Genomic DNA, 72,089 nt, shown 5'->3' on the forward strand with positions numbered 1-72,089 from the left:
CCCAAAGTTATCCCAATGCCCCCATTTTATCCCTTCCCTGTACAAACACTTACCTCCAGCTTATCATAGATTTTACCCAAGTAGCTGTCAGCTCACAACCTTCCTCTACCCTCCAACTACCTTAAAGTTTATCATCCAGTCTCTAGCTCTCTGAGATAGCTTGGTTTACTTATTTCATATCAGAGAGGTCATGTAGTATTTGTCCTTTAATGCCTGGGTTGCTTCACTCAACATAAGGTTTTCAAGATTCATCCATGTTATCACACGTGTTTGTACTGTATTTGTTCTTAGAGCTGAGTATGATTCCATTGTATGTATATACCACATTTTATTTATCCATTCATCTGTTGATGGGCATTTGGGTTGATTCCAACTTTTGGCAATAGTGAATAGTGCTGCTATGAACATTGGTGTGCATATATCAGTTTTTGTCCTTGTTTTCAGATCTTCTGGGTATATACCCAGCAGTGGAATTGCTCTGTCATATGGCAAATCTATAGCTAGTTTTTTGAGAAACCGCCAAACTATCCTCCAGAATGGTTGGATCCTTCTGCATTCTCACCAGCAGTGGATGAGTGTTCCCATTCTTCCACATCCTTTCCAACAATTGTAGACTTCTGATTTTTTGATAGCTGCCAGTATCATGGGAGTAAGATGGTATCTCATTGTTGTTTTGATTTGGATTTCCCTAATAGCTAGGGATTTTGAGCATTTTTTCATGTGTTTTTTAGCCATTTGTATATCATCTTTGGAGAAGTGTCTGTTCAAATCTTCTCCCCATTTTTTAAATGGGCTGTTTGTCCTTTTATTTTCAAGATATACGAGTTCTTTATATATGCAAGATACGTCTCCGATCAGATATATGGTTGCCAAATATTTTCTTCCATTGTGTAGGATCTCTTTTCACTTTCCTGACAAACTCCTTTGAGGTGCAAACTCCTTTAATTTTGAGGAAGTCCCATTTATCTATTTGTTCTTTTGCTGCTTGTGCTTTTAGTGTGAAGTTCATGAAGTTGTTTCCAATTACAAGGTCCTGTAGATGCTTCCCTACTTATGGTCTTGGGTCTTATATTTGGGTCTTTGATCCATCTTGAGTTGATTTTTGTATAACGTGTAAGTTGGTAATCCTCTTTCATTCTTTTACATATGGATATCCAGTTCTCCAGGCACCATTTGTTGAAGAGGCCATTCTCTCCCAGTTGAGAGGATTTAGTGGCCTTGTCAAGTACCATATGGCTGTTGGATGTGTATCTTCTATGCCTTTCTCATACTGTATCCAGCATTATGTCTTGCCCATGAGTCTTCAAAGATATTTGTGGACTCAATTGAAATTGTGAAAAAGATCATGTTAAAAGATGCTGGCAGAAGGGAAAGTGGCTCTAGTGATTGTGCTTCCATCTAACACATGGGAGGACCCAGGTCGATCCCAGGGGCCTCCTGGTAAAAGGCATGCCATGTGGTGAGCCAGTCTCCACATGGTGAGCCAAATGCTCCCGCTGTGAGGCACACATGAACGAAAAGATAGAAAAAGGGGAGAGTCAAGGGGAGAGGCAACAGAACTAGGAACTGAGGTGGTGCAAGTGACAAGGAACCTCTTTCCTCAGTGGGGGTCCCCAGAATCAAATTCCAGTGAATCCTAAAGGAGAAAACAAGAGAAGAGAAAAAGAGAAAAAGACACAGACAGTCACACAGCAAATTGACACAGACAGGAAAAACAGTAGGGTGGTGGAGAGAGGGAAGGAAAAGAAAAGATGCTGGCTCTAAATCAAACCTGGAAAATACAACGCATTTTTTTCTGGAGCACTAATTGATGCAGTTGGAGCTATTCACCTACAGAGAGGTTCCCCACAGGAGGAAGTGTTTACTCACTTCTGATCTGATAGAGTGTCATTCACATTATTTCTTACATATTCCAGCTGATCATGACTTCTTGTATAATGTTTTTATCTTAGTACAGAATTTCTGACAGGATTGGAGGACAGGAATCCTTTCTTTACTAGCTATCTACAAGGATCAAATCACTCATGTGCAATATAGTAATTAAGACTGTGCATATTTAATACAATCTCAAATTCATAAAATACCAATTCTCAAAAGACTTTGGATGCCACACTTCCATTAAAAAAAAAAAAAAGTATTTGGCAAAGCCCATTACCAACGATGTGAACTCTTTTTTAAAAAAATGACCTCTGTGGTTTATTTATTTTTCTTTCAAAAAAAGAGGGTGAGACCCTTTTGGCCTTTGTCAAACCTAATGATGCCTGGATATCACAGAGTAATGTTTATTATGACGTGTTACACTTGAGTCTCACAGATAGTGGGGTCATCTCAAAGATCAGAATCAAACCCCTCCTTTTGAAAATGAAGTCTTACCTCAGGAAAGTCAAGATTAACAGCCAAAGAGAGAAGAGAATCAGGTCAGGTCCATGGTATCTCCACAGAAATTTGGGGTTGGAAGCTGCATTTAGCTGGCACTTTACAAAGGACTTAGCAAACTTTATTCCTTTCAAAAACAACAGGGGATGCTGATGAAGAATACGGGGTGTTAGCTCCCCTAAGAGACTCCTTGATGCCCCTATTGCCCCTAAAGTACTGAGGTACATTTGGTTTAAACACTTTTATATTTTTGACCTATCTATGATAGGCTTCTACTGAAATTGTTGCAACCACTACCAACCTCTTTAAAACATTTATACCATAAAAAATCATCCCCAATTAAAATACATACCACTGCTGTCAAGCAGAGATAAGGATACTCATCTCACCTCCAAAGATAGTGTTGCAAAGATCACAGCCTTAGGAAAAGGCTTTCAAAACTCTGAAAGCACACTGTAAAAGAGTGAAGTATTATTTTAGTACTGCTAAAGCCATATGGTTGAGAAAGAGTTTCACTTGCTTAATTTGGAATGGAACATGGAATCTAGAGCTTAGCACATTATAATACATACTCTGAATGAATGTCTGACAAGCCTTCTGTAAAAATCAGAATAATTACTTCCTGATGCTTCCTTTCAGGAGTCACAAGAGACCAGGGTTAATTTCATTTTTTTAAATCTCACCATAAATTAAAAAATGCATTTCAAAAGTTAAAAATACAGTATATTGTAAATGCTTACATTGAATAAATGAACACCTTTAATCTCCACAAACACAAAATAACCTCATTTGGAGATCATTTCAACAATCTAAATTTTAGGACTTCCTTAAGTTTGAGGTCTGGGTTAATGCCTTCTTCATTCCCCACCTACCTACCCAAGCCTGTGGTGCTGACCATTTGTTCACCTTCTAGGCAAAATTTTGTTTTCAAAAGTCACATTTGGGAGAGAGCTTTTCTTTGGGAAATTGTTTCAGATGTTATTCATTAGACAAGAATTAGAACCCTAGATAGACATGACCACAGTCACAGGTGACCATATCAGTCATCAAACTACCAACTGGCTCCTAAAGCACCCAGTTCCTTCCCTGAGGAAAGCCTCCCTAAGAAATGAAGTCACAGGTGCTGGGGAAGGTTTGCGAGCTGAACCAAGCCTGCCCTCTTGTGGCAACAGGAAAAATGACTTTTTCTTCTCAATTGTGACATTTGGTGTCTCTTCTTTTCCCCATGTCTTAGAGAAAAATTCCAAGTTGAGAGAATAACTAGTCCTTTCCTAGTTCTGAGGATCTGTGGGGGAACATCGAGTTTTGTTCAACAGAATACACATCAAAGCGAGTTGAAAACAGAGTCAGAGCCCCTACCAACCTGTCCCAGGACTTCTTTAGGCAAAAGTTCCACCCTTGCATAACACTCTCAGCCATTAAGTTAACTAGGCCAATGAAGCCAGGGTCATAAGGATACAAATGGTGTATGCAACTGTGTCACGGGTAAGCAGCCTCTAGAAAAGCCAAATGTGCCACCTGGCCCAACTAGTAAGAACCCATAGCAACATCCCCACCTTTAGACTGGTCCACACACTGAAGGAATCCCCAGAGAAAAGTATGGAAAAGAGACAAAGAGCAAAACAGGTAAGTGGACAGCAGCCCCTACTCATTCTACAGCTTATGGTCTTGTGTGTGGAGCTTTACTGACCACAAAAGATACCCACTCACTGTCTTTTCCTCCCCAGCCCTAAGAACCTGCATGTGCCTGGCCAAACCACTTTGTCTTGGTTCAAGCAAAAAGAAGAGCTAACTGGGGACATATGGTCAGTGGGAGAGGGGGGCACCCTCCTGCAGATGCACACCCTTTGCTTCTAGTACATTTTTACTCCTTCCTCTGGGCCTAACAAAAATCACTGATACCACTTCACTCCTTACACTTTCCCAGCTGTTACTTGAGCACCTAATGTTCCTTAGCTACATGAAGAAGTCCATTCATTCTTCATACTTTTGGTCTATCTACATATACCTAGTGAGACTCACTATATTCTAGGCCCTGGGTTAGATCCTGGGTAGACAGAGATGAGTAAGATATAGCCCATTCCCTCAAACTCTCACCCTAGTGGGAGAGATCTTACTTGGGCTCCAAGTCTATCTTGCAGGGGCCCTATCAGGGGACCTACCTCTCCTGACCTTGCTTGTTGTGGCAGTTTGGTATAGCTTATGAATTCCAAAAATAAATACTGGATGGTGTTTGTAAACTGTCTGTAACTCTGGGAATATCAGATTGTATTACATTCAGAGGTTTCACTTTCTGTTATTAAATCAAGATTAGGACTTTTATTTGACCACACCATTAGGGCATGTATGAACGAGTCCCCACTCCCTTGGTGGGGACAAACAGACTCTCACATGGAAGGAAATACATGGAGAAGGAGAACACAGAAGCAGATATGCAGGAAGAGAGAATGCTCCATAGACATGGCCCTGGGAAGTGAGATGAGCCTGATAGCCTACAGCTGACCTTGTGGACTAAAGAGAGCAGCTGAGCCTGGAAAGAAATGAGTCACAGGAAGAGTGATGAGCCTTAGGACAGCCTACAGCTGAGATTGGAAGAAGCTGGGACCATGGAGCTGTAAGAGGCAAGAGGAAGTCTCAACCCTAGCAGACATCATCCACCACATTACATTTACAGATGGCAACAGACTTTGGGGGAGAAAGTACCTCTTAATGGCACCTTGAGTTGGACTCTTTAGGGCCTCATGACACTAAGTGTCTACCCCAAATAAATACCCTTTTTAAAAGCTGTCAGATTTCTGGTATTTTGCATCAGCACCCATTTAGCTGATTACTACAGTTGCCTCATTTCTACAATGGAGGAGGAGTTGGATATACAGTCCTAAAATTGACGGTCCTGCCTGCAGCCCATGGGCTATCTGCACAGGGTTTGAGGGCTGCCAAGTCTCCACCCACAGCCTCACTAACGTGGGGCCCACAGGATAACTTACAAAGCTAGTGTTTCCAAACATCTCTAACCTTCCTTACTCTTGAGACTTCAGTCTCCTCCCCAAAAGGGAGGAAGAGATGTTCACGAGCAGTAGCAGCAAGATTTACAATGAGTAAGGAGTGGGAAAAGATGTGAAAGATTTAAGTCCAGCCAAAGGAAAATGGAAAAATAAAAGGCGATTAAATCATGGACAAACCACATACACACAATTCTTCAGGCCTGAGGCTCACTGAGTCTTATTGAAACCTTTAAATAAGACACTTAAATGTTACAAAGTAGTAGTATTCTGCTTGCATATATTAACCAATACTAAATATTGTTATTAAAGCTAAAGTAACTATCACAAAAACTTCTCTTCGCCTGAGAGTATTGTAAGGAAAAATTGCACGAAAAGTATGTGAATATGGGCTTCCTGACATAGGGATGCAATTCAGGGGTAGAAATATGAACACACAGAAAATGACAAAAAGAAGACAAGTCCCTGAATCTTGGTGTAAAAACATTCATGGGCACATGTTTTGTGTGTGTAAAATTAAACTTGGACGCTGTTATCAAGGGCAGGACAGGGTTTTTCTACACCATGACATCATTACTGAGATACAGCAGCTGTTTAAAAGAAAACCAGGTGATAACCAGTGATAAAGTCTCTCTTTGGGATTTAGTGCAATTAGTTTTCAGAGATTTCAGCAAATTATTTTGCTTGGCCTGAGCCATTTATCCATTTACTAACTCACAGCTATAGCAGATAAGTTTGATAAATAAAATTCATCATGGGATATCTGTAACTGGCACAGCTGGGATTTCACTGTATTTAGATCTGTACCTACTGAATAAGCATGAAAAAAGTATCACTTAGGTGCATAAATACAAAATCCTTAGATGGGAAAGCAAGGAGATGAAAGCTAGATACTTTTACACTGAGAATTTCTCAAGTTACTTATTAATGAACATCAGTTTGAAAAGGCAAATAGGTGTTAATTTGCCTTGGGCAGAAGTAAAAACCTAATACAGTGCATTTTATATTGGAAGGATAAAGAGAATAAGTATCTTTTCACAAAGACTTAAAGAAACAACACTATAGTTGAGACATTAATTCCTTAATCAGCTGGTAATTTTAAACAAAAATAGCTAGTGAGTTTCTAATCTTCTTTAGAGAAAATTGGGCATCTTCAAAGTCTCACAATTACCTTGGATATAAAAGGAAAAAAGACCCGGGAAAGAACTCTACATCTTTTAAGTCTGGCTTTCATATTTCCTTATGATATGAATAATTTCATTATACAACCTCCAAGGGGCATCCAAGCCCAGATAAAGTCGAGATGCTCCCATTCAGGAATAGTCTTGTGGTACACCAGGCAGGTGATTTGGGTCAGTAAGACTGACATTATTGATGTATGCAAGCACATCATGTCCCCCATTCCAGACTGCAGTCGGCACCAGCATGTCTTTCACGTTGTAAATGGAGGGTAACTCTACAATTAAAAAAAAGAAACAGGGAACTTGTTTCTTTTTTTAATTTTCAAAATCACAAAGAATAGTCTTCATTAAACATGTAGTCACTTTGATGTGAGTAGAAGAGAATAACTTTTGAAAATCACTATCAGGTTACCTTTTCAACTACCATTACCAGAACAACCCAAAAACCAAACTCACAGTGAAGGATAAAGACTGCTAGTTATTGAGATGCTATCATATGCCACATGGGGCACCATGACAGAGGCTGGGTCCCCTGTGAGAGGCACAGCTCTCCCCACCTACCAGATGGCAGTTAGAGGAACCAAGGGCTTGGGAAGGTGCTTTGGAGGCATAGCCTCCCATGTTCTCCCTCGAGGATGGAAGGCAGGCTGTAAAAATTCTCTAAACATCAGCTTCCTCATCTGTACATCAGAGATAATCACACCAATTGTACAGGAGACAGGGGAAATGCGCCATACACTCAGCACTCAAAAATGGAAATTTTACCTGTGTGTGGGAAAGGAGGCCTTGGCAATGTAATGTGGCCAAGGCCCCAGAGTCAGCAGGTCACTACCCTAGGATGGTCTGACTGCTAAGTCTGTGTCTGTAGTATGATGAAATGACATGTCACAGTGGAGATTATTTAGTGCCCATGACAGGGCAAGGAGGAGAGGCCCATCCCACAACACCCACCTCAGGGCTTGTGTTAGTTTAGAATTGAATGAGGAAACACAAATGCATTCCTGTCTAACTCTCCCAAATACTTCCCATAGTAATGACCCCCATCAGAATCCTAGTACCCTGGCTGGCTTCCGTGATGAGTTTTCAGGGTCCATTTTATTCTTTAGACTTTGAAGACTTTACCTGGTTGTAATGGAAATAATTCTTGGCACTGCTTCTCCAGTCAAAGGCTTGAAACTTTTGGGACTTAATAGCCTGAAAAGAAGGCAGTTTGGGGAAAAGTTATCTGATACAGAAGTTTGAGATAAACTCATAGGTTGCTGGATTTAGTCACAGACTCAGAAATTACTTTATATAGACTACTCTTTAATTCCAAACTGTAATTTAAAATTAAATAACTTTTTTTCACTTTTCTTTACTACATGACTCAATTTTTCATAGTATAATTGTACAGTAGCTATAAGAGGGCACAGAAAAGCTACAAACATATGCTTTGCATTATACTAGACCAATACTTGCTTCCATTGGATGACCTTTAGATGATGTTTTCTGCTTAAATTTGAATCAAACTTTTTCTGAGAATAACTCTTTTACTTGGGAAAGAAAATATTTATTGATACGAAACCACCATGTGTTCTATATCCCCATCCAACTTGTCTAGTAATGCTCTTTCTTTGTCAATAATTAACACTTTTTCTTTTTTGTGTACCAGAGCTGGTGTAATCACCAAATTGTACTGCAGGTCAGTACAACTTGCACCTAGTTGGGGAGATGAAAGTCATGGGTTGATATCTTATTTACAATTTTAATGTATGCATATTTACAAGAGTCCAATATAAAACCATTAACAGTCACTTTTTAATTTTTTAATTTCTTTCTTTCCCCTTCCCCCGCCCCACCTCCACTTGTCTGCTCTCTGTGTCCATTCACTGTGTGTTCTTCTGTGACTGATCCTATCCTTATCAGTGGCATCAGGAAAGTGTGTTTCTTTTCATTGCATAATCTTGTTGTGTCAGCTCTCTGTGTGCACAGTGCCATTCCTGGGCAGGCTGCACTTGCTTTCGCACTGGACGGCTCTCCTTATGGGGTGCACTCCTTGCACGTGGGGCTTCCCTATGTGGTGGACACACTTGTGTGGCACAACACTTCTTGCGCGCATCAGCACTGCACATGGGCCAGCTCCACACGGGTCAAGGAGGCCCGGGGTTTGACCCACAGACCTCCCATGTAGTAGGCAGACACCCTATCCATTGGGCCAAGTCTGCTTCCCAAAGTCACTTATTTTTAAAATTTGGAATAATGCAAAGCCATACATCCCCCAGACCCCAAAGTTAAAAATATGTCTAGAATTAAATCCATAACTAGCATTCCTAATGAATTGGAAACTATGTGTAAGTTTTGACCACATGATGGCACCACAGTAACTGGTACAAAGAGATAGCCAACCATGCTTTTGATGTGTGTGAAGTTTCAGTCCTTACCAATTGCATATAAATCTACTGTTTGGTATAATAAAAGGTAGTGTCATTAGATAACACAGAGGATTGCTAAAGGAGAAATTTTAGCATCTGCTTTTGTCATTTCAAATGACAGATATTAAATATATGTGGCACATTTAACAATCAGAACAAAATATGGATTTACAGCACCTCTTAGGACACCTGTTCCCTGTCCACTTATCAGTGAAAATATCTCAATGTGAGCTGCTCTGCTGCTGTACTCAGATGTGAATTTGCTACTTGCTCAAATCTGTATTACAGCATTTATATAAAGTTGAGTATGAATATAAAGGCAAAACTTGTCTATCACTCAGGCTAAATTTCTAAGCTTGAAATTTGTACTGAGAGTCACCTTAGTACTTCAAAAACTATTCACTGGAAAAGGCATCTCAGAAGGAGGGAAATATGGAAAAGTTTGTTTATAGTAACAAAAACACGAAAATAAGCTAAAGTTTTTAATAGATATTTGGTTAATTGCATTATGTTACAACAATATACCCAAAGAGTATGCTATGCCACAATAATAAATATAAATATAAGACAGAAACAGAAAACTGTTTCTAAAGAATATTTATTAATAATATTAAGTGGGAAATAGAAATTGAAACACAATAAGTACTATGGTTACACTTATGTAACAACATGTGGCTGAAGACCAGGTGGAAATAATTGTAATATTAGGTTACACAGTTTTAAAGTGACATTTATAAAGTTATTTTTAACTCTCAATTGCTAATAAAAATGTAAATAGTTCTTTATAATACAATATGTATTGAAGTCTTAAAAACAGTACAACAGTCTGACGACTAAGTCTTCTTCTTCAAGTGTATCCTAAGAAAAACAAACTGTGTGATGTATAAAGATATATCTATAATACAATATAACACAATATATTCCCAGGATAGTTTGATAGTGCAAAGAGACTATAATGAGGAAGAGATGGTGGGAGTAGTGAGGAGCAGAAGGGGGTGAGGGAGAAAGAAGAGGAAGATGGGGAGAAAAAAATTCATGCAATGGAAAACTTGCTCTGCATTAGGAATACTTTTGAAATTTAGTTTGACCTGGACATTCTCACCCTCAGTGTCCATTCTTGCCTTCCTGCTTTCAGTACTAGAACCACTCAGGCGTTTACTGAATACCTGGCCACCCAGGTAGAAAGCACACCTCCCAGCCCCCCTCACAACTAGGCATGGTCATCTGGCTCACTTCTGAGCTACCTCCTAAACATCAAGCCCCTGGACCTTCCTCGCTCCCCACTTCCTGTGGGCTGGAACAGACATGGAGATGACCTAGCTTCACCCAGGCAGAGGAGGACAGCACCCAGGGGTGGCAGAGCTACAGGGTGGAGTACACTAGTCCCTGCATGACTTTGCAGCACACACCCCTCCACCAGCACCCTAGACCACTGATCTCTGTATTATGAGAAAGAAAGAAATTGCTTCAGTGGCTGTGTTTTTGGGTCTCTGATACAGCAACTCAGTCTGTATCTAACAAATACAATGCTATTTCATTAAATAAGGAGGAATGTTACAGAAAGTGCATGTCCTATGATCCTACTTTAGTAATGGGAATGATTATACCAAACAATTGTAAGATGATACCAAAATACTACTAGTGCCTACCCTTGGGTGGTACACACACAGGTGGTTTTTCTTCTTTGCACTCACATGCTTTCTAAAATATGTGCAAACTTTATATTAAATGTCCTTTTTACAATGTTTTAAGGAATATCTTACCAAGAATTGTTTTTTAAAGTTAGGTTGCAAACAATGGAGTACATTGTCAGCTGGGGCACTTATTAAAAATGCAGATCCCAGGGATACACTCCCTAGGAATTCTGATTTTGAACAGATCTTGAGGAGGGCCCAAGAATCCATATTTTTACTAGCACCCTAATATTTCTGAACAACAATAAAGATGTACTAGAACCAACCTTCACATAGGAATGAGCACCTGGGATTTGGGCAGGGCTTGCAAGAGGGCCAGAGAGAGAAACGAGAGTCTCAACTCTGGGGCTCTTTGGAATTTGTCAGGCTCCAACGAGAATAACATTTGTAAGCTAAATTTAACAGACAATTAAAGATCTAGGTTTTGGAAATGAAAAATGGAATTTTAATTAAGCAAAAAGCAAACTTCTGAATGTACTATGAATAAAATGGCTTTTGAGGGCACCTCCTGACTCATACCACAGGAATCTCCCAAATCCACACCTGACTTGGGGCTTTCAGCTGCCAACACCCAGGCCCCACCCACCTTCAGCAGCCAATCCCAGCAGGCACTGGGGCTGCCTCCTGGAGCAGCCTGACCAAGGGGTCCCAGACAGGCAGGGTGGCAGCCTCTGGCCCACAGCCCAGAGAGGGCGGGATCAAGGAAAAGGGTCCTGTGGAGTCACTCTGTTGAGCAGCTATTTTACTGACAAAGAGATGACACAGAAGACACAAGGGTCAAGGGCAAGGCTGCCTTCTGCAGGGAGTCTGGGCTTTGGAAACGGTTATGAAAAACTCCAAAATAAGTAGAGCCTAAAGTCACAAGGTCACGACTGGGCAAGAGAGCTGTGCTTGGGAACTCAGCCTGCAACCCTGACTCCAGTCAGCTGCCACAGAAAAGGGGCCAGAATAAGAGCAGGGTTCCTGATAGGCTAGTGGGTGGTCATGGGTACTTTGCCAAGGACCTGAGAATTGGGCACTTGCCAAAGCCACTGAGCTAGAGCATAGCCCAGCCTGCGCCTTCAGTCAGTTGTGTCACCCTCCACGCATCCTTAGGAGTGCACTAACTGCTGAGGTGACAGAATTTCACCCTTTCTGGCAAAATATCTATGGTAGAGAGGGAAAAAGACTCAGAAAAGGTAGAGGGCAAAAGATAAGGATAAAAAAGAAGAAAGAAAATACCCCAACTGCAAAAAAAAAAAAAAAAAAAAAAAAGTGGTAGGCCTAGAAAGAAAATAAGTGATAAAAATTGTCTTAACAAAATTACTGTTTTTTCATTAATAGTTCTTGCCTAAATTAAAATAGTTTATTTTTCCTCACAGAATAAAATGAAGGATATAAAACTTAAATGAATATTAAGGAAAGTTAAAAGTTTCTGGGAATGCTAACTAAAATTTAATAATTTTTTTCAAAAAGTGTGTTTCGTCCTAAAATAGGATGGCTAATTTTCATAAACTCTTGGGAATTAAATGCATGTAGCAAGTTGTAGACTGTATTGTGGTGACTTTAAGAGAATGTGTTCTCTGAAGGTAAAATTTGTCTTAAAATAATACAATTATAGTCTATATGGTTATAAATAATTATAAAAAGTTGAATGAAGCATTGTTTAAATTAAGCTATTTAAATGGCTAATTCCAGAAAGTCACTATTAAACAAAAACTGAATTGATAATAATAATAATAATAAAAGGTAATTTTATAACAGGAAAGCTTGTCAGCAGTCAGCCTCCCCTGCCAACTTGCTTCTGGGAGACTGTTTTTGGTATTGCATGCTACTAAGTTTAAAGTGAAGAAAAGTTTAATGTTGATGGTAATTATATGTTATAAGAAGTTTGCCTGGTAACTTATGTATGTGGGAGGTATGGAATGTGTTCTTATTTTTAAGGAAATGGGAGAGGATTTTGTTCTGAGATAAAATGATTGATTGCTGGGAACAGTAGAGTGTGGGACAAAACCTGAATGAATACTGAAAGTGTAGAAGGTTTGTGGAAAAGAAATTTTTATGATTAAAGTTAAATAAAATTTGATGGGCCTATCTATAAAGTTTTAAAAGCTTTAGTATCAAATATTATGTATCAAAGTTAAAAATTTTGTTCTTTCTCAAAATCTCTCAAGTCATTCATCTGTTTTGGTAAAAGTTTCCTGAATAATCAGTATACAAAGAAAATCCATTTCATCAAAATAGCTTCTTGTGCTTTAACCTCATCATTTCCTCAATGTTTGAAGAAGAAAAGGTCTTATCTCTTTTAAAGGAACATAATGTTCAAACCTGCTTTATCAAAATTAAATCCTGGAAAGTAGCTTTTTATTTCAAAGTAATTGCAAGAGATTTGTTCTTTGACCTTGAAAGAAAAATTAAATAGTTGAGTTCATTTAATATGTTATAAGTTGAATGGAATGTGTTTAAAAGTATTATAAAATTAACAGGTTTTTTTTCTTTAATCCTCTGTTAGTTAAAGTTGAATGAGTAAAAGGTTCAAATGAATACTTAAGAGTGTATAAATTTACCAATATTTCAGCATAATATTAAACAGAAGTACAGTGTGGTTAATTATGGTTTTAATTATTATAAAAAAGCATGTGTCACAGAAACAACCTCTTATCATAAATTAAAATAACAGCACTGTTGTATGCAGCAGTCCAAATATTGCTAGTTTGTTGCAAAAAGTTAATGTCCAGCTGTGTCACTATCACTTTGTTTTAAAACTTGCTAAGACTTTCTTTAGTGTCTTCTTAGACAAGTCAAGCCAGCCTGCACGCCTCTATCTGTGCAAAACCCAACAATGGACTTTTGCAGTGCTTTTTGGTGCTTTGTGATAGCCCAACCATCTCTCCTGGCATGGTAATAAAAATCTGGCTGTGTAGAAAAATTCTGTGGCTAAAACCCTACTGATAACATTACTAACCAGTAATCGTTTTTTCAAAATTAAAAAAAAAAACATCAGAGAGAGTAGTATCTTAAGAGCCCGAACTAAGCAAACAATTAGAACAGGCTGCAAAGTCCCTGCTGCTCTATCAAATTCTTAAGTGTTGTTTGGTTGGGTAAAATAAAACTATACTTTCTGCTGTAATTGATAAAGTATGTTTTCTCATGTTAATAGAATTTATAATATTATTAAAATACTAAAAATCTTTCATCCCTCATTTAGCTCAAATATTAAAACCATTGTATGTATTAATTGGGAAAAAAATCCTTCATGGAAGTAGGAAAACCTCCAGCAACTGATTTAAATAATAAAAGGAAAATAAATTGTGGACATTAACTTAGCCTATGAATTAGATGTAGCAACCACCAATATTTGCTCTGGGTGGAGTTTGTGGCAAACGCAAAATTCTAAACAAATACCCCTTGGGATTTAATCACAATTCTGGAAAGAGGCCAAAAGTACAATATAAAAAAGCAATTGTGTGCGGCATAGGAGGTCCTGCTAAAAGTGAAAGATTTAACCCAATAGTGTCTGGTCACTCTGAAGACTGCCATCCCTATCCAGGGGTGGATTGCAAATACTAAAAGCAAGACAGAAATGATGGACTGTTGTAAATCACCCTGAGATCTATGAAAAAACATCCAGGATACCTGCTAGTAGTAATAGGTGACTGTCTGTCATGTCCCTGCCCACCCCACTAACATCCCTTTTAGGACTGTTGACACAGATGCCTTTGTGAAGATCCAGGGCCCTACCACTAAAACCTGAGAAAAAGCAAAGTGGTTCCACTGAAAAAACAAACATCATAAGTACCAAACCTTGTGGTGCCTAGCCCAGCAGTTCTGGCTGCCTGTTACTTGCCAACAGCTCACAAACATCCCCCATAACTTCCTTCATGCTTACTCCAGTGACTGTAACATCAGATCCCTTCTGCTCTTGAGAGGAATGAGCCCCAGATGCACAATTCAAATCCTCTGGGGAGTAATACAACAAAATCCACCCAAACTGTATTCATTACTTTACAAAAACAAAAAGGGGGAAAAGTGGAAATATGGCCAGAAGTTAAAATACTTCATTGAAACCACTACCAATTGCTGTCATGCATCACATTAACTTTACAAATCCTCGAACTGTGAACTTGCAGCTTGTGTCTGCCTATGGACTTTGGACCTGCATGACCTCTCTTAATGCTATTGTGGCAGAAATTGTTAACATTACAAAGGAAAATGGATACTGTCCCCTTGGGCTAATGTTACTCATAGTCATAAACCGCAAAAGAATTTGGGGAAGATATTTCTTGGAATTGCCCCCACTTACAAATGGTTGGGGAATATAAATAAAATAAAACAGTATTTAACCCTTAATCAAACATATCATTTTAAAGCCTGTGTTAGAGATCCATTTGTTTTCAAAACAGGTAAGGTAACTATTAAGAATGACTCATTGTTTTATAAAAGTGGTGCCTTGTATACATGTCTACCAGAAAGTGTGTTGCAGGATGGAGAAACAATAGTGATGGCCAGAAGAAGAAAAGGCATCTGGATACCTGTGAGAATGATGCAGATTTGATAGTCATCTCCTGAAAGTCAGTTATTGCTACATATGGTACAAGAATTCTTGAAACGGACTAAACACTTTATTGGACTGCTTATTATAAGCATTTTCAGACTAATTGGAATCATTATAGCTGCTGCTACCACTATGGTAAATTTACATGAAAGGATAAACAACAATACATGCATGATTGGCATAAAAATGCTAGTGATTTGTGGCATAGCCAAGAGCACATTAATGAACAGTTAAATAATCGGGTTAATGATTTAGAATCACCTGTTTTGCATATTGGAAATCAATTGTATAATTTAAACTTGTTAAGGGAATTGAAATGTGATTGGAATGAAAGCAACTTTTATATTACTCTTCTTGCCTATAATTCATTGGATATAGAATAGAAAAAAACTAAGAATCATTTGCTAGGCCTTAAAAGTAATATCTCTCTGGAAATAATTGAATTACAAAGAAAAATATTAGAAATGTCTCAAAATCAAATTCATATAGCCAATAATAAGAATATTTTTCTCAGATATGATTTCATATATTACAAAATTTAACCCAGTCAATTGGTGGAAATCACAGCATTTCCTGCCAGCTTTAGGAATAGGGCTAACCATATTTGTTCTGTTGCTCATGATTTTCACCTGTGCTGGACAGAGATTTCAAAGAAAATTGCAAAGTTTAACAACCATAGGACATGCGAATAATCTGGTGTTAGCAAAAGCACTTCATTAACATCCCCAAGTTGAAGAGCTTGGCCAGTAGTCAATGATGGGTAAGAATCTCAGAGGGGGGCAACCTAAAACAGGCATGGTCACCTCAACTAAAACAAAAAGGGGAAATGTTGGAAACTGAGGCATACTTTCATTACTTCTCTGGAGAAACTGGGAGAGAGTATCTTGAAACATCGAGTATTGAGCACCACCTGTACAAGAGGGCCCAAATCCTAGTTCCCCTTCTATTGGGGTGGGAATTGTTGGGTCAACCATGGTAAGATCAGCAGCTCTCATAAAAAGTCACTCTAATGTCAGCCAATTGTCAGCCCTAGTTATTCAGGACTTCAAGAACCTTGAATATCAAATTTCACATTTAGAAGAAGCACTTGATTCCTTAGCCAAGTTAGTCCTCCAGAACCGGCGGGGTCTGGACTTATTATTCCTCAAACAAGGAGGCCTCTGTTTAGCTTTAAGAGAAACTTGTTGCTTTTATGCTAATGACTCTGGCATCATTAAAAAAAACCTTAAATTTAGTCCAGAAATGATTAGAACGAGAAAAGGTTCAGTCAGCCACCAAAAATTGGTATAAAAGTTTATTTAATTAGTCCCCATGGCTTACAACTGTTATCACTGTCCTTTCAGGTCCCTTAATCCTCCTATTATTGCTGTTAACCAGCAGCCCACTCATAATCAATTGCTAAGTTTGATTTATGTGAGAGAGAGTGCAAACCATTAAGTTCTTAATCCTGAACACCCCATACCAAAACTTACTTATGCAGGACAATGGAGAGCACTCAAATTCAAGGGTTTAATTCTTCCCAAAAGAGATATAGGGAATGTGGAGAAGAGACTGTGACCACCCCCACCCAAGAGGAAAATTCCACAGCCCTCTAACTGCATATATCTTGCTACTGTAACAAGCTTGCTCCACTATAAAATCTTATCTCAGAGCCTCCTCCTGTAGAAAATCTTGTCAGCCCCTGCCAAAAGACCAACCTGACCCAGACCCTTGCAAATAACAAGAACTCTCCAACCACTTGTGACCCCTGACAGAATCCCCAGATAGAATACCCAGCACTTAATTAACCGCAAGCATCTGCTTCTGTACGTGCTTGCTTGCTGAGATATTTCCCCCTGCCCTGAACCTAAAGGCCTATATAAGCAAACTTCCCCCAAAATGTGGGGCTGCTCTCTCCTCTGCGTAGGATGAGGCAGGCACCACACAGCTAATAAAGCTCTCAACTGGAACTTTATACAGAGTCTGAGTCTGGTTGATATCGTTGGTCTATAACACAGCATGTCTGGGCTTTGGAAACAGTTATGAAAGAAATTCCAAAGCAAGTACAGCTTAAAGTCACATGGTCAAAGGTGGGCCAGAAATCTGTGGTGGGGAAATCAGCTTGCCACATAAAAGGGGCTGGAACAAGAGCAGGGCTCCAGATAGGCTAGCGGGTGGTCATGGGTACTTTTCCAAGGACGTGAGAAGCTGGCACTTGCTAAGGCCACAGAGCTAGAGCATAGCTCAGGCTGCGCCTTCAGTCAGCTGAGTCACCCTCCATGCATCCTTAGGAGTGCACTAACTGCTCAGGCGATAGTATTTCACCCTTTCTGGCAAAATGTCCTCTTGGGGAGAGAGGGGAAAAGGCTCAGAAAACGTAGAGGGAAAAAGATAAAGGAAAAAAAAGAAGAAAGAAAATACCCCAACTACAAAAAAAAAAAAAATGTAGGGGAATTTTGGTGGTAGGTCTAGAAAGAAAATAAGTGACTGTATACAGACATGTGACTAGGGGAAAAGCAGGAGCTGGAATGAATGTGTGAATATGAGGATTTTCGAAGGGAACAAGACACCTTAAAAGGCTTAAAAGGTGAAAGTGTGCTGTGCAGCATGTACTGCACTATTTTCCATTGCAGGTGCCCCTGAGCTAAACCTCAGCAAACTCTCACTGAGTTACTGACATCTGAAGTGTGGCCGACCTTCACTACAAGGAGCTGAAGCCTCACATGGCCCTTTCCGGTTCCTAAGTCCCAGGGAGATGGTAAGAACACAGCTCTCAGGGGAGGATATTTCTGAGGCCACTGAGTTCACTAATGTGCTATCACATAGCAAAGGTTCCCCACTCTTATGAAGCAGAAGAAGCTATTGGGCAGCTGATAATACATTTCTTAAATCACAGATTCTCACTGCTCAGCAAACAAAGGAAGTGACAAGTGATAGGTTGATAATAATAGGCTTAAGTTGTCTATCTACTGATCTTCCATGCATATTATGCTTACAAGGTAAATCCTGAAATAGAAGCGCCTATCTCCAAAGCTACTCTAAAATCATGTTTTATCAAGCAACATGGAAATATAATAAATCTGAGATTCAATGAATAGCAGAAGATTGAAGAGAAGGGAAGAGAAAGGAAAAGAAATGAGTTGACACAATTACTGCTTGGTGAGCCCACGGCATGGCGAAGTATGCTCCAGAGAGGACAGCAAAAGCCAGACTAACTCAACGAGGAATCCAGGACTCTGGGGAAGGAAATCAGCTCATATTTGTAAGCAGATTGTCCTTCTACTTGGAAAACATTTGCAGAGAGGTACCGCATGGAATGCGCAGACTTTCTAGCAATGATGCTACACAAACCCCCAACTTTGCTCCTGGAATACCTACCTGAGCCCAGTGTAACATGTTTTTCACAGAAGTTCCAGCAGGACAGTGTGCTGTATATACAGCCACTCTAGACTGCAAAATAAATATATTGAAATATGAATGAAAACAGCATAAAGGAGATATCAATAATACATAAATATTATCCTTTAAAACATTAAAAACTACAGAGTAGTAACCTCAAAGATATGAGAGATTATGGGCAGAAAAAAATTCTTGACTATAAATAAGTGCTATAAAATATGTACAACACACACACAGAGTATATAGGAAGGAAATGAAAAGCAACATGATATTCACACAGCCTAATGTGTTGTGATTATAGGTAGTTTTATTTTTCTTCTTAATGTGTCTCTGGATTTCCAAATTTTATATACAGATTTTATATTACTTTTATCAGCAGAAAAAAGAAAAATGAATAACATTTTTAAAAATCCCTGCAGCCTTCACTCCAGAATTTTAAAATCTGTTTTCAAAAATACAACACTACAAAATAAAAATATATTTAGGAACACATGTATATTACTGGCCAAAGGATTACATATTATAAAACAAATACACATGCACATATACACATATGTGCATATATATGGAAACAGTCATTCAAATTTAAACACACAGTAATTTTTTAAAAGAAACAAATCACTAGAATATCAGAAATTGTGGCAAAACTTCTCATTCAATATTTCCGTATAGATACAACATAGGAAGGTGATAACTGCCTGCCTGATGACAACAGCAAAGAGCATTCTAGGCACCTCCTGAAATTACTCTCCCGTCTGTTTAATGAAAAGACATTTGGAGCTCTAATGAGGTTGTACCTGCCTCACCTACATCATCTAATTCAAATACATTCACAGACAAAACAAAGGTACTGGAAGCTTAAAGGAGTCTTACTATAAACATACATACCATATTTAAATTATTCTCATTAAATCCACACAGAACTAAAAGGAGATTTCCACAAAGCTCCTTCAGAATTACATGGGGGCAAATATGAGTACTAAACCACTTCAAAAATGCACTCTGGGGAAGAAATTCTTTGACTCCAAATAAATCCTATAAAAGAGAAACAAACCCAAGAATATATTCAGTATCTCTTTCCAGTACAAATGTTTCCATGACCCACCTTAGAAGCAGAGATCAGAGGCAAGGATATCCATAGGTGAACTCAGGAGTAAAATGACAACCATGGAGATTCAAATAGGATACTGATGCCATAAGTTTACTAAGGCAAAATCTGCTAATCTACCTCAATGTTACAGACATGTGCCTAAATTCTCAAAATGAAGGAAAGGAGGCAGAAAATCCACTCATTTTACAGCTGCCTTGTATAGTGGGAAAGGGTCTTAAGGCTCACTCATCCTAGAGCCAGCCCCAGATAGTTTTCACCTAACTGTGATGGACTGATCCTGACTTCTGAGAAAGACTTGAGGCTGTGATAAATTAGCAATTTCTGCTGAGGGTACATCCACCTAGTCCAATCAGGGGTCATGAGCCAAATCGGGCACCCTACCTGCTTTTGAAAATAAAGTTTAATTGGGACACAGACACACTTATTTATCTATGTATTGACCCATGCTGCTTTTAAACTACAACAGCAGAATTGAGTCATGGGAACAACATACATATGGCCCATGATGCAGAAAATATTTACTATATTTACTATCTGTCTTGTACAAAAAAAATTTGTCAACACCTGGTCTACCTCCTTCCTGACCAATTGTCACTGGACCTGTGCTCAAGTAGATCCAGGGTAATTATTATGCCCACAAGGTAAACCTTCCCACACTTGTATAACAGGAAACAAATCTTCCTTATATTGAACCCAAACCCATTTATAATTTACACTCTTGCTCATTCCTACCCTCTGGATGGTCAAACTCAAATGCCTAAAAGGCAGCATGTAAACATAAATTAGTAAAACTGTGAAAGGAAGATGCCACCTGCCTCAGTGTTTATGACTAGGGAGTGTTCACAACTTCAGAGAACTGGAAAGCTTGTGCTCAGTCTACAGGGTACAACTGCAGCAGGCTCTGTCCTGTCTGGGGATAGGACTATGTGCCCAGTGGTGCACAGCTTCTTACTCTCCTCCCCCCAAAAATAATCAGCAATCAAGATTTTAATATTAAATACTCCACTTTTTAAATGGTGGAATTTAAATATAAAACATGTTCCAAACATATTCAGCCCTTCTTCAGGAAAATCTAACCCATGAATATACAAGTTTGTGATTTCTATGAAATCTGTCTTCTACAAGACATCCCATCAAGATCTAAAGACCAACACTGTGTCTCCTTTCATTTTCCTTTTTTACAGGCTTATGAGTCTAGCATTAGCTGGGGAGATCGAGGAAGCAAATTTGGCATGCAGAGGTCAAGTGACATGAAAAGGCATTTTTATAAATTCTTGCTTTGAGACTACATAATGGTCACATGTGACAAAAGCAAGTTTGTGAGGTTCTCTGTTAAAACAAATAGAAAGAAAAAAGAACAAGCATGGGAAGTGGTCGTGGCTTAACGGATAGGGCATCTGCCTGCTACATGGGAGGTCCAAGATTCAACCCACAGCCTCCTTGACCAGTATGGAGCTGGCCCATGCACAGTGCTAATGCGTGCAAGGTGTGTCATGCCCCACAGGGGTATACCCCACATAGGGGAGTTCCACACACAAGGACTGCACCCCGTAAGGAGAGCTTCCCAGTGTGAAAAAAGTGCAGCCTGCTCAGGAATGGTGCCACACACACGGAGAGTTGATGAAGCAAGATGGAACAACATAACAAGATACAGATTCTGGGTGCTCCTGACAAGAATATAACCAGACACAGAAGAACACACAGCGAATTGACACAGAGAGCAGACAACTTGGGGGGGGGGCAGGGAGGGGAGGTAAATTAATAATAATAATAAAAGAACATCAAGCAATCAAGTTAATAGGATGAACCATCAATGACCTGAATCACAATAACTTGTTTTCCTTTGACTGACATGGGATGTGAGGTTGACTTTGTACTTCAGAACTGCTACCCAGCACTAATGTGACAAACTCCACAAAATTACCCTGAAGGACAGAATATAAGGACAATGCAAAAATCACCTTATGTATATACAGATCTACACATATCAATTTTGATTTCTTTATAATTTGTGTTTTGAGAAAAAATTAGAAGGAAAATTTAACATTCACAGAAGGAACATGCACTTGTCAGAGCAGATAATTCAAAGGTTTTATGAATATTTGACCACTCACTTTGTCCATTTTCTGTAATACTACAAACACAATCATCTGGAAGAGATGATTCCAAATCCAGGATGTTTAGCCTACATTGAAATCTAGAGGGTGATTTGTGAAAGACACAGATCCCAAGGCCCCACTGCAGATATAAGAAAACACTTTCTCCAATGCAGAGGGAGAAAGAAGGGGGAGAACAAGTTTGTATTTTTACACACTACTTATTCACAATCTCCAGGAACTGAGGTATTTGGGAATTTTTATTGTTATCAAGACCCCCCAGAATGGGGAAATGAGTTGCTCATAACCTGCTGATCAGGCATGAAACTGGTAGAGCCACTCTGAAAGGCATATGTCTTTAAGAAAAACCATTGTATTAATCAGCCAAAGGGGTGGTGACACAAAATACCAGAAATCTGCTGGCCTTGATAAAGAGTATTTATTTGGGGTAGGAGCTTACAGATACCAGGCCATAAAGCGTAAGTTACTTCCTTCATGAAAGTCTATGTTTACATGTTGGAGCAAGATGGTTGCTGAAGACTGCCAGGGTTTAGGCTCCCTGGGTTCCTCTCTTCCTGGGTCTTGCTTCTCTCTGGGTTCAGGGCTCTTCTCTTTCTGGGGCTTGCATCTCTTTTCTGTGTGCTTTCCTCCTGGGGCTCCACCTTAAGACTTAAGCATCAAACTCCAACATCAAAAACTTCTAGCAACAAAAAGCTTCAACTCTGCCCTTTGTCATGCCCCTTTTATCTGTGAGTCCCCACCCACAAGGTTCTGGGACTCAACACCCTACTGACTTCATCCAATCAGAGCCATAATCATAATTTAATCATTTCCAGGTACAAAACAGTTTACAAACATAATCCAATATTTTTTTTGGAATTCATAACTATATCAACCTGCTAAACCGTGAAGAGAAAAAACCTTCTGTTTTATTGAAAAAAAAGTTGAAGAGGAGGAAGGCCTACATTTCCCACCACTGGCCAATTCTTCAAACCTGAAAAGGAAATTTCTGGGCAGGGGAAGGTGTGATCAAAGTACCTTGAGGAGAAGATCTGGAAGTTTTCCTAATACGACTATAGGGCTGGTGGTGAATTTGGCTAAAGTCGCAGGAGCCAGGGCAAAAAACATTTTAATCCTTTTGGCCAGGCAAGGGATCCGTAAAAATGCTATAAAACCTATGCAAACGAAAGAAAATAGGAGCTCCACGTTGAGAATTTGTTGTTAAGGGCAAGGGCTGCCCTTTTGTGTCATGCTCTAGAGAAAGCTGAGAACCATGCCAGCAATGCTGCAGTCAGGGAGCAAAACACTTCAAATCCAGATTGCCTGAAGTAGAAGACGTTCCCTGTTCCTTGAACAGTTTGAACCTTGCCATGTAAAGACTATCTCCAACAGCTCCACCTGACCATCTTCCTCCCCCACTCCCCCTTCCTTCCATCCCTAAGGACTAGCAGGCCCTTCAGTTATGTCATCACTTAAAAAGGAACTCATACAAATTTAGAATCTGTTGCTTTAAAGTATTTCTTAGCTTCATTTCAGGCTACTTCCAGCCTTAAACTAGACCCTAGAATGTCACCTGAGAAAGAATTAGGACAAAGGACATAAGTAGATAGGTCAATGAAGAGAGCCTAGCCCCATTCCTAAGATACGCAAATATATTCAAGTTGCTTTTTTGGTTTTAGCCTCCCAAATTAGCAAAGAGTGCTTGGTGGTAGTGAGAGTGAAGCAGTTTAACTGTACATACCAAGACACTGAAAAGCATTTGTTCTTCTAGAACTTATTCTAAGGAGATCATGCAATATGACCACAAAGGTGTTACACACAGTAAACATTCCAAATATGCAACAGAATTAAAATATGGGGCAGGTTCTTAACCTCTTAACAAAGTAAAAAATTTTGGATTCTGATGCTTTCATATTAGAATTTGTTGATAGAATGATGGGTAATTTTTATTTTCTTTGAACATTGCTTTCTTTAAATCAACACATTAATTTATAATCACCACATATTAAAATGCATATAAATTTTAAAAACTGGAAGTGGCTGTGGCTCCATCATTTGGGCTCCCATCTACTATTTGGGAGGTCTGGGTTCACATCCCACGGTCTCCTTGTGAAGGCAAACTGGCCAGCACACAGAGGAGAGCTGACAACCTGAGTGCCATGGAGGGCTCACAAGGAGATACAGAAAAAAACATGCAGCAAATGGACACAGAGAAGAGACAGCAAAAGAAAGGAACAAGCCATGGGGGTGGGTGGGGGGAAATAAATAAATAAATCTTAAAAAAAAAAACTCACTACCCTGAAAACATCATGCTAAAAAAAAAATCAGTTGGAAAAAAAATTTGTTTAACCATTTTGAAATAATATCAGTGTAACGTAGCAATCTTGGATCTAGTTTTGTTCCATTTAACTTTAAAAGTCAATATATTATCTTGTATATATTTTTTAAGTCTCTCAACTTATAAAACCTCTTGTTTTAACATTCCAATAAATTGCTTAACTAGTAAAATATATAATAGGCTCATCCAATTTCAAAGAAGTCATGCACCATGTTTATCCATTTTTATTAAAATCTGAATTTCTAGAGAAAAGAAAATATTACCAAAATTCCTTGCCCTATTTGTTATTTCTGCTTGGCATTAAAAAAAATAATAAAACTTGCATGTGAACCAACATTATTTTTGTATAGTTGACTTTTTTAAAAAAATATGTACTCCACTTTTAAGAACAAATGCAGGAAAGCAGATGTGGCTCAACTAATAGACCATCTGCCTACCACATAGGAGGTACAGGGTTCAAACCAGCGCCCCTGGCCCATGTGGTGAGCTGGCCTATACACAGTGCTGCTGCATACAAGGAGCACCATGCCACCCATGGATGCCCCTGTGTAGGGGTGTCCCATGCACAAGTGCACACCACAAGGAGAGCCACCCCATCAGAAAAAAGTGCAGCCTGCCCAGGAGTTGAACCGTACACACAGAGAACTGACGCAGCAAGATGACATGACAAAAAGAGAGTCACAAATTCCCAGTGCCACCAAGAATGCAATTGGACACAGAAGACACAGCAAATGGACACAAGAGAGCAGACAGTGGGTGGGTGGAGGGGTGGGGAGGGGAGGGGAGAGAAATAAATATATTTTTAAAAAAAGAACAAAAGCAAACTATGCAAAACAAAAAAAAAGACATTATATAAACTTGCTACCTTTATTACATACCAATTGTGGTGCCTTGAGAATGAGCCACATAATACAATTGTTCTTGGCCAGTTTTATTCAGAATGTAGTTAACTGAAGCTGGTAAGTCATAATTTGCCATCTCATCATAACTGTAATCCAAAAAGGAACTGATCCACTGAAATATTACTTACAAATAGAGCAGTCTACAAAGAATACCGGCATATACATAAAGAATATATATAATAATCACAAGCTGAACACATCTGGGTAAACCAGCACTGAGCAGAGGAAGCAGAACATTACCAGAAGCCCAGAAGTTTGCTTGAGCCCCCTTCCTGTCATGCTTCCCAAAAGTAACTCCTATCCTAATTTTCACACCAAATATAGTTTTATCATTCTTGGAAATTTTATATGAATGGAATTATATAGGAATTATTCTTCTGTATCTGACTTCAACCATGTCATATAGTTATGGGCTGTTAGTTCTCATTCCAGTGTGAGATTATACCACATTTTATTTTTCCAGTCCATTGTTGATGGGCATTTGGGTAGTTTCCAGTTTTTCACTATTGTGAATAGTGCTACAAGAAACATATTCTGTTGTGTCTTTAGGTAAAAGCTCATGTGCTTGCGTTTCAAGTCCTCAGCAAGCACAGTTTGGCAGATGGGAAGCAAGCCTGGAGGAGACCATAGAGCTTCCTTCTCTAATGTCTGGTCCTGGGCACAGGACTCGGAAGCCCTGCATGTGAGTAGTGCACACATGAGTGAGTGTCACCCGTGATGGAAAGCCAGCTGTTCATGAGCACTTATGATGGGCCCGACTCTGGGCCAGATGCTTCTTGTATACCTTCTTTAACCTGGCAATTACCTTGTTGAGAAATAAAAGGCATAACATTGCAGAAAAGATATCTAATGAGCCACTCCTGCCCCAGCTTCTGTAAATCAGCCTGTGAGAACATGGCCTTGCAGGAGAATATCACACATTGACTCCTGCCCCCCACCCCCACTTCTGTAATCTAACAAACCACTGCAGGCTCCACTTCTGTAAATCAGTCGGCGACCTTGCAACTGCATTCTGTTTCTGTAACCCCACTTGCAAAATATCACCTAGCAACATGTTACCAATGAGCAATAGTCATGCTGAGCCCACATAAAATCCTATATAAACCTATGAAAACTGAAAAATGGGGCTCAGATTTTGGAGATTGACTCTCCTCTGGGCACTCACATAATAAATCTGTTCCTCACATCTCCACGTATCATTCTGGGTTTCTCTGTCATTCAGAACTCCTGGCTTTGCTCCAACAACCTTATGAGGTAGGTATTTATTATCCCCATTTTACAGATAAGGAAACCTAAGCACAGAGGACCTAGATAACTTGTCCAATGTCATACTGCTATTAATTGCTAGAGACAGAAGTAAGAGAAAGAAGAAAATTTCAGAGGTGAGAATTTCTGGAAAGAAGAAAAATGAACATTTGAAATACATGTCTATGGAGGAAGGGGAAGAAGAAGAGATAAAATTCACCCAGCAGCCTCCAAACCAGCAGGAATGACAAAATGACTCAAGAATTCCTAACTCCTGAACACGTTGAATGCCTATGATGTAATTATTTATCTACAATGTCCTTTACTGCTTTTTATTCAATTAAAGAGGTATAAAACCTTTCACGAGACATCAGTTTCCCCTCTCCTATTACCTCAGAGTCATACTCTCTATGCCTTCACTGCTGAAATCCCCACGAATCTGAACTAAGGGCACTAAGGAAAGAGGCCCATGTGGTAATCAACTCAAATATATCTGAAAGCCCAAAATTCATCCTGAGAAACTGAAAGAGTCCTGTGTTTCTGAGACCAGGTGTTTCCTCAGCTGTTCCCCATCCACACGTCAAAACTAGCATCCGCGAGAATGAAGCCCATGCTGCTGTTGGCAAGGTTAGAGACCCAGACACTGGAATCTGCAAGGAGGCCATGCTGCAGAAACACAACTGGCCTGGGACCTGAAAGACACTTACACTTAAGAGTTAGCAATCCTGAATGATACTGCAGGGACAGATGCTAGACATTAGATAACCTGCCATAACCCAGTGAATGTACTGGGGGAGAGTGTAAATTACAATGTAAACTATAATCCATGTGGAGCAGCAGTGTTCCAAAATGTATTCACCAAATGCAATGAATGTGCCACAATGATGGAAGAGGTTGTTGATGTGGGAGGAGTGGGGGGGGGGTGGAGCGTGAGGTATGTGAGAACCTCTTATATTTTTAATGTAAAATTTTTTGTGATCTATGTATCTTCAAAAACATCCAAAAAATAAAAATAAATGCTAAAAAAAAAAAGAGTTAGCAGCACCAAGTTTCAAAGCAAACATTATATATTGCTAAATGGATCATTCATGAAAGATTCCACAAATAATGAAATAGAAACAAATTAAAATGTTGAGATAGGAATGTACTTCTATATAACATTAGGAAGAATGTTTTTAAACAGTCCTGGCAGGGTGGCAGTGAAACTAGACTATTTTTAATGCCTAGAAACAAGACACACTGGTTTGTTAATTTTTTAATATATTTTTAGGAACTTATAAATGATGTCTATAATTTGATCCAGTAATTGGATTTCTCACAATGTATCCTAGCAGAATAAACCCAAAGAAAGAAAGCACAAGTTCATAAATATTAATACACTTGAATATTCATATACATATATGTATATGTGGATTTATTTTATTCTCACCTATCCCTGGGACACTGTGACATAGTGGAAGTAACAGACTAGGGAGCTGAGAAACGCTGTTTCATCCAGAACAAAAGGGCCCTCAGCATGAGGGAGATGCAGTGGATATAACCCACTGCACATCAGAAGGTATTTCTATTAAGCATCACAGGTCATCCACAAAGAAAATATTAAATCCTGGTGTAGAAAATCAGTGAAAACTGGGCACTAATTGCTTGATTGTGTGAAGGCAAGAAAGTGCTGAAGAGATGAGGGCATGGGAAGCAGGGACAAGAACCAAGGTAAAATACAGCTCTTGCACATCCCAAAATCCATCAAGGATTTAAAGATTTGCTAGCAAAAGAAGTTTCTCTGTGGGTGGGTTAAGCCCACTATATTCACACCTTCTAGTGCTGGATTCTTAAACGTTTTGTTCCACAGACCCCTTTGCCAGTCAGGTGAAATGAACACTGCTGTAATTTATTCACTGTATACATTCATAAGTGAAGGAAATGCTAAATTTCAGTTAGGGGTCAGAAAATTAAAGGCAATAAGTTGATTGATTTTTTCAGTTCAAGCACATGGACCCCTAGTTAAGAATGCCTGTTCTGGTGAATTGGTTTAATTAAATATTTTCTCACCTTGCTAAGACAAGCTGATTGAAATGATAATCAGTTATTATTGAGTGCTTATGTGCTGTTGGTAATGGGGCTGAAAATGCTGTGAGGTTGGTCCTATTCCCATTAACAGGATGGGGAATTGTGGCTAAGAGATGTCAAGCAATTAGCCTAAGGAAGAATTACAGCTAGTAAGAGGGGAGTTGGGATTTGAACCCAAGTATGTCCTATGCCAGGGTCTGTGCTTTTAACTACTTTTCTATAGGAAAGAAGGTTTAACAAGAGAGAAGTCATCCTAGAACATACAGAGGGACACCAGGGAATGATGGGCCAACAGAGGAAAGCTATTTTACAGGGATGTACATCAAGGACTTGGAAGAAAATTATCTCTTGTAGGTGGAAGAGAGAGAATGGAGGCAAGGACACCAACCTCAACCCTGCCTGCCTGACTCTGCCCACCCAGGCAGTTCCTCTGAGGACCAGCCTACTGCATGCACCCCAGCTCCACAAGGCCTAGCTTTGTCTGAGCAACAAACTGACAGGCTGCCCCCCTCAGATGTGCTCTAGGAAGAATGGCAGCTGATGGCAAGGCCTGGAAGGATCACTTCTTGGTCCAGAGATGGCAAGGGAACTTATCCAGGTCAAGTAAGTCATTAGCACAAAGCTGATAAAGAGAAGCATCATGATAGTGACCACCTGGCTAGGCCCAAATGTGGGTGAAGGTGAAGAGGGCATTATGCAGTCTCCAAAACTGAATCTGCTGTAGCCACAAGCCACAGGAGGAGGTTGATGGGGTGAGTGGGGAAGCTCCTCCTGCCTCCCAAGCTCCTGCTCTTCTCCACTGCAACACTTGTCTCAACAAGCCTTCACTATGGTCTGAAAAGGTCGCAAAAACTACATTGTGCTCCAGGGAAGAATGAAAAGGAAAAGTAAGCTGTAGGTCAAGAGTAGGGGGAAAAAGATGGCTGTTGGCATGAGCCAGGCCTTGGCTTTTACTAGTTGTTAAACTTTGTAGGAGTTATTCAACCTCACTGAAATACAGGTGTTCTTTCCTAAAGAGGGATGATAGAGTGCCTGATAATTATCAAAGATTTAAAACAAAAATAGTCACTGATGATCATAATATATATATTAAAATAGTATGAACAGTATAAAGAAAGGTAAAATGAAGTGACATTCTTCAGCTCAGAAAATAACAGTATGGTCTTATTCAGAGTAACAGTAAGACCATACCACATGTTGACTATGTGTTAGGCTCCCTGTAAGGACTTTCATGCATTATCTCCATAAGCCACATGACAAGCTTCTGAGTTGGTACAGTACGCTGAATCCTGGACTCCCAAAGATGTCCACTTCCAAATCCCAGGAATTAGTTACATGGTAAAAGGGACGTTGTGGATATTGTTGACTAAAGGATCCTGACAAGAGAGCATCCTGGGATCTCCAGAAGGACTCATTGTAATCACAAGGGCCCTTATGAGATAGAGGCAAGAGGATCAAAGTCAAAAAATTGAGCTGTGACAATGGAACCAGGGCTTGGAATGATGGTCTACAAGCCAGGGAATGTGTGCAGTCTCTACTAGCAGGAAAAGACCACGGAACAGGTCTCCTCTAGAGCCTTGATTTAGGATGTGTGACCACCAAATGTTAGATGATAAATCTGTGTTTAAAGCCACTAAGTTTGCGGTATTTTCCCCAGCAGTGCTAGGAAAACTAATACAACTGAAGACCAGTTTTTACCCATATTTTGCAGATAAGGACTCTGAGGAACAGAGGGGATAAATAAGCTGTCCACAGTCAAGAAGCCAGTAACAGTGGAACCTAGATTCCGATGCAGGCGGCATGACTCTTGGACCTGGTTTTAACTACGCACTGCATGGCCTCCCCAATGAAGAGAGAGGCTGGGGAGTATCTTCAAGGGGGTGTCAGATCCCCACAAGTCCCTCTCAGCCTCCTTGCCTCAATACCTTCAGGGTTCTTAAATCCTGACATCCGCTGTGTGGGCAAGAGGGGACAAAGCCCTTTATGAAACTGTGTGCTATATCTTGGGTGTACAAGCATTTTTTTTTTTTCAGAGTCTGCCTGGTATCTCCTATCCTGGCTACTCACCAGACCCACCTGGGCAGCTTGTTAAGTACTCAGCTTCCTGAGCCCATGTCCAGAGGCCCATAGATGAGGTCCAAGAATCTGTAGTTTCAAAATAGTTCCCCAGGGGATTCTGATGCAGCCGAGGTCTTTATCTTGCCTGGAACCACAGCTTCCTGCCCAGCCTGACAGCCCAGGTTCACATGCTCTCAGATAGCACAGGAAAAGGCTTGCACCTTGCTAATTTAGGAGGAACCTTACAACCGACAGCCTTCTAGAACAGCTTGGAAGATATGCTGTAAATTGCTTAAGGGGCCCCTTAACCCCTGCAATGGCAGGATCTAAACAAAATGGCAACAAGGACTTTGCTTATGGTTAACACACATTCCTATTACTTTGTATTGAGAAATGCAGTGATTTGTCCCACAGCACACCTCTCTGCAATGGTGTGTGAGTCTGAACAATTCAGGAAGACTTTATATCTATCAAAGCAGACACTCAGCTCTGCCTGTACCCGTGACCCGACCCGTGGGTCAATGGAACCAAGACCTGAGGGAGGGAGTGGGAATGAAAAGGGACAAGAGACATAAAGAATGGAGACAAGACAGGATTCTGATCAAGTCTCGTTTATTGAGGGTCAATCAGGGGTATTCATAGCCAGGAATGAATGAGGTTTCATGCCACAGATCTGATTGGTTCACGTCACAAAGTCTTTTCACGGACGATTCAAAACAACCTTCTGCAGATGCACAAGGCGGGAAAGACTTTAGAGCTCTTTAGGGAGTGTCCAATTGGAGCCTGGGGGAGTGGCGTGAAAATGGAAACTTAATTACTACAGCGAGGGTGGGGAAACGGAAACTTAACTGGGTTAGTATCTAAAAATAGCACTTAGCAACAAGATGGCCAGATACAATACCAGTGCCAGAGGCAGCTTCCCACGGGTCCCCCTTTTCTTTGATATTTTTAGCAGAAAAGGAAGACTGACAAGACGGCCCATTCTGGGAGGACTGTGCCTGTCTTAGGTCAGGGCTGGCAAACGATCGCATTAGACCTTACCCGTCATTGAGAATCGTGGCAGCAAAACGCCATGTCTCTGTCCTAGGTGGTTGTTATCGTGAGAATGCCTTGCCCAGTTGCCCGTCATTGACTAACCAGTCCAGCGCCTCAGAAGATACTGACGAGATATTCATGGTCTGGGATCAGGCCTATCAGCTGGATCCATTTGCAAGCAGTGGTTAGACCCCTCGTTGTAGTCAGCCATGTCCAGTCTATGATAATAGACCTGGATGGGCTGCATTTTTATGGCATCCAGTTGTTGCTTTACAAAGGCCATAATCTTGTTAAAGAGAATAGGTCCTAGTGATAGAAGTATTAGTAAGCCAAGCAGAGGTCCCAAGAAAGGGAGTAGATAGGGCAATAGTCCATTCATCCCACTCCACAGGGGGTTGTCAGCCAGCTCCTTTCTTCTTTTCTCCAGGTCTTCTTGAAGCTCCTTAACTTTATCTCGAACAATGCCAGACTTGTTGGCATAAAAGCAGCACTGTTCCTTACGAAGAAAGTAAGTAGAAGGGATCTGTCCAGCGTGGTCCAGTCACTCGGAGTGCCGGCATATAACAGAAGGGCTCCAACAATGGTGACGAAGCTGCATAGAAGGATTCCAGGGGGGGCTACACAGCTGCATTGGTTTTACCATTGGTTACTCTCCTGCAAGAAAATAGTATTCATCTCAGGGAGAGTCCTCTACCCTGGATAGATTGTTATTATCCATTTGTTTAACCAATCATTCCAGCAGCCACCTGGCTGCATCTAGTTCTTTTGAATAGATGCAAACTGATCCTCTGCCCCATATTAGGATGGGATCGGGTCCATGCCAAGTATTGTCCATAGGATCTTCCCACAGAACTGTGGCATGGTTAGTGCTGGAGTTAGAGTGCCAGAAGTGCTCAGCTGCAGAGTGTCCCTTTTGATCTAAGCTTAAAAAATTTAAAATGAAAAGAGAGTGGGATAATAGATTTTTGGGGGATCCTCTGTCAGGATACCACTCCCCCTTTTTTATTTTTTCGATAGTATTTTTTAGAGACAGATGCGCTCTTTCAACTATACCTTGCCCTTGGGGGTTATATGGAATGCCCATAATGTGTCTGATGTTCAATTGTTGGCAAAAGGAAGCAAATGAATGGCCAGTATATCCGGGACCATTGTCCATTTTTATTTGTTGTGGAGTTCCCAGTAGTGCCATGGTTGCCAATACATGCGCTATGACATACTTTCCTGCTTCTCCCGTTTGTGGGGTAGCGAATATAAGTCTGCTAAAGGTATCAACTGTAATGTGCACATATTTCAGATTACCAAATTCAGGAATATGAGTTACATCCATTTGCCTGAGGGCGTTAGGTATTAGACCACGGGGGTTTACTCCTAAATGAGGCATGGGCAAAAAGGTTAAACAGGAGGGACATCCTTTAACAATTTGGCGGGCTTGTTCTTGGGTAATTTTGAACATGAGCCTTAAAGTATGTGCATTAATATGATGTAGGTGATGGGCTTTAATTGCCTTGTTAATGTTTTCTTGATTACCTGAATTGGGTGAACCTTGGTCAACATAGCACATTAGCTGTGTGGCCTGATCAGCTAAATGATTCCCTTGGGTGAGGGGACCCAGAAGATTGGAATGAGCTCTGAGGTGACCAATAAAAAAGGGGTGATTCCTTTTATGAATAACAGATTGCAGTTGAGTGAACAAAATAGCTGCCTTCGAGACATTTTTTATTTGAGCGGCCATTTCAAGTAAAGGAACTGACTGAGCTTTATAAGCACTATCCATGAGGAGGTTAAAAGAGGCACATTGGAATGCAGAGAACACAGTTATGACAGCTTGTAGTTCTGTAAGCTGTGCAGATTTTGAATGAGTTTGAAACCGGACAGTTTTGTCATTAAAGATGTAAGTAGCCATTCCCGAGGAGGTCCCATCAGTGAATACTGATAGGGCTCCAGTGATGGGTTGAAGAGAGGTGGTCAAGGGAAAAATGAAGTCATGCATACTAAAAAATTGTAGGAGCTTATCATTGGGGTAATGGTTGTCTACTTGTCCAGCATAAGATGCACAAACAATAGGCCAGCTGTCAGTTGTCTGCAACAGCCAGCTGATTTGTTCCTTAGTATATGGTTGAATAATGGTATCGGGTTCCTTACCAAAATAACGTTTGCCTTGTTCTCTCCCCAGGCAGACAATACCTGCAACAGCTTGGTAGTAAGGATAAATTACCTTAGCGGGTGACGTGGGTAAATGCACCCACATTATTGGGGCAGTCTGCCAAAATACCACAGTAGGAGTAAGAAAAGTTTTACATATGACAAACAGTAAAGGCTGGCTGTAGTCAATAGTAGTGACAAACTGAGACTGTATGGCTTGTTCCACTGTTTTAAGGGCTTGGCTTCCCTCCAGAGACAGATTTTGTGGAGAGTTGGGATTAGAATCTCCCTGCAAGATGTCAAATAAAGGTTTCAAATCTCCTGTGGTTAATTTTATATAGGGGCAAAGCCAATTTATGTCTCCCAGGAGCTTTTGAAAATCATATAATGTTTTTAGCTTATCCATCCTGAGGTTTGTTTTTTGAGTAGTTATTTTATTCCCCGTCATCTGGAATCCTAAATAAGTATACGGATCTTGTAGCTGCACCTTATCAGGGGCAATTTGAAGTCCATGTGCTTTCAAAGTTACCTCCATATCATGGTAGCACTTCAGGACGCCCTGCCCATTTTTACCAGCCATCAAAATGACATCCATATAATGTATGATATAAAGATTATTCCATTTAGTCCTAACATTTCGTATGGCTATGTCTACAAATTTTTGGCATAAGGTGGGGCTATTCGCCATGCCCTGAGGTAAAACTCTCCACTGGAATCTTTTCATAGGATCTTTAAAATTGATAGAGGGAAGGCTAAATGCAAAGCACTTTTGATCAGCCGGGTGTAATGGGATAGTAAAGAAGCAATCTTTTAGATCTATAATAATTTTATAATGTCCAAGGGGGATGGCTACAGGGGTTGGAAGACCAGGCTGCAAAGCTCCCATAGGTATCATTGTTTTGTTCACTGCTCTTAAGTCCTGCAATAATTGCCATTTCCCAGATTTCTTTTTAATGACAAAAATAGGAGTGTTCCAGGGAGAGTCACTCTCTGTGATATGTCCTGCCGCTAGCTGTTCCTGTACTAACCGTTGGGCAGCCTGTAGCTTGTCTGAGGATAAAGGCCATTGATCGCCCCATACAGGTTCATCTGAAAGCCAGGTGATTTGGTCTGCATGGGGTACAGGAAGATCAATGACCCCTAGGCTAAATTTCCCAGCCCCCTTTTGCTATTTTGTCCCTTTATAGATAGGGGTTGAGCAATGACTGATTCGGATTTTCCTAAACCTTTTCCCGGTTTAAACCCTTGCGAGAGCATTTGAGCTGTGACTATGTCGTTGGGACTACACATGAGAAGCCCTATTTGAGAAAGCAAATCCCTTCCCCAAAGGTTAATGGGGAGCCCTGGTATTATACAGGGTTGTATAGTTCCTTGATTCCCTTCTTTATCCTTCCAGGTTAGTAGTTTTGAGCTTTTTTCGGGATTTTGACTCTGACCTATGCCCTTAAATTAGTTAAGGTAGGAGAGAGAGGCCAATTGGGCGGCCAATCTTCTCTTTTCAGGATAGTAACATCTGCTCCAGTGTCCACTAATCCACTAAACTGTCTCCTGTCAAGTCACAGGGTCATCATGGGATTATTGAATGAAATAGCCTGTGCCCAGTATGCATCGGAGGAACCAAATACTCCTGAGCCATGCTTAGAGCTCTTCACCTGATTGTTGGTGTTAATTAATGGGAGCAGTATTAGTTGAGTGATCCTTTCTCCTGAGGGAATGGTGGAAATGTTTTGTGGGGAGGATGCCATAATTTTTATTTCTCCAGTATAATCATTATCGATAACGCCAGGAGATATTTGAAGCCCATTAAAAATGGAGCTACTTCATCCAATTAGTAGACCAGAAGTATTATGTGGCAGGGGACCATACACGCCCGTTGGTAAGGCTTGTACCCCCATCTGGGGTGTTAATACTGTGTGGGTGGTGGCACAGAGGTCCAGTTCTGCACTCCCTGGGGTGGCTCTACAGAGGTCTGAAATGGATTTCTGTTGGTGGGAACAAAGTTGATTGCCCCATAAACTTGTTTGGGTTTGGGGGCCTGGGGCTGGCCCCGATTCCCGTTTCCCTGGAGGGAAGGTAAAGGCTGGCCTTGGGTGTCCGTTTTTGACTTACATTTGTTAGCCCAATGCTTTCCCCGTTGGCATCTAGGACATAACCTAGGGGTAGTGCCCTTTCCTTTTGTAACCGGTTGGCCCTTGCAGTTCCTGGCAAAGTGGCCTTCTTTCCCATAGGTGAAGCATTTCCCCTTATTCTGTTGGGCTAGGTATTGTTTAACTGTAAACCCTTGTAGGGCAGCCGCCATGGCTAAACCTTGTTGATATGCAGCTCCTATGTCTGAACATAAACTAATGCAGTCAGACAAATCTGTCTTTTTTCTCTATGGATGGATTGCAGCTTGGCAAGTGGTGTTTGCATTTTCATATGCTAATTGTTTTACAAATTCAGTGCCTGCCTCTGCATTTCCAAATATCCTCCCTGCAGTGGTTATGAGCTGATGTACGAAGTCTGCAAAAGGCTCATCCGGTCCTTGTTTTATGCTAGTGAGGGAGGAACTAAGATCTCCTTTGGTGGGTAATCTTCTCCAGGCTCTAGTGCCTGCAGCTTGCATTTGAGCAAATAAGCCTGCATCATATTGCATTTGGGTTTCATTGGAGGCATAGTTTCCTTCTCCTATTAGCATATCTAGGTTCCACCCATTGCCCGCTTGCGCATTGCTCCTGGCAGTATCTTCATAAAGCTCAACATACTCTGATTTCCATAACAAATAATCCCCTCCAGACAAAGTAGCGTGGGCAATAGTGTGCCAATCAATGGGTTTGAGCCAATTTTCAGCAATGAATTCTACAATAGCTAGGGTGTAGGGAGTGGAAGCTCGGTATTGGGCGACAGCGGTTTTAATTTCCTTGATAATTTTAAATTCAAAGCCATTATGGTGCCTCCAGGTTTGATCCTGGTCATCCTTAGTTTCAGTTACAGGAAAAACCTCAGGTTCACTTAAGGTAGTTAAAGGATTAGAAGCCTGGGGGTTCCTTAACACTGCTCCTCATACGGGTGGCTTGGCACGGGATTCTGCAGTTTTACTTTCATTTTTAGTTTTTCCTGTTTTCAACCTTTCCAACTGAGATATGAATTCCTGATGTTCTTCTTCTAATCGAATTTGTTCTTTTAGTTTCTCTATTTTTTCTAATAACTCCTTCCTTGGGTCAACTACCGGCATAACTATAGGTGGGGCCGCAGGATAGGGAATGTATGGCGGAGGTTGAGACTTTACCGTCTCCTCCTCAGATTCACCCGATTCTATATTAGAAGATTCATCATCAGTTTCCACTTTTAATTTTCTGAGGTCAGGGTACGGGTTCCTACTAGATGTAGCTTTAGTTTTTCCTTTATTTATTATTATTTTTTAAAGATTTTATTTATTTATTTAATTTCCCCCCCTCCCCTGGTTGTCTGTTCTTGGTGTCTATTTGCTGCGTCTTGTTTCTTTGTCCGCTTCTGTTGTCATCAGCGGCATGGGAAGTGTGGGCGGCGCCATTCCTGGGCAGGCTGCTCTTTCTTTTCACGCTGGGCGGCTTTCCTCACGGGTGCACTCCTTGCGCGTGGGGCTCCCCCACGCGGGGGACACCCTTGCGTGGCACAGCACTCCTTGCGCGCATCAGTGCTGCGCATGGCCAGCTCCACACAGGTTAAGGAGGCCCGGGGTTTGAACCGCACACCTCCCATATGGTAGACGGACGCCCTAGCCACTGGGCCAAAGTCCGTTTTCCAGTTTTTCCTTTATTTTTATCCTCCTTACAGGATCTTTTGTTTGCATGGGTTAATGGATGCTTTGTCCTGGTGGCAGGCTTCCTGTCCTCCTCACTATCTAGTGAGATCAAGTCCTCGTCCGGACCGGACACTCTGGATGCATCAGGCGGGTTGGACATTGGGCAGTCTGCTGATTTCTTAGGGTTGGTGACTAGAGCCTCCTGCCCCTGCCCTTCTTGCAAAATTTCCTCACCCTTCTTAATAACATTTGCCACCACCGCATCCCTATGGTGAATACTTAAAATATCATTAATGAGATTCCAATATGAAAATGCGGTTACTGGGATTCTTTCAGGGCCGAAAGTTTTGTAAAAGTTCTGTAAAGCATCCCCTACTCTTTTCCATCTTCTCTCATCAATAGTTCCTTCTTGAAGAAACCATGGACATACTTCCTTCAAAAACTCAAAAAACCTCAATAACTGTTTTACTTTCACCTTTACTCCTCGTGTCTTTAATGCCTCTTGGAGACCCTCTACAAATGTCTCATGCTGGCTCATTTCTTGCCCCATGATTGCCGATCACTTACCGAGGCTTCAACCGAGAGGCAGGTTCCCTTGCGGTGTCCTCCAATTCTCACCTCCTGGCCGGTTCCTCGATCGGCGTTCCTCACTTCATCCCTTGAACTCTGGTCGCTGTTTGGGCACCACTTGACCCGACCCACAGGTCAATTGAACCAAGACCGGAGGGAGGGAGTGGGAATGAAAAGGGACAAGAGACACAAAGAATGGAGACAAGACAGGATTCTGATCAAGTCTCGTTTATTGAGGGTAAATCAGGGGTATTTATAGCCAGGAATGAATGAGGTTTTGCACCACAGATCTGATTGGTCCATGTCACGAAGTCTTTTAGCGGATGATTCAAAACAACCATCTGCAGATGTGCAAGGCAGGAAAGACTTTCATGCTCTTTAGGGAGTGCCCAATTGGAGCCCAGGGGAGTGGCGTGAGAATGGAAACTTAATTACTACAGCGAGGGTGGGGAAACGGAAACTAAAAACAGCACTGAGCAACATGATGGCCAGATACAATACCAGTGCCAGAGGCAGCTTCCCACATGCCCGAAGTTCAAGGACCAGTTCAAGTATCCCTAAGACAGGCTAAGAAGAAGGCTACTGAATTCATTTTTACAGGCTAATTCTAATTTTGAAGTCCAGGCCCCAAAAACCAGCTAAAAACACTAAACAAGTAACTGTGGTAAGAAGCCTCAGGCATGAGCTCAGGGACCTAAGGGGACTGCTCAGCCTGCCCCACCTACTCAAGATGAAATTCTGACAACTGGTGAATTGTCCTTATTACTAGTATTTACCCTAAACATCACCAATTTTGTGCAGGCACTGTATTTTATATGGATTATCTTAGAAGGAAGATGGTAAAATCAACTGGATATGAGGATGAGGCTACTCAGGCCTGGAGACAGTAAGTAACCTGCCCTGGAGCCCTGTGCTAGGAGTGAGCCAGAGATGAAACGCCAGCCTCTTCTTTTCAAAGCCCTTGCTTTAACCACTGGAGTAAATGAGAAGGAAAAGCTTATCTCTAAATCCCTTTTTTTTTTTAAGATGTATTTTCATTTATTTCTCTCCCCTTCCTCCCCCTTTCCACCTGCCCTGTGGTCTGCTCTCTCTGCCCATTCACTGTGTGTTCTTCTGTGTCTGCTTCTATTCTTGTCAGAGGCCCCAGGAATCTGCATCTCTTTTTGTTGTATCATCTTGCTACATCAGCTCTCCATGTGCCTAAGCAATCCTGGGCAGGCTGAACTTTCTTTTGCACTGGGTGGTTCTCCTTACAGGGCACATTCCTTGTGGGTGGGGCTCCCCTATATGGGGGACACCCCTGCATGGCAGGGCACTGCTTGCGCACATCAGCACTAAGCATGCGCCAGCTCACCGCATGGTCAGGAGGTGCTGGGTTTGAACCATGGACCTCCCATGAGGTAGGCGGATGCTCTATTCTTTGACCCAAGTCCATTTCCCATCTAGAAACTTAAGCAATAGCAGCCTGTCCATTAGGCTATGGTGTGGCTCTACCAGGGCAAAGAGCAAGAAAATTTGAGAGGCTAGAAACTTAGTCCATAGCCTGTGTGAATTTGATCTTCACTACCAACCAAGTTAGATAAGTTATTTAGCCGCAGGAAAGCTTGGTTTTCTCATCTATGAAATAAGGATAGTAAGATAATTATGTCGAGCTGAGAACTTATTTAACATCCACTGACTCCAGAGTCCAGCACTTTGCACTTACAAAGCAGCTTTCAGGAGTCTGCACCCTCTGCTGTTTCTTGCAGCCTCATCTTACACAGTCATCCTGCTGCAAAGGAATGAACCTCTGCAGGAGTGAACACAATGGCACCTGCACCACAGAGCAGGGAAGGAACCATCCCTCTTAGGAATGCTTTTCTCTCCACCACCAGCCAGAGTCAGCATGATTATTAAGCTCCATGGAGGCAGTGATTTGTTCTGTCTTCTTTCCTGCTGTGCCCATAGCATTTAACTCAGAGTATGGCACATGGTGTGAAAGAAGAAAGGAATAAATGATGACAGAAAAAAAATTACATTACTTAATGTCCACTGACTTCATTAGGTTTATGAAGAGTGCCGTGATATGACTCATGGTTAGGCTTGCCACACACAGGGGCTGCTAGTTGCTAGGAAGGCTACAAAAATCTCCGAGTCTTCCTTCAAAAATTGCTATAGGGAGAATTTTTTGGGAGGTAGAAGTACACAAACAAGTCAACTCCAAAGCAGAAAAACAGAAGCATCTCAAGAGGCATTCATTAGATCAGAGGAAGGGGTTTCCTCTTCACTTGAGCAATCAGGGAGAGCTGGAATTCAAGAGGAGTCTGGAAGGATGGAAAGAATTATTTTTAAAAAGACAGAGTCTTTCTGCCACCTTTCCAATCCACCACAATGGTGCACATGAACATCCTGGGTGATGTGAGAGAATTGCCAGATTATTATCATGCTGTGCTTCCAAATCATCAGCTGGTTTCTAAGTGTGATGATGAAGCACAGCTACACTGGCAAATTTGAAATCATTTATGATCGGTAGGCTGGGAAAATTGTTGTGAAACTCACAGGCAGTTTAAAAAAGTGCAGAGTGATTAGTCCCAGGTTTGATGTGCAACTCAAAGATCTGGAAAAATGGCAGAATAATCTGCTCCCATCTGTAATTTTTTTTTATTTCTACTGATGACAGCAATTGGTATCATGGACCAAAAAGGAAGCAAGGTGAAAACACACAAGAAAGAAAATCCTGGGATTTTTTTTTCCAGAATGTAGTACATACACACAAATAAAATGTCTCAGCTGGGGGAAAAAATGATAGGACCGAGGACAGTAGGCATTGTTCCAGTGGTGTGTGACCAGCTGCAGTCCAGGGGGGGGTTTAGCAAAGAAGAAATAATTCATTTGGATTTGAGAGTTCCAGGGAACCATTTTTTTAATATTTATTAATGTAACAGACCCAATTTCCATTATACTATTTATAATTTTACTCTGGCACCAATTAAAACCTACACAACTAATAAATAATGCTTCTTAGATAATGAGTAAACATGGTTGACAATTAAAGGTTTTCAAGCACTCCTCAAAAAACCTTGAGAGGGAAGCAGACTTGGCCCAGTAGTTAGGGCATCCATCTACCACATGGGAGGTCCGTGATTCAAACCCCGGGCCTCCTTGACCAGTGTGGAGCTGGCCCATGCACAGTGCTGATGTGTGCAAGGAGTGCCCTGCCAGGCAGGGGTGTCCCCGTGTAGGGGAGCCCCATGCACAAGGAGTGCACCCCGTAAGGAGAGCTTCCCAGCATGAAAGAAAGTGCAGCCTGCTTAAGAATGTCACCGCCCACATGGAGAGCTGACACAAGATGATGCAACAAAAAGAAACACAGATTCCCATGCCACTGACAACAACAGAAGCAGACAAAGAAGACAACACAGCAAATAGACACAGAGAACAGACAACTGGGATTGAAGGGGGGCAAGGGGAGAGAGAAATAAAAAAATAAATCTTAAAAAAAAACAAAAACCTTGAGAGAGAGAGATTCTTACCCCTACAGAGTAGGTCACCATAGACATTACAGCCTATCATGTTAATCACTGTCATAATGAACATGGTGAACTTCAAAGTTCTACTACTACATAGAAAGAATGAATGGTACAGACAACAGCTAGAGGGAAAGAATGTAAGTAAAGGTGGGTATCTTCATTCATTAGGGCCCTGAAGATTGTTGAATGGCCGAATCACATAATTATACTTGGGCTTTGAGAAGCTTAACAGGCACAAAGAAAATAAAGAAACAAACAGGAAGTCTGTCAGAGAGGAGAGCAGAGCTGCTAAGAGGACACAGAGCTGAGCCACGGACCAGCCCTCTGCTCATGAGAATTCGCTAATGATCTCCCAGTGAGGTTACAGATAATCAGAGAGGCCCACTGAGGCAGGACGGAAAGACCATCCCTACTGCTGTCAAATCAAGTTCCATGCTGAATGAGGTACAGGTAAATGAATAATGCTTTAGTACAAATTCTAATTCTCTTGTAAATTGTGTGCGTTAAAAGCATTGTTTTTCTAAATTATAAGCAGACTGAATTTCTATATTCCTATTTGGAAATTTGTTTTTATTTCTTAATGTATGTGGAGCCTCACAAATGGAAATGGTTCAAGTCTCTTGGTTTCTGAAATTCTTTCTGGTGCCCTAGAACAAAAGCCTAAGCTAGGGTGCTGGGCAGGGAAAGCAAAGGGTGGGGTGAACTGAAGCATATAACACGGGCAACTTAGAGAGGAACCTGACAGCTACTTAAAGATGGGAGTCAAGAAATATTCTGTAGTTTCCAGTCCAGGTCATTAGAGGGACGGCAGTGCTATTAATAGCCAGGCAAGTCAGGAGTGGCCTGGATGAGGAGATGAGTCCCATGAGTCCCACGAGTTTCAGATTCCACTCAAGGACTGAAGGACCTTTGGGATCCTTTTTGTCTCTTTGGTCTTAAAAGAGCCAAAGTAACACCACCACTCCCAAACAGGAGTGAAGAACAATTCAGATGGGAGCTGAAGGACAATTAAAACCCTCAGTCTCATGTGCTGCCTGGAGTCAGGGAATTGCAAACCCTCAGAGAAGTACCTATTCAGGTCTAAAGAAAATCACTCATTCCTTTAGATTACTCAAACCTTTCTCACAGATTCCCTTTAAAACTTCCCTCTGAGTTGAGCTCACAGCAGGAATTATATACATGTCACTGATCACCCAACTAGGGAGGCCTCTTCAGAACAAAGTAGGCATTTGGGGGCATTAATATATGAGCAGATTTAGCTTAGGCTACTCTCGGTTTATGCTTCCCATTCTGGAGACCAATGTATCAACCTCGCTCTCCCCAAAACACACATACCCACCCAGAAAGAAAGAGAGAGGGGCAGGTGGAGGAAGGATGGAAGGGAAGGAATGGAGGAAGGGAGGAGAGCAGAGAAAACCCATGATATATGAGAGTGAAGATGACTAAAAAGGAACTTTGAGATTGTCCTGGCCAAGTAACTGTTTTTACAGTTGAAGAATCTGAGGTTGACAGAGGTGAAAGCATATAAGCAGTTGGGTGCAGACCAATATCTAGAACTGAGGTCTCCTAACTTTTCTTCCCTCCATCTGGGAGCAAATCAAGAATTTTCTTAGTATTCCATGGCAAGGCACCTGCACATGTGGTAGGAGCAATAAACACATCTGTATGGCAGGTAGCACCATTTCCTTTAATTACTGTATGGAGAGAAAAGCCTGGAGGAGGATAGGAAAAGAGGAGCCACATTCCCTTAGCATGTTTTACTGAGGTCCTGGCCTCTCAACAATAACTCACATTACTGATTATAAACATCAATTAATGATTATAATAAAATATCATTAAAATTATCAATATATTTTTACTAAATGTGGGATCAGAAATCAGTATACACCATGTACTAGGGTTAAAAAAAAAGGCGAAGGAAGGAAACAAAGATAATATGCTCACTCTGGCATAAAATATATGCTTGTGTGTGGGATTAGTTCTATCACCTCACCAAGGACATGATTAAATGATTTATTAAAGCTCATCTCTTTTTGCTTTAGAGCAAATAGAGCTCTGTTCTTGGTTATCCCTGCACAAGCTATCTCTTTGTCCTTGAAGTTTGAAAAGAGCCACCTCTTGCCCTTTCTGCCACTAGATAGGATGTGAGTCTAGAGACAAGGTTTCTTGTTCCAAGACAAAACATCCTTGGGAAATTTATCTTTAACCACAGCACTTGGCTAAATCAAAAAATACATGATATACAAGCAAGAGAAATAAACCAGACGGAGACCTCCCTGCACATGAGTTTTGGTGTGTGAGTCTTTCATTCCCAAAGCAACTGGTACCCAATGTGGGGCAGCTGATTTTCCCCCAGCTGAGGGGAATTTTTTGGGACAGCCCTAGGAACAGCCCAGTGGAACTAGTCCTGACATTCATCGCTGCCAGCAATAACAGCTGCCCTTGAGGTAAGCTGCTCCCTGGGTTCAGTCACAAGAACATGTCTGCATAGAGATTGGTCCAAACCATGCATCCTGCACAGACAGGACATCACCTGCAGTGAGAGAGGTAAGCTGACTGCAGACATTAGTATAACATGGGAAATACATTATCAAAGCAACCAAGAGATCTATCACCACACTTCACAACAACTATTGAAAGCAGCTAATTGTAGAGTGAAAGAAGAACAAATTACTACATTGCCTCAAACAGTACAGACCTTTTATTCATACTTCCCCAACAAGAGAACCTTAAGCTTTGAATTATGGGAACTCTAGATCTAGAATTATGAGTCGAATTGTAAAGTTTATGTTTCTTTAGTGCGTTATCATTGTTTTTGTATTTGTCTCTTTGTTCAATGTCAGAATATACTTTAATAACTACAGATGGGAATATAAATAAATAAAAAATCCTAAAAGAGCTCTATTCAAATGCCCTAAAAATAAATAAAAGCTTATATTAATAGATAAGTATAAATGCTAATAAGAGCTCTACAATGATAAAAACTATATGTCCTGATTAATGGAATTACTACAAGTTTCTTCATAAGAAATAGTTCTTGCCTCAATTGAAATGAATAGTTTATTTTTCTTCACAGGATAAAGAGAAGCATGTAAAACTTAAATGAATATTAAAACAGGTAAAAAGTTTGTGGGAATGCTTACTGAAATTTGATGTTTGTTCAAAAAGGTGTGTTTTGCCCTAAAACAAAAAGGCTAGTTTTCATACAATCAAAATGGAAAAATGCAGGACAAAATATGAATGCATACGGCAAAGTGTAAAAAGTATTTTGGTAGCATTCAGGGAAAAAATGTGTTCTGTGAAGGTAAAATTTATCTTAAGATAAAGTAATTACAGTCCATGTGGTTTTGAATAATTATAAGAAGTTTGTGGAAGCATTGTTTGAATTAAAGTGTTTAAATAGCTAATTCAAAAAATCCATTATTAAACAAAAATTGAATTGATAATAATAACAAAAAGTAACTTCATAACAAAAAAACTTATCAGCAGCCAACCTCCCCTGCCAACTCGCCTCTAAAAAACTATTTCTAATATTGCATGATACTAGGTATTTGAAATAATGTTGTATTTGCATATAACCAAATTGAATCATCATTTTAACATTTCTTTTGTGGTGATGGTAATTTTCTGTTGTAAGAAGTTTGCTTAGAGACAGTTTCCAAAATCATTTCGGTAACTTACGTATGTAGGGTGTATAGAATTTGTTTTTATTATTAAGGAAATAGAAAATAATTTTGTCCTAAGATAAAATGACTAGTTATTAAAAAAAGAGTAAAATTTAGGACAAAACCTGAATGAATACAGAAAGTACAGAAGGTGTGCGAAAAAGGAATTTTTGTGGATGAAGTTAAGATTTGACGGATCTATCAAGTTTTAAAAGCTTTAGTAACAAATAGTCTACTAATGCAAAGTTAAATTTTGTACTTTCTCAAAGTTTCTTAAAACATTAATCTGTTTTAGCAAAAGTTTACAAAGAGTTTTTTTTTTCTTGACTAATCAGTGTACAAAGTCTCTTTTATCAAAATAGCTCCTTGTACTTTAACCATATCATGTCTTTGGCTGTTTTAAAAAAACAAGTCTTATCATGTTTAACAGAACATAATGTTCAAACATGCTTTCTCAAAGTCAGATCCTGAAAATACCTTTTATTTCAGGCTTTTGCAGAGGATTTGTTATTTTCCCTTAAAAAAAATAAAGCAATAAAATAGTTAAGTTCATTTAGTATAAGTTAAATGAACAATATTTAAAAGTATTATAAAATTAAAAGGATTCTTTAACCCTCTGTTGAAGTTGTATGAGTAAAAAGTTCATATGAATACTTAAAGAGTATATAAAAGTCCTGAAAATTTAATAATGTTCCAACATAATATTAAAAATATATAATGCTGTTAATCATAATTTTCATTATTAAAAATTATATATATCATAAAAACCTCTCTACTTAAAAATCAAAACGCGAACACTTTAACACATACTCATCTGATTTATACTGAAAGCTGCCATAAGGCAGACACTTTAACTCATTCTTGTCCAATTCACATTAAAAACTGCCTCAGGGTGATATATAACAGTAAGCTCTCATAAATTATAGTAACACCACTGCTGTGTGCAGCAACCCTAAGTAGTCTTAATTTATTACAAATTTAATAGCCAATTATGTCACTATCACTTTACTTTAAAATTTCCTGACGCATTCTCTGATATCTCCTTAGGCAAGTCCAGCCAGCCTGCATTCATATGTGAACAAGCCAACAGGAAATTTAAAAGCTCTTTCCCAAAGCTGTGTGTATAACCCAGTCATCTATCCTAGCCTAATAACAAAAACTGAACTGTATAAAAAACCTGTAGTTTTAACCCTATTTCATTATATTAATATTATGTTAACAAATAATTTTATTTACAAAATCATCTCACTCCACCTTAAAATTATGTTTACAAAACAAAAAAGGGGGAATAGGTTGTTAGGTTTAACCAGTCCAAAGGATGTCATACAAATAGCCTTATATAGTTTAAATTTTTTAAATTGCAGTGAGGATGGATATACAGCAGCAGAATGACATTTTCAAATACCAATTGTAAAAATGTATCCTAAAGTGTTACACAAACCACTGGATGGACAAGTAATGGTAATTGGCATGCTCCACTAAATTTATCCAACATGGGAAGGACAGTATGCATGTGTTCTCTCCCTAGGAGGACCTCTTCGGCTTCTAGCAAAGCATGTAAAACCATACCATGGCTGATGGAATCTGCAGCACACCCCAAGACCAAGCCTCGAAGTGCTCAACTGTAATCAACCAACATTGCCCTGAGGACTACCCAAGGAGCTGAACTGGTTACATGGGGAGTCTTAAATAATTGGGCAACCAAGCACAAGCTCTTATGGCATGAGTTGGGTGCCCTAAGATGCCTAAAAATAGTTTTGTAGCTTATTTCACAGTAGTCACTACTCCTTCTGCTAAGGTGGGAACATGGAAAATGTACATATTGCTCATCCTTATGTCTTTTAACCCCCACACTGTTAATCACAGCTTTTAGGCCCATATAACAGATCAACCGGTATTTGCCCTCACCTCCTGGTGGGATCCTGAGCCCCCGTTATCCTCAAAGGATTCAACATGTATAGGAGAATACTGGGTTCCTCCAGGAGGGCCACTAATAAATGAAATTGACTGGAGGCATTCTAACATTTGTGTCACTCCTTTAAAATGGAATGGCACTCAACATAACATAATTGGAACCAAATATAAAAGCACCTTCAGAGTGCCTTCTCCACTCATATATCAGATCAAGTGGAAACGTCCCATCTCCAATTAAGCTGGCCATTTATGAAACTTAAAAAATCAAAACTCAACAAATCACACTAAAAATCTTAGCCGAACAGTTACAGTGGCAGAACCATTTAACATGGTTTTCCAATGTAAATTTTAAATGGTGGGCCACAATAGGAAGATTGATTTGTCTCTGTCTTGTTATAGTTATAGGATACCAATGCTTCTTCCAACTATGGGAACATACCAAACAATGCTATGAATACCTGGCCACTGTATATGCGGCTACTCAGGTAGAACAACCTGCTCAAAAAGAAAGGGGGGAGATGTGGGGATTAGTTCCAACACCTTGTCAAGGACATGGTTAAATGATTTATGAAAGCTCATCTGTTCTTGCTTTAGAGAAAAATAACTCTGTCCTTGCTTATCTCTGCACAAGCTATCTCTTTGCGCTTGAAGTTTGAAAATGACTTCCTCTTGCCCTTTCTGCCACTAGATAGGATGTGAGTCTAGAGACAAGGTTTCTTGTTCTAAGACAAAACATCCTTGGGAAATTTTAATTTTAAACACAGCCCTTGGCTGAATCCAAAAATACATGATACATAAGCAAGAGAAATAAACCAGACAGGGCCCTCCCTGCATATGAATTTTGGTGTACAAGTCTTTCATTCCCACAGCACTTGTGTGTTTTAGTGAGAAGAAAAATTACAAGTCCTCAGTGCAATTCACCACTTATTTGGTAACATATTTGTAAGAAGGAATCTTAGAATATGTATGTATGAAAGAGTTAGAAATTAAATTTCAAGAAGCCCACTGGTTGTCTTGTGAACTTAAGAATTATCAAAGCCCTATTACAGCTAGGATTTATTGGTGGGGGTGGGGGGAGAGGAAACAGGTAAATCAGATTAAGAAAAAAAAATAGAGAATGATACAAAGCTCACATTAACACAGAGCCTTTTAAATCTGCTTTGAATAATAATTAGGGAAGGAATTGAGACAAAAGAAGGCCCTAAGATGGCCCTTCTGATCATATAAAATTTTAAATGAAGAGATATTTACCTTACTCTCAACCTTAATTACCCTGGGAAAGTTTGTAGAAACAGAAAGTGTTAAAGAATAAGCTACTTCTGGGAAGGTGAATGAATAAGGATCAGATCCCAACAGTTTCAAGTAAACTGACTGGAAATTCCTGAATCTGCATTGGAAATGGCAGTTTCCCTTGAATTATAAAATGAGAAACACTCACACACGCACACAAGAACTTTCATACATTACCAGCGAGAATAAATACCAGTACAATCTCATATGGAAACAATTTAACAATAACAATGAAAACCACTAATGTTTACCTCCTCTATCCCCAAAAAATGTCTCTTTCTGGAAATGCATATTATAATTTTGCACATATACAAGGTTATTTACTTCAGCAATTTTGGGAGCAGAAAACTGGAAAAGGCCAAAATGTCCATTAATTGGACACTTGCTAAATAAACCTTGATATGGATGCCCGCAAAATACTACGTATCTGTAGAAACGAATGATGAAGCACTATACATAGTGTACGGAAAGATCACCGATACATCAAGGAAAAAAATCCGTGTGTGTTACCTGACATCTTTCATATAAAGGAAGGTAGGGAAAATGAGAATCTATGTTTGTATTAATTTTCATACAAGAAGAGATTTTGAAAGAATACACAAGAAATGGAGGAAATGGGGAATGAGATGGGAAGGAGTTCTTTTACCTTATTCTCCTTGATTTTTGAACTCGGCAAATGTATTACCTAAGCTATTTAATGCCAAAGGATTTCACTCAAGAAGATGCTTCCTGCTTCCCTATAACAAGGAAGGAGATTCTGGTCAAGACTCAAACAAATTTGCTTGGAAGCCTCAAGCAAATTATGAAACCGGATGACTCTTGTCCTTACTTCTTTAAAAGACCAAGTATTTTGTATGTCTTGCATGAATGTAACAAAAATACAACACTTTCTGTACATTAGTCTAAAAATAATCTCATTTCAAGTTAGTTACTGCCATAAAAGCCAGCCAAATTCCAGCAGCGCAATTACTTTTAAGAGCTTTCCTTTCTCTCCCAGGAAAACTCCTTACGTCTGTCAGAGGGGTTCTGCCTCCCATGAGGGATTCGGTGAAGGCAAAGAATAGATCCTTCTTCTGTCTCAACTAGATGTTCCTCACTAGGGAATCCCCAGTAAGAGATCATTTCACTCTGTGGAGAAAAAGAACAATGGCAATGCTATGGACAGAATCGGATAAGGTCTCCCATAATAAAAGGCAAAGGAGAAGACAAAGACCAATGATATTCTCCAGATTTTATTTTTAAAAATCAATTGTTTTTGAATTTTATTGTACTGAAACTGTAGCCAACATCCTATCCCAGTGAGGAACCCCCTTAATGTCCTCCAACTACTGGTTCTAGGATCCCGTTCCTACAGTTATCTTTGAATAAAGTCGTCCTTGTCTACTCAACAATATCAAGCACAATTTTTTCTTTTACATTCATCAGGATCTCAGTGGAATAGTGATAACTCAATAATGCAGAAAACTTCATGTAAACAAGTATGTGACCATAATCAATTGAAAGGTTTTAATTTTATCATTCTTACAAGGAGGAATATTAAAAGGAAGGTAGGGTGGAATGATTTATGAAATATTTGGATGCAAAAAGACTTAACTTTAAGATCCTGATGTCCAGTCAAAATCTCTTCACTCTGTATGAATTGCACTCAAAGTCGCTAATCATGTTCTTAAGTTGTTTTCTTTAATAACAGTATTTTACCATATTTTACACCAAAATGAGGCATGCCTAGATCTTACTGTTTAGTTAAAATTACTAACTTTGAGATGTTTTAAATAATCGTGGAACTATTTTTGCATATTTGTTCTAATAAAATTTTTTCAGATACCTAAGATTTTGCAACTGAACTGTGTTCCCTGGACATCCTTAATCACAACTCTGTTCAATGTATTCTAAAACTAGCACTCAATAGTAACATTCTTGCAAACCTTTGATCTTTTTAGTTGTTTTTTAAAACAAGTATAGTGTAACTTGAACAGCAAATTAATCAATGAAAATGATTTTTCCTTATGAAGAAGTATCTAGTCTTAACAATTAAATGAGGGTTGTGAATACATATTACCTGGTTAAAATAAAAATTTAGCAAACTGAATCTAGGATTCAGAGATAGTAAAAAGCATATGAGATAGATGGAGATTAGAGTTGGTGGCAAAATTTAGGCCACACAATTGGATTTAAGGAAATAACGCTTGTCACAAAGGCATTTTAAAAGCAGGTAACTCTGAACACTTACCCCATTCATATAAGCTTCAGGATGCACAGTTGTCAGTTTCCCTCTGGGCTGATGGTCAAGCACAGTCCTGAGGATCAATGAGACCACCCACCCAAAGAACCACATTTTCATTCTGTATAAAACAGTCAGTCCATTATTAATTGCCAAAACTTTACGACATGATATTACATGGGCAGATTTGTGCTCTCGTAACAAGTTATGAAAAGGCACCCACAGGTACCCTAGGCAAATATGAAACAGATTTCTATGGCCATATAATGAAGCCAAAAATACATACACATTGTACTAGGAACAATGCCACCTCTACCTCCACCATCCCCCTCTACACCCTTGCACCCATTAATATGTGACCACAATATCAAACTAATTCCTGAAAAAATAACAGACAGGAGGGCTCAGAAGTAGACAGAAAAGGGGAGATCTGCAAAATTCCAGTCTATTAACCTCCCACCTCTTCCCTTTCACTTAAGTTGGGACAATACTACCTCTTGCCTCCCACTGTCTTACCGGAGTGATGGGGCAGGATTCAAATGTGTCAACTCCAGAAGAAAGTGAAATGAAAGGAGAGAGACTCCACAAGAGAAACAGAGGGGGAAGGACAGTCCTGTCTCCTCCTGAGTCCCTCCAACCACCAACAAAAACATAGTTTCTGGCTATGACTCAAAACCACAGTGTAGCAAAGCCCTTGGGGGTGTTAAAGGTGAAGTAAAGACTCTCCCAAGCATGCTCAGGCGGTTGGTCACAAAACTGGGACTACAGTCCAGTCCTTTTTTATCTTAATAAATTTACTCACTTTAAAAAATGCATGAATATACGTCCAAGGACTTGTATAAAAATGTTCATAGCAGCCTTTTTATGTTATAACCAAAAACTGGTAAAATCCAAATGCCCATCAATAGTGAATTGACACACAAATGTGGTATATTAATATATTGCAATACTATTTATCGATAAAAAAGACATGGATGAATATCAATATAATTATGGTGAGTGAAATAAGTGAGGCAAACAAGGAAACATACTGTATAATCTCACTTTGACAGAAAGTATGGCAAAGGTTATCTCATAAGAGGAGGGTTGGCAGGGGATGAAAACCAATGAGCATGAGAAAATATGAGGGGGTGAGGGATAGATATTCATCATCTTGATTGTATTGCTGATTTCACAATTTCATGTGTATGTGAGAATTATTAAAATTGTACACTTCCATTATGCATTATGTTCTATTATATATCATTTATGCTTCAGTAGAGCTGTTCAAAATTAATATGGCTCTCATTTAAATCCTGCTATGCAGACCCACCACCGCAGGCAGCGCTCCCAACGCATTATATCAATTATTCCACCAACTCTATGCAGTACATCAAACCTATTTTTCAGCAAACTGTGGTTTATCCACTTAAGAGCCGGGAGTAAAGTGCCACCTGAGGAAACAGCAGTATCGCCAGGATTGTAACCAGGACTGAGGCTAAACTCTGCTCTGAATCACGCCTTGGCTAACAAGTGGAGAGGTCAGCAGCGTATCTGCGGGACCTAATAACAAGAAGGGAGGAGGAGAACGAAAAGGAGCTGGAAATCAGGGATCCTGGCGCGCCCCATTCTAGGGACTCGGGCTGCACAGGGAAACCAAGACCGCGCGAAGAAGGGCGGGCAACTGCAGAGCCTCGCCTTCTGGGTGCTCGGGACGCCAGGCAGGACGCTCGGGGTCCTACAGCGGAGGGTCCCGCGGCCAGCGGAGGCTCAGGTGCGCGGAGGGTGAGCACCCTGGGACCACGCGCGCCCCCAGCAGGTCCCCCGGCGGCGGGGCGCGGCCTCCGACGCCGCCTCCGCGCCTGCAGGCGAGGCCGGGACGCACTCACCTCGGAGCCGTCCTACCCGGCCGCTGTCCGAAGCTGCAGTGACCGCGGCGGGCCCGAGAGCTGGGACAAGCCTTGGGGGGGGTGACGAGCCCCCCATGCCTTTAGGGCAGACGCCTGGACCCGCCCAGGCTACTGCAGCCGCCAATCAGAGCAGCGGGCGGCTGGGAAGAGTCAAGAGACTCCGCCCCCACCGAGCGCGGCGTTTCAGCGCTTCCAGCGGCCTGGATGGAGCATGCGCCATGAGCTCCGCCTCAGGCTCCCTACTGGACCAGAGCAGAACTTTAGCGCGCCCAGGTGGGGCGGGCAGGGAGCACAGTCGCGGGAGAGGGGCGAGCCTGGCTGCCCCACGCCGCACCGGCCCGGTCACATAGGGGCCTGCCTCCTCTCTGCCCCAGGTTCTCGTGTACTTCTGGCGCCCTCTGTGCCTAGCGCCGAGAGTTCGGGCTCTAGAAATGAATATAAATTGTTTACTCCATCTAAATCGCCTGACACAAAGCATGGGTGTAATACATAGTATTAGTTACCTTATTATTAATGTTTTGATGAAAATAGAAAGGAAGAAATAGAATACTTTTAGTATATGCTTGTTATTTATTGAACATTTCATTCAACAAAAACTACACTGAGCACTACTAAGTGCCGGTAATCATTTAGACACTGGGGGTGTAGCAGCCAACCAAACAAGGCCACTTTTCCTCTGGCTCTTTCATTCTAATGGGAAGAGACACATTATCAACAAATAACTGTATAACATAGGAGATGGCTAGGAATTCAGGTGTAAACTCTCTGAGGGGGCACTTGAGGCACATTAGTAAAGAGAAAGAGAGAAAACAGCTGGAACCCAGCAGAGAACAAGTCTGTGAGACACTGCCTGCAAATCCCCTGCTACTGAAAACAAAGCCAGGAAAACTGGGAAGACACCCTGACCACAAGGTCCCATTTGGAACTCTTTCCAGCCATGAATTCCTCCAAACAGCAGGCCTCCCCATTGCCCCCCTGAGCGCTAAAGCGGGACAACCAATCAGAACAGCAAGCAGCCAGGGGCCCTCCCCAACATTAGGAAAGGGGAGAAGGAAAGGCTTAAAAAAGGCCTAACTTGTGGCTGGTAGCATGTCCATAAGCCATGTTGCAGGTTGTGTCCATATTTCCAGTTTTCTTGTTTCTTAATAAACTCTTTACTTCCTTAGCTACCCAATGGCATATCCCTAAATTCTTTTATGCCACACAGCCAAGAACCTAGAAGCCTAGAACTCAGAGCATTCCACTACCAGTAAGTGCTATGAAGAATAAAACAGAGTAAGAGGATAAGTGAAGGAGACTGCCGTGTTATATATACTGTGCTCAGAGAAGGACTTCTGGTTAAGTGATGTCTGCTCACAGACAGGAAAGAGGTTATTGAGAGTCAAGTTGATAATGGGGAGAGACTATTCTGGGGTGAGAGTTTAGCAAGTGCTAAAGTCCTGAGGCAGAAATATTCCTGGTAGGTTTTAGCAAGATCAATGACACCGTTGTGGCTGGAGCAGAACACATAAGATAGAGATTGGTAGAAGATCAGGTCCTGGCAGTAGTTTGTTGATTGGAGGTCAAATGTAGGTCATGATAAAAATTTTGCCTTTTCCTTCAACCAAGATGAGAAGTCAGTGTTTCAGTAGAAAGGCAATATGATCTGACTTACAGTTTAGAAGGGTCATTTGGGTCACTGGGGTCAAATATCGAAGCAGGGAGACTAGATAGAAGGTTACTGCAATTATCCAAGCAAGAATTAGAGATGACTTGGATCAGGGTGGTGGTGGCCGTGGAAGCGGAGCCAGTAGTAAATCCCTGGTATGTTCAAAAAATCAAGCTGACCGGACTTGCTGGTGGATTGGAGACATTGTCAAGACACCACTGATATAGCCTGTGCATTAAAATCAAAATTATTTCCAAGAGTACCTAGTCTCCAAGATGGCCAAATAAGTAATAAAGGCCCTACAGTCTTTGAATGTTCAGAAGGGATGTGAGACTGAATGTGTATTCAGGGCTGCCTCCAGACAATGTGGAGCTATGCTAATCCAAACTGGCTTGGATGTGGAGAATATGTAACTCACCTGGAGGAAATAACCTATCTGATACTAAGATCTGAAGAACCTAACCAAAGGTCTGTTTACCATCACTGTTAGTCTTCCTAATCCTATATCCTCTGTATAAAAGGGTCTGGAAAAGGCTGTTCGGGGCTCGGTTTTTATTAGGACAAGAGTCCGCCGAGCCCGGCCGGTCGAAATAAACCAACTTCCTTCTCAGTATTCTCTCGTGTCCTGGCCTTCGAAACCGCGCCTATCCGAATTTCTCCACTACACCACTGTGGGCCAAGAGAAGGAAGCTAGAAATACCATGGCTTTCCCTGCCTTCTGCTCTCCAACTTCCCACCAGTCTCTCCCATGACTCCACCTCAGCCAGAAGCCAGCTGACACAGGAGCCTATGAAATGCACTCTGCAGGGACCACACCTCCATCTCCAGCCTCTGTGGTACAGAGTAGAATAGGAGAAGGACAGGAAATGGATCTGGAGACAAAGGCAAACATCAGCAAAACTTTCTTGTGAAGAAGTTGAGTATATAAATATAGATGTAGATACAGATACAGGTACAGATATTTCAAAGTCAAGGTCCAGGCTAGAAATACAATTTGGAAACAATACGTTTAGTGACAATATTTAAAGTCATGAAACTGGATGAGATTGAAGAATGTTATGTTCCAAAGACCTCTCAGTGAGAAGACAGTGAGGTTAGAGGAGAACTATCAGTTTTGAAATTAAACCAAGTGAAGAAATATTTCAAGGAGGAGGAAATGATCAATGAGGACAACCGCCAGAGATACCTTGAGGGAGGTGAGCACTCACTGAGAAATGAGCATCAGAATTAGCAGAATTTCTGTGTGCCAGACATTGCGATAAGCCTTTATGTAGAGTGTTTCATTCAAACCTCACAACTACCTCCATATCTCCATTTTACAGGTGAGGAAACTGAGGCTGAAAAAATTAATTACTTGAAGTCATTGTATTACTCAGCTTAAGGGGTGCTGATACAAAGTACCAGAAATTGGTTGGTGTTTATAAAGGGTATTTGTTTGGGGTAGGAGGTTACAGATACCAGGACATAAAGCAAAATTACTTCTCTTACCAACATCGATTTCCAAGTGTTGGAGCAAGATGGATGCCAATAGCTGTGAGGGTTCAGGCTTCTTGAGTTCCTCCCTTCCTCAGTCTTCTATTTCTTGGACTCAGGGTTTCTCTATTTTCTGGGGCTTGCCTCTGTTTCCTCCATGATCTTAATTCCCGGGGCTCCAGCTTAAGTCTTCAGCATCAAACTCCAACATCACAATTCCAACATTGGACCCTCAACTCTGTCCTTTGCCATGTCTTTTATCTGTGAGTCCTCACCCACCAAAGGGTGGGGACTCAATGCCCTAATGGCACAAGAGGTTTACATAATTACTCAATCAAGTAAATCTATGAATCCAATATAATCTAATATGTCCACAGTAGAAGATCAGTTTACATACATAATCCAATATTTCTTTTTGGAATTCATCAATAATATCAAACTGTTACAGTCATAAAGCAAAGCAGCCCAAAATGTAACCAAGGGAAATTAGCTCCAGGTTGTCATCTAAGAATGATGGGAGGATGGGAGGAAGGGAATACAACCAAGAAGTTCCTTCATCCAGGTAAGGCAGGATTTCCACCACCACCCGCTTTTGTTTTTGCCCATTGTAACCCACATGACTGATGAATGACCTAAACTCTTACTATAAAAAAGCAAGCTTACAGAAGATGGGGGGTGACAGGTATTGTGTGTGTGTGATGGGCACAAGTCAGCCTAGTGGATCAAAGACTGGAGCAATATCCCCATCTCCAAGTCGACATGTGGTATGAAAGAATCCTCGTGCTTTGTGGCAAGTGTGGCTCAAACCTCGGAAGCACCATGTGCTCTGCCTGCCGCCACGGACAAGGTTGAGGCCGTGACCAGAATTGGATCCACCATGATGTGAAGAGCTTCCCCACATAAATCCCCAATAAATGCTCTTTTGCTGACCACCCAAAAAAAGACTGGAGCAATAATACTAACAGTAATTCGGCTTCATGCCAAGATTCTGGAGCAATCATGACTTGATTTACTCTCCTACCTTAAACAAACAAAGTAAAAGTTGTGAAGCAATGGTTTCAGACATTGGACAACAGAACAACAGTGCAGAACAGTGCTTGCTCCCTGAGAGAAGGAAAACACATGAAGGAGGATGTGCAATTACCCAGATTAACACCTGGAGAGAACTCCAGTGCAGGAAGCAGAGAGCCCAGGCCAAGACCAGCAGCCTCTGAATGGAGGAGAGATGAGGATTCAGGGAGGTTGAGGCAGAATGCTGCCATGGAGAGAGCTGTAATATACAGGTCGATTTTACACCTAAGTGCCAAGAAAATTCAGTGGGGAAAGAATAATCTTTTCAACAAATGGTGCTGGTACAACTGGAGAGCTATAGGCAAAACAATGAACCTCAACACTTACCTCACTGAATCTTACACAAAAATTAACTCAAAGTGGATCAGAGTTATAAATTTGAGACTTACAGTTATATAACTTTCAGGGAAAATACATGCGTGCATTTTAGGGAACTTGTATTTGTCAAAGCTTTCTTAAATATACCACAAAAACACATTCAATGAAAAAAATCAATAAATTGGACTTCTTCAAAATTAAAAAAAAGATTGCTCCACTAAAGACCTTTTATAACCACAGTGAGATATTGCCTCATACTCACTAGAATGGCTACAATCAAAAAGATAGATGTAGCAGTTTGATATTGTAGATGAATTCCAAAACAAAATATTGGATTATGTTTGTAAACTCATCTTTTCCTCTGGGCATATTAGATTATATTGGATTCATAGGTTTACTTGATTAAGTAATTAGGTAAATTTCTTGTACCAGTAGGGCATTGAGTCCCCACCCTTTGGTTGGTGGGGACTCATAGATAAAAGTCATGGCAAAGGACTGAGTTGAAGGTTTTTAATGCTGGAATTGTGATGTTGGAGTTTGATGCTGAAGCCTTAAGTTGGAGCACCAGGAAGTGGGAAAATGACGCCAGCCCCAGGAAGAAAGGAACTTTTTTTAAAAAAGATTTATTTATTTATTTTTCTCCCCTTCTCCCCCCACCCCCAGTTGTCTGCTCTCTGTGTCCATTTGTTGTGTGTTCTTCTGTGACCGCTTCCATCCTTATCAGCGGCATCACTAATTTGTGTTTCTTTTTGTTGCATCATCTTGTTCTGTCAGCTCTCCATGTGTGCAGTGCCATTCTTGGCCAGGCTGCACTTTCTTTCACACTGGGTGGCTCCCCTTAGAGGGTGCATGCACCATGCGCATGGGGCTCCCCTGCATGGCAGGGCACTCCTTTTGTGTATCAGTGCTACACATGGGCCAGCTTCACCAGTGTCAAGGCCTAGGGTTTGAACCACAGACCTCCCTTGTAGTATGCAGATGCCCTATCCATTGGGCCAAGTCTGCTTCTGGGAACCTTGAACCCAGAGAAAAGCAAGTCCCAGGAATATAGGAACCCAGGAAGCCTGAACCCTCACAGACATTGGCAGCCATCTTGCTCCAAATAGATTTTGGTCAGAGAAGTAAGTTATGCTTTATGGCCTGGTATCTGTAAGCTCCTATCCCAAATAAATACCCTTCAGAAGCATCAACCAATTACTGGTATTTTGCATCAGCACCCTTTTAGCTGACAAATACAATAGATAATAACAAGTATTGATGGAGTTGAGACTTTAGAACTCTTCATGCACTGCTGGTGGGAATGTGAAATAGTGCAGCCACTTCGTAAAGCAGTCTGACAGTTCCTCAAAAGGCCCAACACGGAGTAGCTCTATGACCCAGCAATTCCACACTTAGGTATATACCCAAGAGAAATGAAAATGTTTATTCACAAAAAAAAACACTCGTACATGAATATTCACAGAATAATTATTCAAAATAGCCAAAAAAGGGAAACAACCCAATTGTCCATCAACTAATGAATGGATAAATTAAATGTGATACATGCATACAATGGAATATTATTCAGCAGAAAAAGGCATGAAGAAATGACCCATTTTACAACATGGATGAACATTGAAAGTGTTAAGCTAAGTGAAAGCCAGATATAAAAGATCATCCCATTTCTGTGAAATCTGAACAATAAGCAAATCTATATAAACAGAAAGCAAAATAGTGGCTGCCTAGGGGTAGGGTTGTGATGGACTGTGGGGTTATATCTAAGTGGTACAGATTCCTTTTGTGGGGTGATGAAAATGGTCTAAAATTAATTATAGTTACACAACACTTGGAAAACACTAAAAGATATGGAGTTGTATACTTATATGGGTGAAATTCCTGGTATGTGAATTTTATCTGGAAAAAGGTATATTTAAAACTTTATAAAAATGACAGGGCATGCTCTTTACAACTTAAAAACCAGTAATGGCTTGAATTATATCCCCCAAAATATGTTCAAGTCCTAACCCCAGTATCTGTGAACCTGACCTTATTTGGAAATTGGGTATTTGCAGATATGATTAAGATGCAATTAAGATGAGATCAAACCAGATTAGAGTGGGTCCTGAATCCTATCGCTGGGATCCTGTATTAGTCAGGGTTCTCTAGGGAAACAAAATCAGCAAGAGATATCTTTCAATAGTATGCAATTCTGTAAGAGTCTCTCAGGCAGTGTGAGGATGCACAAGTCTAGGCTGCAACCAGGGGCTGCAGTGAAAGACCAGTGAAGGTTCTTGTTGAGCTCTGGGAGATTTTAGCTGTCCAAAGGTGAGCTGGGAAATTCTCTCTCAATGCTGGAATCATTTCCCCTTTTAAGGCATTCAGCAGATTGGGTTAAGCGTCACTCATTGCTGATGGCAATCTCCCTGATTGATGTAATTAGAACCAGCTATTTATGATTTACCACTGCAGGAAGTCAATGGTGACCAAAGTCCATAAATGCCTTTGTATTACAGTTATCCCAGTGTTTTCTTGACCAAACAACTGGGCAAAATTACCTGACTGACTTGACACAATAGGCTAACCATCACAGTCCACCCCCTGTCAATTTGGCAACCATTTACATTATCTTAAACCATACTTAGTCTCTAAGTAAAAACAATAACAGATGTGCATATATATATATATATATATATATATATCTACTTAACTATGCTCAGCTCTCTTGCATACAACCAGAAACACATCAATTCCATACAGAATATGATGCAAGTTCTTGGGTAATATTCATTCTCAAACTTGATATACTCAAATATTATGACATGAAACAGATACAACTTGTTATATGATAAAGGAAAAGTTTGGAGAAGAAGACAAAGAAATTAGTTTTGTGTACATATACAGTCATCATCATAATGAAACAAGGAAGAAAGATTCATGACCATTATAGTCCTCATTTCTGTAACTGGTCACCTGATTGAAGTTCATATTTATCACTACTTTTTTCCACTACCCATCCCATGTTTTCATTACCCACAGCAAGCATTTCAGCTGGCTGTGGTTCTTTGCCTGGTGAGGTGACCCAAACTTTCATTCTTGAAGATTCTGGGCCATCATTAGTCCTGTTTGGATTGGGTTGTTGCAATTTTCCATTGACTTTAATCATAGGACATGGCAGTACTAAGAGATGCCCTAGAGCATCTCCTGTATTCCAGGCAAACCCTTCTTTACCTCCATTATGTAGATGTAGTCCTACTTCCCCTTGATAGTCAGGATCAGTCATCCCAGCCAGTACAGTGATTCCCTTCTTTGTTGATTCAGAGGTAAGAGGAGCCCAAAGTGGCCAGGTGGCAGTTTTAACTTCCAGTTCAGTGGATTCATTGTTGTGTTCCCTGCTGACAGCACTCCTCCTTTCGGGGCTAAAACCTGTAGACCAGCAGAGTTTGAGGTTGCAGGAAAAGGAAGCAAAATTTTTCCTAGTGTGTCACTAGGGGTAATAGAGAGTGGTGCCAGTCCCATTTCCACCCCTTGATTCCTGGACTCATGGATCCTGGTTATGGGAGAAATAGCACCATAGGGTGGATGCTGATTTAGAGCATACACAGCCTCCCGGAGAACACTGCCCCAGGCCAGTAATGTATTATCTCCTAGTAGGCACCATATTTGAGTCTTCAAAAGGCATTTCCACCATTCTATCAATCCAGCTGATTCAGGATGATGGGGAACATAGTGAGACCAGTGAATTCCATGGGCATGTGCCCATTCCTGCACATCATTTGCTGTGAGATGGGTTCCTTGATTGGAAGCAATGCTGTGGGGAATGCCATGGCCATAGATAAGACATTCGGTAAGTCCACGGATGGTAGTTATGGAAGAAGCATTGCATGCAGGAAATGCAAACCCATATCCAGAGTATGTGTCTATTCCAGTTAAAACAAATCACTGCCCCTTCTAGGGTGGAAGTGGTCCAATGACCACCAGGTAGCAGGCTGGTCACCTTGAGGAATGCTGCCATATTGGGAGCTGAATGGAGGTCTGTGCTGCTGGCAGATTGGGCATTCAGCAGTGGTTTAGCCAAGTAACCTTGGTAAGGGGATGTCCATGTTGCTGAGTCCATGCATAAGCTCCATTCCTTCCTCCATGGCCAAATTTTTCATAAACCCTCTGTGCAATGACAGGAATGGCTGGGGAAAGAGACTGAGCATTAGCCAAAGAGCAGGTCATTTTATCCACTTGATTATTAAAATCGTCCTCTGCTGCAATTACCCTCTGGTGAGCATTCACATGGGACACAAAAATTTTCATATTTTTTGCCCACTCGAAAACATCAGCCCACATACCTCTTCCCCAGACCTCTGTCACCAATTTTCCAATCACGTTCCTTCCAAGTCCCTGACCATCCAGCCAAACCATTGGCAGCAGCCCATGAATCAGTGTACAAATGCACCTCTTGGCCATTTCTTCTTCCTAGTAAAATGAACAACCAGTTGCACTGCTTGAAGTCCTGCACACAGGGAGGATTTTCCCTCACAACTGTCCTTCAGGGATGTCCCAGAAAGGGACTGCAGTCCTGCAGCTGTCCACTTTTGAGTGGTACCTGCATATCATGCAGAACCACCTGTAATCAGGCCTGAGTTTTCTCTTCCTCATTCAACTGATTGTAAGGGACTCCCCAAGATGTCAAAGCTGTGGGCTGGGAAAGAGAAGGTACCATGGCAGGGGTGGTGACCATGACATTTGGGCTACTTCCTCATGTAACTTACTTATGCCTTCAGGACCCACTTGAGCCCTATCTCATATATACCACTTCCACTTTATTATAGAGTGCTGCTGTGCACACCCAACTTTATGGTGACACACCACTGGGATGATACCTACCATCCTCAATCCTATCATTTTTCCCACAGCTGATGCATTTTACTTGTATGTCTGTATTACATCCCAGGGAAAAAATATCCCAGGATTTTCCTTCCTGTGCGTTTTCATCTTGGTTCCTTTTTGGCCCATGATATCAGTCAATGTCATCAGTACAATAAAACCAAACTGACAGAGAGGAGCAGATTATTCTGCCATTTTTCCAGATCTTTGAGTTGCACATAATATCTGGGGCTAATCACTGTGCACTTGTTTAACCTGCCTGTGAGTTTCACAACAATTTTCCCAGCCTTCTGATAATAAATGATTTCAAATTTGCCAGTATAGTCTTGCTTCATCTTCACAGTTAGAAACCAGCTGATTATTTGGAAGCACAGCATGATAATAATCTGGCGATTCTCTCTCACATCACCCAGGATGTTCATGTGCACCATTGTGGTGGATGGGAAAGGTGGCAGAAAGACTCTGTCTTTTTAAAAATAATTCTTTCCATCCTTCCAGACTCCTCTTGAATTCCAGCTCTCCCTGATTGCTCAAGTGAAGAGGAAACCCCTTTCTCTGATCAAATGAATGCCTCTTGAGATGCTTCTGTTTTTCTGCTTCGGGGTTGACTTGTTTGTGTACTTCTACCTCCCAAAAAATTCTCCCTATAGCAATTTTTGAAGGAAGACTGGGAGATCTTTGTAGCCCACCTAGCAACTAGCAGGCCCTCTGCGTGGCAAGCCTAACCACGAGTCATATCAGGGCATTTTTTGGAAACCTAATGAAGGCAATAGACATTAAGTAATGTAATTTTTTTTTTCTGTCATCATTTATTCCTTCCTTCTTTCACACCATGTGCCATACTCTGAGTTAAATGCTATGGGCACAGCAGGAAAGAAGACAGATCAAATCACTGCCTCCATGGAGCTTAATGATCATGCTGACTCTGGCTGGTGGTGGGGGGAAAAGCAATCTGAAGAGGGATGGTTCCTTCCCTGCTCTGTGGTGCAGGTGCCATTTTGTTCACTCCTGCAGAGGGTAGTCCCTTTGCAGCAGGACGACTGTGGAAGATGAGGCTGCAAGAAGCAGCAGAGAGTGCTGACTCCTGAAAGCTCCTTTGTAAGTGCAAACTGCTAGACTCTGGAGTCAGTGGATAGTGTTAAGTGAGTTCTCAGACAACTCGACATAATTATCTTACTATCCTTATTTCATAGATGAGAAAACCATGCTTTCCAGGGGCTAAATAACTTGCCTAATTTGGTTATTAGTGAAGATGGGATTCACACGGGTGCTGGACTAAATTCCCAGCCTCTAGAACTTGTCTGTCTCTTTGTCCTGGTAGAGCCACCCCATAGACTGGTGGACAGGCTTCTATTAAGTTTCTAGCCAGAAGAGATTTAGAGATAAACTTTTCCTTCTCATTTACTCCAGTGGTAAAAAGACCAGTGTTGAAAGCAAGGGCTTTGAAAAGAGGAGGCTCAAGTTTCAACTCTGGCTCCCTCCTAGCCCAGGGCTCCAGGGCAGGTTACTTTCTGTCTCCAGGCCTGAGTAGCCTCATCCTCAAAGCCATTTTCTTATACCATCTTCCTTCTAAAGTAAACCATACAGTGCCTGCATATGCTTGGCAAGTTAGGCTAAACACTAGTAATAAGGACAATTCACCAGTTGTCAGAATTTCATCTTGAGTAGGTGGGGCAGGCTGAGGAATCCCCTTAGATACCAGAGCTCATGTCTGAGGCTTCTCACCAGAGTTACTCATTTATAGTGTTTTAGGTGGTTTTGGGGGCCACCTCTTCAAAATTAGAATTAGGCTGTAAAAGTGAATTCACTAGCCTCCTTCTTAGCCTGTCTCAAGAATGGTTGAACCAGCCCTTGAACTTCAGGTTTGTACAGAGCTGACTGTCTACATTGATAGATATGGAGCCTTCCTGAACTGTTCACACTTACAGACCATTGGAGAGAGTTCTGTCTTGGGGCAAGTCATTGAATTTCTCCACATAAATTTATAAGAATGTGTGTGAACCATAAGCAACGTCCTTGTCACTTTGTGAAAATCCTGCCTTTTCAGGTGTTAAGGGGCCCTTTAAGCATCTTACAGCATATCTTACAAGCTCTTCTAAAAGCATGTGGGTTATAAGGCTCCTCCTAAATTAGCAAGGTGCAGGCCTTTTCCTCTGCTATCTGAGAGCACATGAACCTGGGCTGTCTGGCTGGACAGGGAGCTGTGGTTCCAGGTAAGATAAAGACCTCAGCTGCATCAGAATCCCTGGGGAACTATTTTGAAAATATAGATTCTTGGACCTCATCTATGAGCCTCTGGACATGGGCTCAGGAAGCTGAGTACTTAACAAGCTGCCCAGGTGGGTCTGATGATCAGCCAGGATAGGAGATACTGGGTAGACTCTGAGAAAAATGCTTGAACATGCAAGATATAGCACACAGTTTCATAAAGGGCTTTGTCCCCTCACGTCCACACAGGGGATGTCAGGATTTAAGAACCCTGAAGGTAGATTGAGGCAAGGAGGCTGAGAGGGACTTGTGGGGATCTGACATCCCCTTGAAGACACTCCCCAGCCTCTCTCTTCTTTGGGGAGGCCAGGCAGTGCGTAGTCAAAGCCAGGACCAAGAGTCATGCTGCCTGCATCAGAATCTAGGTTCCACTGTTGCTGGCTTCTTGACCATGGACAGCTTATTTATCCCTTCCAATCCTCAGAGTCCTTATCTGCAAAATAGGGGTGAAAATTGGTCTCCAGTTGTATCAGTTTTTCTAGCACTGCTGGGAAAAATCCCAGAAATTTAGTGGCTTTAAAAACAGATTTATCATCTAACATTTAGAGGTCACAAGTCCTAAATCAAGGTGACAGCAGGGCTGTGTTCCTTTTGGAGGCTCTAGAGGACACCCTGTTCCCTGGTCTTTTCCTTCTAGTAGAGACTGCACACATTCCTTGGCCTGTAGACCGTCATTCCAAGCCCTAGTTCCATTGTCACAGCTCATTTTTTTGACTATGATCCTCTTGCCTCTATCTCATAAGGACCCTTGTGATTACAATGAGTCCTTCTGGACATCCCAGGATGCTCTCCTAAGGATTCTTAAGTTAACGATATCAACAAAGTCCCTTTTACCATGTAACTACTTCCTGGGATTTGGAATGGACATCTTTGGGGGTCCAGGATTCAGCATACTGTGCCAACTCAGAAGCTTGTCATGTGGCTTATGGAGATAATGCATGAAAGTCCTTACAGGGAGCCTAACACATAGTCAACACTTGGGGTGGTCTTACATTACTCTGATTTTCTGAGCTAAAGAATGTCACTTCATTTTATCTTTCTTTATAGTATAATACTATTTTATTATGTATTATATATTTATTATGATCATCAGTGACTTTTTGTGTTTTACATCTTTGATAGGTATCAGGCACTCTATCATCCCCCCTCTAGGAAAGAACACCTGTATTTCAGGGAGGTTGAATAACTCCTACAAAGTTTCACAACTAGTAAAAGCTAAGGCCTGGCTCATGCCAACAGCTGTATTTTTGCCCCTAGTCTTGACCTACTGCTTATTTTTCCTTTTGGTTCTTCCCTGGAGCACAATGTGGTTTTTGCAAACTTTTCAGAGCATGTTGGAGGCTTGTTGAGACAAGTGTTGTGGTGGAGAAGGGCAAAAGCTTGGGAGGCAGGAGGAACTTACCCACTCACCTGATTAACTTCCTCCTGTGGCTTGTGGCCACATCAGATTCAGTTTTGGAGCCTGAGTAATGGCCTCTTCACATCCACCCCCACTTGGGCCGAGGCAGGTGGTCATCATCCTGCTCATTCTCTTTACCAGTTCTGTACTAATGACTTACATTGATGTGGGCTATGGGTGGAAGGCTCTTTGTCTCTTCAGAGATAACTAAGTTGTTTGACTTGTGGGTGTGGAACGGTAAGAGGCTGCAGTCCTGCTCTTAGGGACCAGCAGCGGCTCCAGTCCCAGGAAATGTTTAACAATGCAAGGGCTATAAACTTTAAGTATTTAGGGGAAATGCAAAAACCAAATATGCTAAAGGCTTATCTAGAATGTCTGGAGTCCATGCTAAAAGCTTACCTAAGATGTGGAAGATATATGCTAATTGAAGCCTATTGAGAACTGAAACAAAGGGACCATTTGGCCTTTCCTCTCTGTATAAAAGACGTTTGAAAATCTTGTTCGGGGCTCGGGATTCAAACTGAAAGCTCCCGAGTCCGGCCGGCCGTCAATAAACCATTTTTCCTTCTCAAAATCATTCCTGAGTCCTGGCCTCTCTATACTCAAATAATTGAACTTTTCTTAAATTCCACAACATTTTTGATGACCCAGATTGGACTACAAATGAAGGCCAGAGACGGTAGCATTTTGCTGCCCCTTCCAAATCCCCAAGGAAGCCGGGAGGACTCGGGTGAACCCCAAATCTGGGCGCCCCTGGATTAAATTTAATCCAGAAAAGATGTGGGCTCCACCAGAATCTTCCCGACAAAATCGAGGGCAATGGAAGGTCTGAAGAGAAAGATTCTGGGAACGAAAAAGAACTCCGAACATGGAAGAAGGTAAGACTCCCCGGGTGAGCACAGTCTGGAAGGCCCTAGCTTTAATTGCTAGGAAGGGGAGGCTGATCACCTCCCGAGAGAACCCTAGTAGCCCCAGAAGGCTAGGGGGAAGCCGTTCTCTCTAGGCTTGGGAAAAGGAGGAAAACCAGGGAAAAGCCCTGGTGTTTTGGGTTTGTCTAACTGCATGTTAGAATCTGGTACTGGGTTCCTGGGAGAGTTGCCAAATTTGAGTAGGTTCTGTCTGCCCATTTTGGCTGAAAGCTGGAAAGCGGGGGAGCGGCTTGCCCCTTTTCAGTGAGTCCACCCTTCTATTCATAAGCTGCATTCCTGTTTGTTGTGCACCCGGCTGCCTGGAAGGGGGGGAAGTGAAGGAGGTGAAAAGCAGAATCAGAATAAATGCAGTAAAGTTCCCTCCTTAGGGTGTCAAAGCCAAAATACGTTTGCATTCTGCTCAGGTTCTTAAAAGGTATTGTAGTAACCTTAAGTAAGAGAATGTGTTCTGTGAAGGTAAAATTTGTCTTAAGGGTATAAATAATTATAAAAGTTTTACAAAGCATTGTTTAAGGTATTTAAGTGGCTAATTGCAGAAAGTCATTATTTAACAAAACTGAATTGATAATAATAATAATAAAAGGCAATTTTATAACAAACTTATTCGGCAGCCAATCTCCCCTGCCAACTTGCTTCCAAAAAAACTTTCTGGTATTACATGCTACTAAGTATTTAAAGTGAAGAAGAGTTCATTATTTTAACAAACTTGTTTAGTATTAATGGCAATTATATGTTGTAAGAAGTTTGCCTGGTAACAGTATGTGGGATATATGGAGTGTGTTTTTATTGTTAAGGAAACAGAAGATGATTTTGTCCTAAGATAAAATGATTGATTATGGGAAAGAGTAGAGTGTGGGACAGAACCTGAATGAATACTGAAAGTGTAGAAGGTTTGTGAAAGGAAAATTTTTATGATTAAAATTGAGTAAGATCAATATACAAAGAAAATCTTTTATCAATGGCTTCTTGTGCTTTAACCTCATCATTTCCTCAGTGTTTGAAGAAGAGTCTTACCTCTTTTAAAAGAATATTTTATGTTCTAGAAATCAAATCCTGAAAAGTAGCCTTTTATTTCCAACTAACTGCAAGAGATTTATTCTTTTACTTTAAAGGAAAAATTAAGGTAATAAGTTCATTTAATATGTTATAAGTTGAATGAAAGGTATTTAAAGGTGTTATAAAATTAATAGGTTTTCAAAAAAAAATTAATAAAACTGTAACTTAGAGTTAAAATCATTTATAAATGCATTTATATTATAAAACAGTGGAAAGACAATAACTGAAATTATAGCTGGGTGAATTTAGCCTGAAACTATTATTTAAGTGTAAATTCTAAACTAACCTTTCCTTTGTTTATGGTTACTTCAAGCCTAACCTCACCCTTTGCCTTTGCATATGGTTATTTCATAATTGAGAAGAGCTGGGACATCACTGTCTCCTCTCCTGGTATTAGTAACCCTTTCTCTCATGAATTCAAGTGTAAACTAAATAAATGGCTGCCTGATGGAATAAGGTTAAATGACCACTGGAGTTTTATTATCTCCAAAATCAAAAAGGGGGGTGGAGGGGGAGAAGTCTCCTGCCTTGACGGTCAGTGTTCCTAAGAGTGGCAATTCATGAGAGAAAGCAGTCTGTCTCCCTGAGGCTTCAAATAGCCTCAGTAAATATATATAAAATTAATCTTGTTGCTTATCCAAAATTCTGCTAATTTCAAAGAAAAATATAAAGTTCTAAAACAAAATGGTGCTAAGGCATTGAGAACATTTTGGTTATTACAATCCATTAAGTAAGGAAGAAAATTCTTGTGGTAAACTGCATGGTCATAGTGCAAATTAAGAAGAGTTTCAAAAGTCTTTGAAAAGTTTAAAGTAACTAAAGTCATGTTGTTGTGTCAAACTATTCATGTCTGCCTATTTGCTCAAATTGTTGAGGTTAAATATGCAGTTATATAAGTAATATGTATTTCTGGACCCCTAATTAATTAAGCTAAACAGTATATAAAATAATGCAAATTATAAGTAATATCAATGAGTTGTGTTTGTGTCTAACTCTTTGTGTCTGCCCATTTTAAAAAAATGCTCAATGTATGGCTTCATACATCAGGATAATATCAAAATAACAAATAAAAATTCTTAAAAGAGGTCTATTCAAATTGTTAAAAATTAAATATGCAGTTATATTTATAAATATTCTTAAAGCCCAAATTAAACTAAGCAGGATGAAAAAGTCATAGAAATCTGATTATGGAAACAATTGGGAAAGGGCCTCCTCTTTGCAAGAGCTTTTAAGGCAAGACTAGGTGTGGCAGATTAAACCTATCTACTAGGCTAGGGAATTAAGAATCAGTTTGCCTGGTAATTTCCCAGTTTAAACCTTTGTCAGCCATAAATTGCAAAAAAAAAAAAACACACAAAGATTAGGTTAATTATCACATAAGAAAAATGTTGATGTAACCTGGCGGCCTGCTGCCTCAGTCTCCCACTCCCGGGTTGGACAGCAGTGGAGGAGACCAGTTTAGGCCAGCCCTATGGGCAGTGGAAGGATGCCCAAGAAGGAGCTAACTAAGTCGGTGCCATTTCAGCACTAAATTCTATTCCTTATTCGAAAACGGGGTGAGCAGGTAAAAACTAAAATGGTTGGAATGTGATAGAGGAAGCAGTTAAATCAACCTTTTGCATGGGAAAGTTAAATCTCAGATAAGCTGTAACTTCTGAAGTATCCAATCTATGGAAAAACAGGAAGAGCTTGCATGCTAGGCTTAGGGGTATAAATTGTGTCATTTTTCTTTGTTCGTGGCACCAGCCATATCTGGCTCTGCACCCCTTCTTGCAAGATTGAGAATAAATTATTTTCTTCTCCACAATCTGGTGAGCCTTATTTTCTTCCAGAAGATTTCTTTCCAACAAAATAAAGGTAATTAGTGGCTCTATTAACAAATTTCAGTAAGTAAAGGAAAGTCCATAAAAACTATGGAGAAATCTTTCCTGGGTTATGATTTTTAAAAAATTAAGTAATTGTGTAATGTGTTTTAAAACCTGGTAGACAGTTATGCTTTTAAATTAATAATTTTCATAACTTAAAGAAAAGAAGTTTTTAGCTTCCTGTAAGGGAAAAAGAGAACATTCCTTGCATAAACTATTATGGTTTCAATTTTATTTAACTTGAGTGTAATCTCCCATAGTTAATTTATAAACTAAATTAACATTATATGTACAAAATCTTTACAGTAATGAAAATTGTAAGTTCACATTGGTGAAATTAGGCTAAAGGAAAAAGATTGTAGATATGCTCTCTTAAATAAAGAGTAAATTTCTTTGGTAATTGTAATTTAATAAGTTTATTTAAACATGAGGTGTCTAGTCAATGCGGTCATAGTCAATTATAAAGAGTTTGTAAAACATCTTCCAAACTGAAAATGTTTAAATAGTTGTAGTTGTAGAAGTCATTGTTAACTAAAGAAACTTAGATTGGTATTGGTAGCAGAAATAACTTCATGATAATAAACCTGTTTGAAGGCCACTGCAAAATACACATTTAAGTAAATGGTAATAAAAAGTTGTCTTGATTCTATTGGAAACATTCTGTTTTCATTCTAACAATGAAAAATAATATTTTTCCTCTATTACTAAAGTAAAGTACCTACTGTTATCTTCATAGTAAAATTGTGTAAGTAAATAGTCATTTGATATATGTATTGCGTTAAGTTGTTTAAAATATATATAAAACAAGGAGTAAACTTTAACATTGTCAAACTCTTGTGCATTCGAACCAGGCCTTGTATACATTACAGGTGGCCTCTCCATGTGAGTTATTGGCTAGGCTGGTCACTGACCCCTCAATTAAAAATATGTGCTATATCAGTCTCTGGTTCTGCTCCTGAAGTCGATGGAAACTATATTGCAGTTTCAAGCTCCTGCAGCTAATAATGACTCGGTACAGCCAAGTGTACAATGGATATCGCCTCCAGACTGGCACTGTTCCATGGTGCCAGAGAGCACTATGCACCAGGCTAGTAGAATACTGGAAAATCTAAGATGAAGGATGCTGCAACTTGCACACTGCGTTGAAGAACATGCTAAGTGGAGCCATGATACCAGGATACTGTAAGTAAAACTTAAACACAATTGGCATTATGGCCTGCTCTCATGGAGAGATAACGTGTAAAGTATTACAAACCTGAAACTCAAAACTAATAATGGCAACTCTGAATCCTTATGCATTAAGTAATGCATTAGTTAATATTAAGTGCTGCACTTTTATCCTGTACTAAATATATGCCTAATAATTGTAATGTTATCTTTTCTATTTTGGATCAAGTGCAGAAGTATATTAAACATGTTAAATTCCTGGTAAAATCATTTTCTAAACAGTTAATAACATGTCTATAGAATAAGGTGGCAGTCTCAGCCAGTCTCAGTCAACTTCTATATTCTGCTGTACTCTGCTGCGTAGCAAAAGTGAGGCTTGCTTGCTGATGGTGAGTCACCTATTGAACAAGTCAAAATTGCTAGACATTGTACAATGAAAACCAAGGTGTAAAAATCTTTATTCTGTAGTTCTGATCACTCCCACAGGTGAAAACTAAGAGTATTTCCAAATTAGTGTTCTAATCCTGAGTGAAGCCAGTTGCCCAAGGAGTACCAGTTCACCAGGAGCATCTGACAGAGTGAATGAGTGTCAATCATTGAACAGCTTGGAATGTGTCTTCAGACAAAGCTAAGTGTCTGTTGCAATTTCTCTCTAAAGATGGATAACTTAAAAAAGAATATATATGCTGTTCCCACCAGCTTTTAAGGAATGCCATCTTTATAGGCACCTAACCTTGTCTACCTCTGTAATCCAGTGTGTCCTCTTTTAAAAACAGGTATTCCAAAATTTTAATTAAGTTTGTTTCTTTCAGAGTGAACATCTTATTAACCATATGAAAACTTCATCCAACTTCGTACAGAATGCCAGATCCATCTTCCTCCAGTTAGAATAAATTAAAGAGCTTTACACCTTATTAGGCAATGACTACAGCCCATGGCCAACAGGAAGCAGTTACAGAAAAGAGATCATCTCCCTTCAGCACCACTTTTAAATTAAAGGTGTAAACTCTTTAAGAGTAAAATAAAAGTAATAGATGGATCTGGAACCTGATTGGAAATCCACGTGAGTGCCAGTGGCAGCAGAATAACTGCGGGAGGCCCCTGCCCAAGATTCTGCTGTCCAGAATGAAAAGTTCTAAACTTCTAAAAATGGTCCTGGATGCTGTACTAAAGACTGATAAATAATCAGTCAAGACAACAAACAGCCATCCACCTCATAGCTCCAACAATAATTATGCCAAAGCTTAGCAAGTAAACTTTGACAAAGGGGGGGAATGATGTGGGCTATGGGTGGAAGGCTCTTTGTCTCTTCAGAGATAACTAAGTTGTTTGACTTGTGGGTGTGGAACGGTAAGAGGCTGCAGTCCTGCTCTTAGGGACCAGCAGCGGCTCCAGTCCCAGGAAATGTTTAACAATGCAAGGGCTATAAACTTTAAGTATTTAGGGGAAATGCAAAAACCAAATATGCTAAAGGCTTATCTAGAATGTCTGGAGTCCATGCTAAAAGCTTACCTAAGATGTGGAAGATATATGCTAATTGAAGCCTATTGAGAACTGAAACAAAGGGACCATTTGGCCTTTCCTCTCTGTATAAAAGACGTTTGAAAATCTTGTTCGGGGCTCGGGATTCAAACTGAAAGCTCCCGAGTC

The 72,089-nt window shown here is 40.6% G+C and overlaps 2 pseudogenes; both read right to left on the reverse strand.

The window, feature by feature from the left end:
* Positions 1 to 5,177: 5,177 nt before the first annotated feature.
* LOC131278729 (lysosomal acid lipase/cholesteryl ester hydrolase-like) lies at positions 5,178 to 21,810 on the reverse strand (annotated as a pseudogene).
* Positions 21,811 to 22,812: 1,002 nt separating this feature from the next.
* On the reverse strand, positions 22,813 to 52,429 carry LOC101440664 (lysosomal acid lipase/cholesteryl ester hydrolase-like; annotated as a pseudogene).
* Between the last annotated feature and the right edge of the window lie 19,660 nt (positions 52,430 to 72,089).

This window comes from Dasypus novemcinctus, chromosome 6 (genome assembly GCF_030445035.2).
Source record: "Dasypus novemcinctus isolate mDasNov1 chromosome 6, mDasNov1.1.hap2, whole genome shotgun sequence".
NCBI lineage: Eukaryota > Metazoa > Chordata > Mammalia > Cingulata > Dasypodidae > Dasypus > Dasypus novemcinctus.